The sequence below is a fragment of the Capra hircus genome, chromosome 13 (assembly GCF_001704415.2).
Source record: "Capra hircus breed San Clemente chromosome 13, ASM170441v1, whole genome shotgun sequence".
Taxonomy (NCBI): Eukaryota; Metazoa; Chordata; class Mammalia; order Artiodactyla; family Bovidae; genus Capra; species Capra hircus.
The window spans coordinates 60,397,744-60,468,669 of record NC_030820.1 but is presented as its reverse complement, the minus strand read 5'-3'; the positions used below and the strand labels follow the sequence as shown (position 1 = coordinate 60,468,669).

The 70,926-nt window shown below is 50.0% G+C and overlaps 1 protein-coding gene across 5 annotated transcripts; it reads right to left on the bottom strand.

Annotated features, from left to right (window-relative positions):
• On the bottom strand, positions 12,617-51,616 carry HM13 (histocompatibility minor 13). Of its 5 annotated transcripts, none has more exons than XM_005688347.3 (13): positions 51,295-51,616; positions 43,119-43,217; positions 37,992-38,074; positions 31,560-31,648; positions 29,698-29,783; positions 29,475-29,600; positions 28,721-28,778; positions 25,805-25,888; positions 22,556-22,592; positions 20,212-20,314; positions 16,027-16,112; positions 13,966-14,112; positions 12,617-13,060 (listed from the first exon to the last, which is right to left on the bottom strand). In XM_005688347.3, the coding sequence occupies exons 1-13, from the start codon at positions 51,475-51,477 to the stop codon at positions 12,961-12,963; spliced, it is 1,281 nt and encodes a 426-aa protein (XP_005688404.1). In that variant the 5' UTR covers positions 51,478-51,616; the 3' UTR covers positions 12,617-12,960. The 5 variants fall into 5 exon arrangements, 3 of the variants coding, with proteins under 3 accessions (XP_005688404.1, XP_005688407.1, XP_005688406.1); XR_001296420.2 differs by having other exon boundaries at positions 12,956-13,060; positions 13,910-14,112; XR_001296419.2 differs by having other exon boundaries at positions 12,956-13,060; positions 13,910-14,112; positions 29,698-29,837; positions 51,295-51,610.

The window sequence follows — 70,926 nt, the reverse complement described above, 5'->3', positions numbered from 1 at the left end:
CATGTAACAGAATACATACATGCAGCTGTGAAAGCTGCCTTTATCCTGGAATACTAAGGTCTCCTAGTACTTTGTTAAGTGGAAAAACAAAACAAGTTGTAAGGTAGTATGCAAAGACTGCCACTACTTTTGTTTAAAAAGAAAGAAAAACAAAATATTCATATTTGCATGTAACTCACTAGGAAACTGCCTCTGGGGTGAAAAGAGAGATGTTTCTACTTTTTAAATTGTGTACCATAAGGATGTATTACCTATTTAAAAATGAAATAAAATTAAAATGTAAAAGGGGAAGACTTTCCTGGCAGTCCAGTGGTTAAGACTCTGTGCTTCCACGGTAGGGGGCATGGGTTTGATCCCTAGTCAGGGAACTAAGATCCAACATTCTGAACAGTGTGGCAAAAAAAAAAAAAAAACATGTATAAGGGAAAGGTTTGGACCCATAAAAGATTAAGGGAGAGTGCTTTGTCTCTGGGGCTTCCTCCCCGTCTGAGATTGTGTGTTATATGGTTAGGAGACATCTGTGAACAACCTGAGAAACTCAGCTGGACCTGTGATGGGACCTGAGACTCACTCAGAGTCATGGCCACCTGGAGCTGGGACCCAGGGCTTGGAGGTGGGAAATACCCTGTCAGTGGGCTAAGGGCTCCAAGATAGGAGCATTTATAGAATTTACTTTTTTTTTTTTAAACAACTGTGAAAGTGTTGATCACTCAGTCATGGCTGACTCTTTGTGAGCCCATGGACTGTACTGGTAGCCCACCAGGCTCCTCTGTCCGTGGAATTCTCCAAGCAAGAATATTGGAGTGGATTGGCATTCCCTTCTCTAGGGGATCTTCCCAATTGGAGAAGGCACTGGCAACCCACTCCAGTACTCTTGCCTGGAAACTCCCATGGACAGAGGAGCCTGGTGGGCTGCAGTCCATGGGGTCGCTAAGAATCAGACACGACTGAGCGACTTCCCTTTCCCTTCCCCTCCAGGGGATCTTCCCAACCCAGGGATCGAACTGGGGTCTCCTGCATTACAGGCAGACTCTTCACTATTTGAGCCATCAAGAAAGCTTTATTTAACAGCTTTATTGAAATATAATTCACATATCATACAATTCACCCATTTACGGTATATAACTTGGGGCTTCCCTTGTGGCTCAGTGGTAAAGAATCTGCCTGCCAAGGCAGGAGACAAGGATTCGATCCCTGATCTGGGAAGATCCCACATGGTGTGGAGAAACTAAGCCCATGTGCCACAACTATTGACTCCGTGCTTTAGAGTCTGGGAGCCACAATTACTGAGCCCGTGTGCCCCCACTACTGAAATCCGGGTGCCCTAGAGCCCATGCTCTGCAACAAGAGAAGCCACGGCATGAGAAGCCCAAGTGAGCACCACAACTAGATAGTAGACCCCACTCTCCACAACTAGAGAAAAGCAATGAAGAATGCAGCAACGAAGACCCATCGCAGCCTAAAACAAATTAAGTAAAATTACACTGTGTAACTCGATGGTTTTTAGTATATCATAGAGTTGTGCAGTGATCACCACAATTAATTTTATAACATCTTCATTATCCCCAAAGAAATCTATTGGCAAGTCACTTTTCATTCCCCCCACTACCTCTCAGACCCTGGCAGCCACTAATCCACCTTCTGTCTCTATAGATTTACCTGTCTAGGTTATTTCCTATCAATGGAATCATATATATGTGGTCTTTTGTGACTGGTCTCTTTTATGCAGCATAATGTTTTCAGGGTTTCCCTAGAATATACTTTTAAATGCCCAGAGAGGGACTTTCCTGATGGTCCAGTGGTGAAGACTCCAGGCTTCCACTGCACGGGCCATGGGTTCGATCCCAGGTTCCCTCATGTTGCTCAGCACAGCCAAAGATAAATAAATAAAATAAAATGCCCAGTTACTCCAGCAGACTGTATAGGGGATGTGTCTGGGGTTGGGATGTGGGATCAGGTCTCTGACTCAGGTTGAAAGTGGACCTTCCTCTGTCTCTGACATGAACTTCTACATGATTTGTTTTTTCATAATAATGTATTTCTTGTATTAAGGCTGGTTAAAATGATAGTTCATTGGAAGGACTGATGCTGAAGCTGAAGCTTCAATACTTTGGTTGGGATGTGAAGAGTCAACTCACTGGATGCTGGTAAAGACTAAAGGCAAAAAGAGAAGGGGTTGGCAGAGGATGAAATGGTTAGATAGCATCACTGACTTGAATGTGAACAAATTGTGGGAGAGTGGATGATGGGAGAGCCTGGCATATTGCAGTCTGTGAGGTCACAAAGAGTTGGACACAACGTAGGGACTGAACAACAAAAATGATATTTAGGTGGTGCAAAAGTAATTGCAGTTATGGACAATGAATTTTAAATCATTATAACTAGGCTCGAACACATCTTTATTAATCAAAACAGGAAACTTTACAATCAACACATTTTTGCCAACTAGAAATAAGTTTGCTTATTCCCGTAGCATAAAAATTGATGCTTCAGAATTTTACGAACTCTTGGGAAGCATTTTCTGCATCCTGCTGGTTGTGGAGGTGTTTTTCCTGCAAAAAGTTGTCAAGATGCTTGAAGAAGTAGTAGTCGGTTGGCTAAGGTCAGGTGAATATGGTGGGTGAGGCAAAACTTCATAGCCCAATTTCTTCAACTTTTGGTTGTGCAACCTTTGGTCAGATGTTGTCATGGAGAAGAACTGGGCCCTTTCTGTTGACAGATACCAGCTGCAGTTTTTGGTGATTTCATTGATTTGCTGAGCATACTTCTCAGATATAATGGTTTCACCAGGATTCAGGATTCAGAAAGCTGCAGTGGATCAGACCAGCAGCAGGCTACCAGTGACCATGACCTTTTTTTGGTGCAAGTTTGGCTTTGGGAAGTGCTTTGGAGCTTCTTCTCAGTCCAGCCACTGAGCTGGTCATTGCTGGTTGTTGTATGCAGTTCATTTTTCATCGCAGGTCACAATCCCAATTGAGAAATGGTTTGTTGTTGTTGCATAGAATAAGAAAAGATGATACTTCAAAATGATGATTATTTTGATTTGCAGTCAGCTCATGAGGCACCCAATTACCAAGCCTTTTCACCTTTCCAATTTACTTTAAATGCTGAACAACCGTAGAATGGTTGAGTTCTTTGGCAATGTTGGGTGTAGTTATAAGAGGATCAGCTTCAATGACTGTTCTCAATTGGTTGTTGTCACCTTTCGATGGCCAGCCACTGCACTCCTCACCTTCAAGCCTCTCATCTCCTTTGCAGAACTTCTTGAATCACCATTGCACTGTGCATTCCTGGGCCAGATGTATTGTTGATGTTGCCAATTGTCTCTGCTGCTTTTACGACCCATTTTGTACTCAAATAAGAAAATTGCTCGAATTTGCTTTTTGTCTAAAATAATTTCCATAGTCTAAAATAAATAAAAACAAACAGTAATTATTAGCAAAAAACAAAGTGAGAAATGTGTATTAAGATGATGTATAACATAACCATGTTTACTGAAAATGTATTCCAATAGCAAATGGAAAATTTCAATAATGCAAAAACTGCAATTTTGTTTGCACCAATCTAAATAATAGAGAAGTTGGACAGACATACAGTTCAACTTAAGCAAAATAAAGTCATCTTTAATTCTGTCCTTCTACCTGTAAATACATAGAGACATTCCTTCTGAATGTTTAAGGAAGTGGGGACGGGATCTGGGCAGGGTACGGGAGAGGCAGTTTCTGCACTGGGGAGCAGTAACTGGGGGGTGGGAAGGAGGTGCTGTGGTCCAGGGATTTCTAGGATTCTGCTTACAGAGGCAGTGATTTTTATTTTCTGTTACTTGCTCTGAATGCCCTCCTCCTCCTTGCCCCAGCCTCTATTACCGCAAGGTGGAATTATGCATTTATTTGAGGAAATCATTTATTCATGGGCATTTTGTAGTAGATGCTCAAGAGAAAGTAAAAGAACGAAACTGATTCCATGACCCAGAATATAAAGCTGTGCGTTTTGTTTCTCAGTTATGTCACTCATGCAAGCCTCAGTTATTAATCACCTACTGTGTGCCAGGCTCTGACCAAGTCCTGGGGAGACATAGATGAATAATATTTAGGTCTCCCACCCTTCCTAGCTTCCCTAGGGACTTTCATGTGGCCTTTGCCAGGATTACTACCTAAGTCAATAATTGTGATGATAATGATGATGGTGATGATCTAAAGTAGTGGTTATGATTTTAGGCTCTGGGGTGAGGCAAACTCGATACATGGCTCTGTGGCTTTGGGAACTGTGGTGCTCCTGGCATGAAGCCCATCCTCCTGGGCCTCAGTGTCCTCTTCTATAAATGGATCTTAGCTGTTCTACCCGCAGGATTGCGATGCACTGTGACAGTAGGGCAATATGCTTCATCTCTCCTGGTCCCATGTAAAGTGGTAGTGATCACTGAGCGTTTATCATTGACCCCACTCCCCACTTGTCTGCATTTCACTTCACACCGTTCCCAATGGAATCCTTCCAGCCACACTGTGACTTGAGTAGCACCACCTCCATTTTGCAGATGAGGTAACTGAAGATGCAGTTAGCTCAGGGGGTGATGAGGATGTGAGTTCTCTCACTGTCTGACTCCCAGGTCCAGGGCCCAGTGGACTAGGGGCTGGGAGCAAGAGGCTCTTCTCCACTCTCTCCCACACTTCCCTGGGAAAATCCAACAGGTGGTGGGGCCTCTGCACTGGGGACCATTGTGCAGGGGCCTGGGAGGGTCGGAGGGCCCAGTGTGTGTCTGGGAGAAGATGGATGCCTTCATTACCATGTGAATCCTGGGAAACTGCCTCCCTGGCTGGGTGGTGGGTGGGCGTGGGCCGCGGGGGGTGGGTGGGGGGAGCTGGGTGTTCTCAGGCCTGGACCACACAGTGACTGGGAAGGGAGTCCTTATGGAATCCTGAGGGACCCATTAAGAAAACAGATAATGGGATTTCCCCTCTTGTTTAACTTCTTATTTTAGGATATCTCCATCCTGTGAGGCTTAAAAGAGACACAGATTGAACACAAAATGTTGTTTTTAAGGAAGGACGAAAACCTCCCCCCCCTCAGTTGCAACTTTCCCACTGATTGTGCGGCATATTTGGGTCTCAACACTTAGAGTTGGAGCCTTTCACAAAGTGCACACGGGTCAGCATCTCCATGGGGGCATTTCCCAGCGCCGTTCCCTGAATAGCTCTTTTATTCATGGAAAATATGTCCTGGGGGAATCCAGGGTGATTAGCAAATATTAATAGTTGCTGAGCAAATTAGGAGAAGCAGGTTTTAGACTTAAAAATCAAGGTGTTGTCAATGTTTTTTAAAACATTTTAAATTGAAGGATAATTACAATATTGTGTTGGTCTCTGTCATGCATCAATATGGATCAGCCATAGGTGTACATATGTTCCCCAAGGTGTTGTCAGATTGATTGGAGCAGAAAAGACTGGTCAGCGTTTGGACAGAAGGTCAGTAGTAGAGAGGGAATAAGGTAATCAGAATCACAGTAGTATCCAGTGACCTGGGTCCCCATTTTACAGATGAGGAAGCGAAGGCTTCAGAGGGACCCAGGCGGAGGGGTGCACAGACCATAGCAGGAAACCTGGAGCGCACGCGGACTCACACGCACGCGCAGAGCAAGTGGAGCGCACAGGCTCACCAGCTTGAAGCAGCAGGGCCTCTCCCCGAGCCCTTCCCACTGCAAATGCTGCCGCAGTTGCATGCAGTCGCTCTTCCTCTCACACACACACCAGTGCAGGCACAGGCTCACAAGTGTTCTCACAAACACACACTCTTGAAAACGGGCAAGATACATCCAGATGTGTGAGCGCGACTTCACCACCGCCACGTAGAAATACATCTGCAACCCTGCCCCGCGTAAGGTTTCCGTGCCCTCACGCTTATACAAACCCCAAACTCATACAGATTCCACAAGAAAACACATTCTTTCTCTTTCTCACATGTGTAGTTGCACAGAGAACCTCTAAGGCAGGAAGGGGCCCGGACCCTCCCCTGGACTCTGCACCATGGCAGCTAGCTCTGCAGCCTTGAGCCCAGGCTTTTTCTACTCCCCCCACCCCCACCACCTACCACCTTTTACACATGTCTCCACCTCCTCTCCCCTCCCCACTCCAGGGTCCCCAGGGTACTGGGGGGCAACTCAGGTCTTAGCAGCAAGAGAGGTGCCTACTTTCAGGGCACAGACATGTGGAGAGGCCCTGAATGGAGCGCCCAGGGGCTCAGCCTTCTCTGTGTCCCCTCTGCCATCACCCTCCCCCAACGCTTAGTCCCAGGAGGGCAAGGGGCCAGGCCCCACCACTGCTTTGTAGAGGGCAGGGTGCCCTGGGGAGGAAGGGCCCATTACAGACCCCGGAGGGGCTCATCCGCCTCACAGGGATCTGCCTTCACATGCAGATGGCCTGTTTGTCTCACCTGGTCCGCCTTAAAATGACAAAGAGGTTGGAGGCTGTCTGGGTATTACAGGAGATGACACCTGACCAAAATGAGAAGAGGAAGGTTGTTAACTATGGTAACACAATAGATATCAAAATTGTTTGCACTGTAGATATGATTTGTGTTAAAAAATACATACTACAAAAAAATCTCAAATTTACCTTTAGCTGTTAACAGTAATCTCTGGGTGGCAGGAAAATGCTGGTTTATTTCCTCATTTTTTAACATATATGCTAATTTTCTACAAAGCATGGAGGTAACTTCTGGATAATAAAAGTTTTTTAAATTAAATTGATGTTTTTGAATTGTGGCATTGGAGAAGACTCTTGAGGGTCCCTTGGACAGCAAGGAAATTCAACCAGTCCATCCTAAAGGAAATCAGTTCTAAATATTCATTGGAAGGAGTTATGCTGAAGCTGAAACTCCAATACTTTAGCCACATGATGCAAAGAACTGACTCATTAGAAAAGACCCTGATGCTAGGAAAGATTGAAGGTGGGAGGAGGAGGGGATGACAGAGGATGAGATGGTTGGATGGCATCACCGATTTGATGGACATGAGTTTGAGTAAACTCTGGGTGTTGGTGATGGACAGAGAAGCCTGGCATGCTGCAGTCCATGGGGTCACAAAGAGTTGGATACGACTGAGCGACTGAATTGAACTGATCTATTTGTTTCCTTTATTTTTGGTCGTGCTGGATCTTCATTGCTGCGCGCTGGCTCTTCTCTAGCTGAGGTGAGTGGAGGCTCTTCTCCAGTTGCAGTGTGCGGGCTTCTCATTACAATGGCTTCCTTGTTGCCCAGCATAGGCTCCGGGGTGTGTGGGCTTCAGTAGTTGTGAGGCACAGCTTCAATAGTTGCGGCACACGGGCTTAGTTGCTCCACGGCATGTGGTAATGTCTCCTGCATTGGCAGGTGGATTCTTTATCATGGAGCCACCAGGGAAGCCCAATAAAAGGTTTTTAAAAATGAATACTAAATGACATGAAAAATGACAAGGGAGTGGTGTCCTCACATGAGTTCAGGGGTCTTTTTTTTTAAAAAAAATTGTGTATTTATTTGTCTGTGCTGGGTCTTAGTTGCAGAATGTGGAATCTTTACTTGCAGTATGCAAACTCTTAGTTGCACCATATGGGATCTAGTTCCCTGACCAGGGATGGAACCCAGGCCCCTGCATTGGAAGCTTGGAGTCTTAGCCACTGGACCACCAGGAAAGTACTGAGTTCAAGGCTCTTAACTGCTGTGTGGGCAGCTTCCTTCTCTGTGCCTTTATTTCCTCATCCCTATGATGGAGACTCAGCACATGGAGGATGTGAACACTTGGGATGGTGCTTGGCACACAAGAAGTGCTCAATAATGGCAGCTGCTGTTCTTCTTCCAGGAAAGTTTCTATTAACACTTCCCAGTACAGATTTGATGCCACCTGGCTGTCTGCAAAGGTGGGTGTGCACAAGTTCCCTAGGCTGGTTCACGTACAGGTTCACCAGCATGTAGGTTTGCCTACGCACTTACGTGTCCCTTGAGCACTGAAGTCCATACATTGCGGGAGGACACTGCTCACCTATGGGGTATCAGGGACAAGCACTGTGCTTGCAAACAAGATCACAGGTCCTTTGCTTCTGATCGCTGGGGTGGAGGAAATGCTGTTTCAGTTTTCTACCCCAGCACGCTCATCCCTTGGTTCCTTTCAGCTCAAAGCTGCTGGGAATTTAGGCTTCTTCCTGGCATTGGTCTAGACTCAGGGCTCTTTTAGGGGTCTTAGGACATTTGTAAGGTTGGGAGTACTATGGGCTGAACAACCTCCAAGGAAGAAGTTGGTAAGAAGTGTTGGGACATGTGGGTTCATGGTCCTGCCATGCTGATAAGGAATATCGGTATGATGTCCACCTTCTGGATTGCTTTGAGTTCTTAAATCTTTCTTATTCATCTGTCCCCATGGCCCTTGTCCTTTTATTACTCATAGCATTATCATTACTGTCCTAGAGCCCCACCCCTGGCTTCCACGCCTTCCCCGATCTAATGTTTAGAAAGGAATATGTCACCCCCCTGCTCAGAACACTTCCTTGGCTCCCACTGCCTCCAGGATAAGGGCTAAGCTCCGTGGCATGGCCTTGTGGGATCTGCTAACCTTTCCTTATACCTCAGTCTTTCCCACTCTGCTGGCCTCTTCCCTCTCCTTGGACTAGGATCTCTCCTGGAAACAGCAATGAAAGCTAAATGAGCTTCCTTTCCTCCATTTTGTTTCTAATGTGGAGTCTGAGAGATTTGCGTTCAAATCTCATCTTGCCATTTCCCAGCTCCCTTGTGACTAAGAAAGGTTTCAGACCCTTTCTGAGTTTTAGGGGCTTCCTTTGCCAGATGGAAATAGCCGATATTTCTCTTTTTTTTTTTTTTTGCTGGGGATGGATTTAGTTTTACTTTCAGTTCTATTTAGTTTTGAAAAACTCAAGATTTGGAAAATACAAAGTATACAAAAGATTACAAGCCACCCAGACCTTCATATCTTTCTTGCCCTCAAATTACTATCTCTTTTTACACATCTTAAAGACTCTTCCATAAATATCATCTATTGAAGACCTGCTGTATGCTTTCCATGGATTATTTCACTTAAATCCTCACAGCCACTTGTGGGCAGACTGAGGCTCAGAGACCAGAGCCTCACAGTTGGTAAGCAGTAGATCCGAGACAATGTGTGTCCATTTATGAAGTGCTTTCTATGTGCCCTAGGATTGTCCCAGAGCTGGGACATTCAACGAGTCATTCAAGAAATACTGAGTGCCACTCTTCAGGTCACTAGGCCGGGGGCTAGGTTACTCCGGTGGGGAGGAGGGCAGAGGCTCAGCCTTCCCAGTTTATCTCAATGGAGACGGCCTGTCGCTGTTGCCCCCTTTGTCTGAGTGAGAAAACCAAGGAACAGACGCGAAAGAAACAGACCTGAGGTCATACAGTGGTAAGAAAAGAGCTGGGATAAGCAGACTTACTTTACTATTGGGGAAACTGGGGCACGGAGAGGGAAACAGACTTGCCTAAGGAAACACAGCAGGAAGCAGAGCCGGGATTCCCAGGCTCACAAAGTCTCGGCCTTCCCGGCACCTCCCCTCGGGGGCGGGGCCATCGTGGGCCCCGCCCCGCCACTCGCGCCCGCCTTCCTGGCAGCCCTGGCGGCTGTTTCCTGCCCGCGTAACTGGGCGGGCGGGCGGCCGGCCCATCTGGCGGCCCCCACGGGGAGGCGGCCCAGACTCGCTGGAGCCAGGCGCCGGCCTGGGCCCCCATGCCCGCCTGGAGAACCCAGGTGTGGCCGCGGCGGGGGTGGGGGTGGTGCCTTCCTTCCCGCTCGGCCCTTCCTGACGCACCCGGGCAGGATGCTGCCTCCTCCCCAACCTCAGCCTCCCACGACCTGGCCTGGAACGGGGAGGGAACGCTAGCGGTGGGAGAGCGGGCTGGGCAGGGAGCAGCAGGCCCCGCCTCTGGTCTCCACTCCTTAGGAGACCTCGGGCAAGTCTGGCCCTTTTTTTGGCGTGGGTGGGAGGGGAGTAGAGAGCACCCCGTTTTCCAATTTGTGCGAAAACAGCTCAACTCTGACCGGATCGCCCAGGATCCTACCTTACCACTCAGGGTCCGACCCCAGACAAGATTGTGGGAGCGGGAGGCACCTCTTCTGCCTGAGGATCGTGACATGATCATTGACTTGACATCCATTCGTTCAGCCATTTAAAGTCTGTCTGCCTGATCACGTCAGCTGGGAAGCCCGCGGTTGACCTGTGTTCCCTGCCGTGCCCAGCGGCTTGACCTGTGCCCAACTCATACCTGGTGCTGAAGCCCCAAAAGGGCATGTCAAGGCTTTACCCCCTCCCCCCCAAACTGGAGCCACCTCTCCAAATTGGAGCTTACTTTTTACAGCTGAGCAAACAGGACAGAGTGGGCAGCCAGCCCTGCTGTCGATGCTGACCCTCTTCTCCAGCGCCACTCCAATACAGGGAACCCAGAATTGAGCATCTTGATTTATGTCAGCAGCACCTGCAGTGAACATCCCCCAAACCAGGCATCCTTGGTTCAGATCCCTCTGGGGCCCTTAATGTCTCTCTGCTTCAATTTCCTTTATCTGTAAAAATGATGGCACCTCCCTCACAGGGGTGTTATAACCATTACATGAATATTTCTAAAATAGGTTATCATAATGCCAGACACGTTAAATACAGATGAAACAGTGTACTGGAGCTCTCCGCAGGCCTGGCCTCCCTCCTCCCCTACAGTAGCCCCCTCCCACTCAACCGTAGTCAGGGGAGAGGGAGGCCACTGAAAGGGACACTAACACATCAGGGGCGAACTTGGGGGTTTTGGAGCCGTTTCCCAAGAATCCACTCCCACCCCGGGGTGAGGCTGGCAGTAGGCCCACCCGGGGCCCTGCCCAGCCACCCACCCCCACCTCTCCGGCGTGCAGACCCGATCTGTGCCCGGCCTGGTGCCATTTTTCCATGGGACTCTGGCTGTGGTGGTTCACATCTGGAGTCTAGACTCGGAGGCTCTGCAGGCCGGGCCTACCGCCCGGGCTGGGCCACCACTGCCCGCTGTTTGCTCAGCTGAAGCTGGTTAATTGGAATTAGAGTGGCCTCTGCGGTGCCGGCTGGCCGGGCGGGCCCTGGACGGCCGCTGCCGAGGTCTGTGGAGCATCTGGCGGGGCCGGGATGGTCATTAGGTGGCAGGCGCCCGGCGCCACTGCCACCTCAGCCTCCGCCGGGGGCCGGCGGTGACTCACTGAGGGCTTTGTAGGCTATGGACCGCAGAACCCACTGTGCTGTGCGCCTCGGCTGCCTGCCCCATCTGCCGCCCTCAGAGAGGCCTTGTTCCAGGACCACACGGCCTCCCCTCTGGGGGCGGCTGCAGGCGGCCGAGATCCGAGAAGCCCCTGAAAGGGACCCTCTTGGCTGGGGGAAGCTTTTGAGATTTCCCATCCTTCCTTTCCAGAAAGCCCAGAGAAGTTGGTAGTGACTCAGGCCCAGGGGTCTGCAGAGGAGTTGCAAAGTCCTTAGGAACTCTGGAATTTGATTCAGATTGCTCAAGGTCGAATCCCTGTCTAGGGGCAGGTAAGCTGCCTCAGTTCTCTCACTTGTACATGGGGCTAATATTACAGATGAAGAGTATGAGAATTTAGTAAATCCTGTATTGAGGTGCTTGGTACATGCAGCAGCTCCCATTACCTGCTCCCACTTGTTCTTTAGCTCCAAACTGGGAAGCACTGTCTTTCAGCCTTTAAACCTGGAAGCTTAGGCAGTGACTTCTGGGCTGTTGAAAGTCTGAGTCTCAGGCCAGTGGCCACCCTCCTCGACCTTAGTTTCTCCATCCAGTGACCCCATACCAGGCAGGTAAATGAAGGCTGTGCCTACCCCTTGCCTGGTCCACTGGGGGTTCTCCTTCAGGCCAGGGCTGCTGTCTTTGGCAAACTGTGGAGAAACCCTGGCTCTGGGATCTCCAGTTCTCAGGCCTGGATGGCCTCCCAGAAGCCCCCTCCCCAGCTTCTCCAGGGGTGCTGGGGATGGCTCCAAGAATCAGGATCCTTCTGGCTTTGCAGCAGTTTTGGGAAGAACCCCAGGAACGGGCAGAAGAGGAGTGGTGGGTCCTCCATGTCTAGGGTGATCTAGAGTCCCAGTGCTCCGCAGCTGAAGCCATGTGAACGCTGAAACCATGGAGGATGGCTTCTGCCAGCCTGGGAATAAAATCCACTCTTTCCTGGGGCCCATGTGGCCCTGCTGCTTCTCTGGCTTCATAGATAATGGCCCTTTTGCTGAGTCAGGCCAGCCTTTTGGTACCACAGCCTCTTCCCCACAGACCTTTCCTCCAGAAGGTGATGCAGGCAGTACCTGTCTGACACCCTCGCTGCCCCCAAGTACTGGGAGGAGCGTGGCAGGAGAACTGGATGGCTGGGGACAGGGCTCGAGGGCCCCCTCTGCTGGTCAGAGGGCATCTGGGGGTGCTACGCTGGCACACTAGCCACACACTGGGTGGGCATCCAGGAGTGGGCATCCAGGATGGAGGGGCCGGAAGGTCAGGGCCTCACTGCAAGTTGTGACAGTCCACCGTCCCCAGGAAGGGGCTTACATGAAAGTCTCTGGGTGGGAGGGTGAGAAGTAGTAAACCCACTGTAAGGTATTGGGTGAGAACTTTCTCGAAGTGCAGTGGCCTGCCCAGGCAACGGGATGAGTTTTTAATGTGAGGCAAAGTCAGTCCACAATACAAAAGTCTAAAAATCAGACCCACTTTTCGCACCTGGCACCCAGGGGTTGGGGGGGTGGGGACAGTTGGGGGCTTCCTTTGCAGGCAGGAGATGGGGAGGAGCAGAGGAAGGCCGGAGAAGGGGGAGAGGGAACCAGGCCCCGGAGGCCCCACTGGAGGGAGCCTGCTGCCCCTGCCCCTCTCTGGGAGCTGGCTGCCCCAGCGGCAGGGCCGCGCTGTGCAGGCCGGTGTGCGGCCAGCCCGCCCGGGGGCCTGGCCCTTGCAGGGTCGACACCAGCTCCGTCACTTCTCCTTCTTCTCCAGCCCCTTTGATGCGGCGGCCTCTGTTCCCTCTCTGGTTTCTGTCACTGCTGCTGGGTCCTTAGGATTTGACTCCTCATAACTGGCCGGAAAAACAAGACAGAGCAAGGATGGCACACTTAGAGGAGGGAAGGGCAGAATCTTTGTGCCCACCTCCCACCATCGCAGGAAAACCCTGGGCACACATATCCTTGGCCCAGCACCTTCCAGGACTTGGCCTGGCCCCGCAGTGCGCCCTTCTCAGACTGGCTGCTGGTTCCACTTTCTCTGTGCCTGGTGGTGCCAAGAGGTGGCAAGGGCAGCGGCAAATGGAGGAGAGGTTGGGCTTGTGCAGACCCATTTTAAGCTTCCTGGACCTTCCACTGGGGAAAGAGAGTGGGGAAAAATAGGGGCAGCCAGGATGAGGTTACAGGAGGAATGGCTGCCTCCTAGGGCACATAACAGGAGTCAAAAAGCTCAGCCCCAGGGGCGCAGGCGGGGGGGCTGCTCTACTGAGAAGTGGCAAGGTGCCACTCTCGCAGGCAGACACCCTGGCTTAGCTCTTCCTTTGGGCTCCATTCACTCAGCAAGTGAGTTCATGCCAAAGATAATGCTCACATTTCCTCACCGCATCAACCCCGTGAGGCAGGTATGTGCCCACTTTTATTTGAACAAAGAGAGGTTCCGAAAGGGGAAAGTGAAGGTTATACGCTTGCCCCAGGTTATATATATACAGAGTGGTAACAGTGTCCACGGCTGTGTGACCAGGGCTGCTGACCCCCACTCTCAGGTGAGCCCCACAGGACTGGTGAGGCCGCTGGGGTTCTGGGGCCCTGCTCCCCCGCCCTTCGGCTGGGCACTGTGGCTGCCTGGTGGTGGTGGAGCTGCCTCTTGCTGCCTGCCCCAGCCATGCTCCCTGCCCCGTACACTGGAGCGGGGGTGTCTGCCCTACCTTGGGCCCCGGGGCAGTGGGGGGAAGTGGGCAGGTGGGCACCCGCTGGGTTTTACATGGCGCTGGGATTCTGCGGGCGCCGGCGGCGAGGGCCAGCTAGCTTCTGCTGCATGGAGTCCGCCAGGCTGGCTGGGGAGCCCGAGACTGTGGGGAAGTGGGTGAGCCTCGGGGTGTGAGGCAGGATTTCCGCTGAGGACTCGTAGCTGTGTGAGAGACAGACAGAGACAGAAAAAAAGAGATGGAGAGGAAAAGACTAAGGAGGACAGAGATTTCTCTTCCAGGGAGCAGGGGGCAGAAGTGGGTCTTACTTTATCTATCTCTGCACTTTCGAACTCTGTGGAAAGAAGCCGGTGTTACTTGGAGGATGAAAAAGAAAAGATGCACCTATACAGGAATACACTCTGTAAAAGAACAAGGATGCCCTAGATGTATACATATGTGTCCCAGGTGGTGCTAGTGGTAAAGAACCTGCCTGCCAATGCAGGGGACGTGGGTTCCCGGTTGGGAAGATCCCTGGAGAAGGGAATGGCAACCCACTCCAGCATTCTTGCCTGGAGAGTCCCATGGTCAGAGAAGCCTGGAGGGCTACAGTCCCCAGGGTCGCACAGCGTCGGACACGACTGAGCGACTGAGCACACATGCAGATGTTCTGCTGTTGCGGAAACATCTCTCAGACACACCCTTGTGCGAAAAATCAGGACGCAGAATGCTCCAAGAATGCCGCCACCTGCGTGAGAATGTGTACACACATACGTGCTTTCAGGTGCAGAGATCTCTCTGCATGTCAGGGACGGGGTTGGCTTCGTGGGTGGCTGGGGTATGAGGGGGTTGGTTGTCCCTCTCCTGATATGGAATTTTGAACCATGTGAATGTGTTATCATTTAAAAAGTAAATGAATAAAAAAAGGAAGAGTGCCACTAAAGGGAAAATTAAAACCAAAGATAAGGTGGAGAATTAGGGAGAGAGATGGGCAGAAGAGAAGAGAGACTGCTTTTTCACCTCAATCTAAAAACCTCCTGGGAGGTGGGGGGCAGAAAGGGGGGGCACCCATGTGGGCAAACTTTTACAGAAACCAAGCACCAAGTGGGTGAAGGCGGGCACCCTCTGTCCTGGCTGGGGAGGTCACCCCAAGTAGGCGCTGGGGGCTGAGACTGGCTGAGAGCTGAGGGTGAGGGTAGGGACTGAGCTCAGGGCTCAGGTCCCATTCCTGCCCCCAGATCTGCCCCCTGGTTCACCCCTGGCCTTTCCTCAGAGTCCACAGGGCTTTGCCAGGTCAGGAGCCCTGGGCAGGCAGGTTGGGAGCCTGGGGCTCTGACGCAGGACAGGGAGGGCAGGAGCAGGTTCGGGGGAGGGTTGAGTCACAGGCTCCCCTACAGGCAGCCAGGTGCACAGAAAGCTCTGGCAGGCACTCGAGGGACAACCTGGAGGCCAGGCAGGTGGAGCCGGTGGAAGGTCCCCGAGTGGGCAGCTTCAGCTGCAGCTGGCAGCTATTTCTGGGTCCCTGGCGGGTGGGGCTAGTGCTGCTGGGGTGTAGACACCTGTCGGAGTCACGCAGGCCTGGGGGTCAGGGTGGGGCTGATCACGGGTGTGGCAGGTGTGCGGACGGCCACAGAGAAGGGGTATGTGTGTGACTAAGACGGAGAGAAAGCAGCTGGCTCTGGGTTACAGCCACAGCAGCAACTGGACATAGACTGACGCTGGAGTTCTACTGAGCATTTCCATCACACTAGAGTCCCCTGTTATCACTCACGTGTGGACACTGAGGCCGGGGGCGGGAAAGACCTGCCTGAAGTCATATGGCGGCAGGGTCGAGATGGGAACCCAGGGCTCCTGACAGTGGGGCGGCCTGCGGTGGGGAGTCTACACCAGCCAGTCCCCTTTCATGACTCAGCTGGCATCTGGTGTGGGGGCTGCCTTGAAAGCCCCAAGGCTGTTCCCACCCCTGGCTACTGGCCCACGGAAGGGTTCTGCTGGTGCCCACGGGCACCCACGTGCTGGTGCAACGGGCAAGGCTGGTTGCGTGAACAGTGTTCCCTGGAGGCACGTACCCACAGCCCCCACAGGCTCCGCCAACTGCCTGCAGTGCTAGGCAGACCCCTGCTCTGCGGCCCTCTTACCTGAACATTTCGGTCACTTCTCCCTTGGCCAGTGCCACCAGGACAGGAAAGCCGATACACGCGGGGACCAGGTACAGGAGGGCAGGCTGAGAGAGGACAAAGGCTGGTGAGGCAATGCTGGGCAGGGCACCCGCTCAGGGCCGGGCCCATCACCCCAACTCTCTTCTGGGTGTGACTGAGGGACAGGTTCACGAAGCGAGTCAGTTGCTGTGCCTGCACTGGGGCTCCTGACTTCCCTGGGAGAAGCAGCAAGAAGCCCAAAGAAACTCAAGTACGCAGGGCTTTCAGGGTGCCCTGGAGTCTGGCTGGCAGCATCCCAACTGCCCAGGACACCAGGTTCCTGGTGAGTTGGTCCTACTCCCAGAAATCCTGACTGCCTAGATCTGGGGTTGAAAGTCTGCACTTTTAACGACACTCTAGGAGATGCTGTTATAATGACAACGATGATGACATAGCTGCTATGGATGGAGCACCTGCTGTGTCCTGGGATCAAGGTCACCCAGCTGGTCAGGCCCAGAGCCTGTGAGGAGACTCCTGGTGAAGCTGGGTTTGGAGGACAGGACAATTACACCGGCCGGCACTGTTCCCAGAGAACCTCCTCTGTGCCCTGAACACAGGCTCTGGCGAGTACTTCAGCCCACCTCCATACCATGACCGTCCTCCTTGTGTACAAATGGAAGGCTCATGCTTTGGGAGTGGGGAGTGGGCAGCTCAGGCCCTGGAGAGCCCAAGTGGTGAACTGGGGGTTGAACTTGGGTACCCCCAGACTCCAAGCCATTCTTCTGCTTACAGTGTCTGAAAGCTGGACCTCACCCTACTGCTCAGCCCTCCACGGCCCCTAGTGCTCCCAGTGCTTGACTTCCCCAGGAGATGTGACCTGTCTCCCTCTCCAGCCTCACCCGCCCTGCCCTGCCCTGGCCACGTTGGTCTCGTTTCGGTCCTCTTTGTCACCTGCAGCCACAGGATCACGGCACGTGCTGTTTCTAGGATGTTCTTCCCGACTGTGCCTACTTCCCTTCTCCTTCAGACTTCAGCTCAGCAGTCACTTCTGTGGCCCGCATTGAGTCAGGCCCTCTTGCTGCACTCTCAGGACCCCCTGCAATTCTTCACGGCATTCTCCAGCAACTTGGAATGAAACATCCCTGGGCCGTTACAGGCTGGAGATTCTCTCCCGTTAGGCTGCTAACTCTGTAAGGGCAGGCCCCACAGCTGTCTTGTTCACTGCTGTCTTCCTAGTACTCGGAAGAGAGCCTGGTGAATACTAAGCCAATGGCTCCCTCACAAAATTCAGAGGGTGTCCTGGAGATGACTTGGGTGAGGGTGAAGGAGACATCGTTCCTAAAGCAAAGCCTCATTCCTAAAGCCAAGCCAGCCCCTGGCTAGAGGAGAGGGCTCCAAAGTCCCCGGAGGCTGGCCATCAGACCATTTTCAGACTCTTGCCATAGATGGGCTGTGAACTACCCCACTTCACACAGATTATCCTTGAACCTAATTACACCCTGAGCATTTGGATCTGAGTTTTATAGGTGATGCTACTGAGGTTCATCAGAGGGAAATGACCTGCCTGCAGTCACACAGGGGGTGTAAGCGGTTGAGTTGGGATTTAAACTCAGGCAGCTGAGCTTCCTCCCCTGCATCAAGTCTTTGCTATGAGATCGGCTTTGGGCCAGGAACGGCAGAAAGCACGACAAAAGCCTGCATCAGGACAAAAGAGGGGCAGCCAAAGCAGTACTCAGGGAAAAGTTTATAACTCTAAGTACATTTATGAAAAAGACTAGAAATAAACAATGCAAGTTTTCAAATCAGGAATCCCCAAAGGAGGAGGAAAAGAATGAAGGCAAAGCAAAAATTAATGAAATAAAACAAATACAAACTTAATAAAATTTAATTTCTAAAAAGTAGAACACTTAAGAGATGATGAAATTGAGGATCAGAGGAGGAAAAAGGATCTGCCCTAAATCACACAGTTGGTCAGGATACAGACACGGATTCCCTGTCACCAAGTCCAGTGTCTTTTCTTCATCAAGGCCAGGCTGGGCAAAATAGAGGGCTTCCTGGGCGGAAGGTGGGTAGATGTTTGGCCCCACCAAGGTCTGCCTCACCTAAGAGCCAACAGCAATTGAGGTGCTCCTTTGGGAAGAAGTGTTTGCTTAGTATCAGAGGGATGCAAACCTAGTCTTTTCTTTCCTCTCAAGGCACCAGGGAACCTCTCCAAAGAAAGTCAGTGCTAAGGAGAGGATGGGATGTGCAGCCTGGGGCAGTGAGCTGGGGGTCAGGACTCCTGGGTCTCCATCGGGCCTCGGCTTCGCTCTGTGACCACAGATAGGCCGTTTTCCTGTCTGGGCTTCCCTCTCCGTCTGTACAGTGAGGGCACCTGATCATCATTAAGGACCTTTCTTGGAGATTGCTAGTCCTGGCTTGGAGTACATTTTTGATAGAGGTTAAAAAACACATAGGCAGAGGTGACCCCCTCCCTAGGGAACTGCTGGCATAGGGACTGCCTATGTCTTGGTGAGGGAGGAGGAGCTCAAAGAACAGGTTCCCCTTGTGTCCAGATCTCACCTCAAAGAAGATTTTCAGGGAGATACCCATGTGGATGATCAGGGAGAATAGGTGGGCTGCTGCTAGGCAGTAGGGTCGGCTTGTGGTCAGGAGTCTAGGGCTCCAGCCAAGGCCCAGCTTGACTTGCTGTGTCACGTAGGGAAGGCTCCTTTTTTCTCACGTAGAGGGCCACCTCTCTCACCTCTGCCCCCAGCCTGTGTGAGAGCTCCCAATGGAGCCTTCTCTGAGTCTAAGGCAGAAGGCAAGCCTGCCATCTGGTGGCCACCTAGGGGATAGCTCTGGGCTTGGAATCTGCTGGGGCTGACAGCTGAAGACACCTCCCAAGAGGAGGCCCAAGTGCAAGGCCCTTCCTTGCCAAGTGCATGTCCCTCGCAGCTTGCACAGCTCCTGAGGTCATCTGGAGCAGATGTGAATGAGAAGGGCTTCCTCACTGGTTCTTGGTTTTGCTACTGATAAGGACTTTCTGTATAGTGTACACACTTTCTGTATAGTGTTAGTATCAATTTCACAGTGTCTGTAAGGACTCAGAGTTAATGAGCGAAAGGGTTTAGCACAGTGCCTGGCAAACTAACAGACTAACTGGGTCAGCAGCTTTTGTGATTAACTCAAAGGTGGCTTCTCTGTGGCCGGTGCCCAGGGAAGGGAGAAAGGGAGGAGGAGGGGGGGAGGATGGAGGGAGCACAGCAATACCAATCGGGTCAGACGTAGATCTGAGCACTCCACTTACATTAACTCACTTCACCCTCAAACAGCCCCAAGGTGGCTACTATTATTTATCCTCATTTTCTGTTTTCATGAATCAATGAGGAATCCTAAGTGTAACTTCAGACAGTAGAGCCTGGATTCCCACCAGGGCTCTCTTAGATTCCACTCCACACGGCCTTTCCCATGGCTGGGGGTTCATAATCTGGGCTTGGTCTTCATGTGACACAGGTTTGAATCCTGGCTCCCATCACTTTCCACAGAGCACCTGAACTGCAGCTCCTCATCTGTTCACAGAACCCTCACGAAGAACACCGAGCAGAGCCTGGCACAAAGGAAGTGCTCTGATTTCCAGCAGAGAGCAGCCCTGTCTGCCGGCTTTCCCCTCCCCAACTCCTCTCCAAGCCACAGTGACAGCTCCCAGCCTGGTCCACTTGGCAGCTCAGCACCCATCTAGGAGAAGGCAGAGCCTGGCTGGCTTGGGGAGTGATGGGAGGGAGATCCTGACATCCTATCACTTGCCTGGGGGGCAGGCAATGGGCTGAGACCGCAACAAACACCCACCCGATTCCGTTCTTCTGTCTGCCACCACTACCGAGGCTGAGAAGCCACAGCTGGGGCCATGCAACACTGATCTGGCCCAGATGTGGGCAAAAATCTGCTGAGAGGGCTCTGAGAAAGGTTTTGCCTTCCTTGAAGGTCACAGGCTCGGCTGGCAGCCTTCCTCCTCCCCCTCCTCACCACTAGCGTGCATGTGCTACCTGAAGCCGGGCTGTCATCTTGCACCAGCTATGGGTGAAAGCCCAAGAGAATCACAGACACGGCTGCTCTGCACCACTGGATCACCTGCACGTGTGACACGGGAGTCCTGGTCACCTGCAGTGAAAGCATGCCCTGAACACCGAGGACAGTCACGCTCACCTGGGCGTGCTTGAAGATGTGCATGATGAAAATGGTGAGGCCCAGGCCGAAGATGTAGGCTGCAAAGCTGGTGTAGAAGTAGGTGTGGGTGTTCTTCTTCAAGCTTCAGCGATAGCATGGGGAGAGAGAGAGGAGGAGGGTGAGACACAAGCACTGCAGAGCCACATGCCCTCTTAGGAGAGGAGCTGGGGAGACCCCGGGAGCCGTGTGGGGCTGAGGTCACGGGGCCGTGACAGGCTGGGGGGTGTCGACATGGGCGTGCACTCTGGTTCTGCCCCATCCAAGCATCTCTGGACCAATCACTTTCCTTCTCTCAGCCTCAGCTTAATCATCTGCAAAACAGGAATGCCACGCGCCATCTCCCTGATGGCTGCTGAATATCAAATGCTATAACCGAGAACAGTGGCTATAAAGCTCAGGTCAGCATAAAAGTCACCTGGACAGCATGTTAAAAAATAAAGAGCTGTGTGGGAGTTCTGTGGTGGCCTAGCGATTAGGATTCCAGGCTTTCAATGCCATGGCCTGGGTTCAACCCCTGGTCAAGGAACTGAGATCTCACAAGCTGAGCAGCATGGTCCAAAAAAAAATAAATAAATAAAAACCAAACCAAAAAATCCCCCAAAACAGAACAGAGTGCTAGGCCTAGTTCCCAGGGAGTCTAATCTAATAGGTATGGGGATCTGCATTTTGGTATTTGTGTGTATGTGTGTGCTTTATATTTTATCTTTATTTTTGGCTTTTTAAAAATGTGTAGTTGATTTATAATATCATGTTAGTTTCAGGTGTATAACACTGTGATTCAGATATACATATATTCTCTATTCTCTTATAAGCGATTACAAAGTATTAAGTACAGTTCCTTGTGCTAAAGAGTAGATCCTTGCTGGTTTGGGGCTCATGTTTTGAGGAACACAGATACAGAAACTGTAAAGCTAAGTTCTTACTTTTAAGTGCAGTGGAGCTAATAGTTCAGGAACCCATCATGGATACTAAAAAGATGCTGATTACAAGGATAAAATGCCAGTGGCTTCCTGGGCAATTCACCAAAGACCAGCTTCAGAAGAACTGACCCACAAGCATCCTGGCATTGCCATCACTTGACGCCCTTTCACAACGCCAGCTCAGGACCTTTGTGTGTGTCTAGCAGCATCTGTGGAATGAAGGGGGACCGACTCCTTTCCCTTTGCCCTGGCGGCTTCTGAGCTGGGAGCCACAGTCCACTGAGAACAGTCCTGCTCTGCAGCCTGGAGTACAAGAGACTCCCTTTGGGAACGGTGCACAGATTCTGGAACAAGCTCCCAAGGACCTGCAGGACAAGGATTCTTCCTTGGAGGGTGCTGCCAGCTGGACCTGGTTCTCTAGCAAATGGCCTGGAGACTCCTATAGTTTCTCTTTGTATCACCTCTGGAAACCTAGCTGTAGAGCAGCCAGCACAGATGTGTTTCTCCTTAGAGACTGGCCAGGTCTCTTCTAAAGGCTCCACAGTGGCCCTACCCAAACAACCCAGAGCGATGTGAACAGGGGGAAAGTTCAGATCTGCATGAAGCCTGGATTTCCATGATGCTGGCAATGGGCTTCTCACTACCACTTTCAACATTATTACTGTTTTTGCAACTACTGGACTTAAGGAGATTAAGAAATAGTCCATAAACCAGCTCAAAATTAAGCATATACATACAGACAGCGCCACCTGCTGGGGGCAGGCCCAGCTTTGCCCAGGTGCCTTCACCCACCTGAAAAGGTGCCACCTTTTCTGAGTTTCAAGTGGTGGCTCAGCTTGGCCCCCTTCCCTCTCCCTTGTGCTACAAGGGACTGAAGAATGTCTGAGTAAGGAGAGGGTGGGTAGCAGTGAGAGCAGCTGGGATTCGGTGACCTGACCCGTGGCTGATAAGTCGGTGGCAATGAGGACTGCACCTGCTGCTGGATGTCCCGGGAGCCACCAAGGCCAGTCGGTCTCAGCACTCCCTCCACACTGTCCCCGTCAGCCCCAGGCAGGAGCGACCACCAACTTCAGGATGAGAACCTTGCCTGGAAAGGTCAGTTTCCTTGCCAAGACCACTCAGTGAGAAAGCACTATGGGTGCCACCAGGACCTTCTGGGATTCCATCTCAGCCTATGAGTCAAACCTTCCCCACCCTCTCCAGGCTCTCTGGGCACTTAGAACCTCAGAATGTACAATGCAGATAAAATCAGAATTGTTCTGGCTGCTGTTGGGTGGAGGGTCTGTGACCTGAGTTACCCTCTTTGGGCTCCTCCAAACTGAGGAACCCCACAGAACCTCCTGCCTGGGTGGGGGAGGGCCTCACTTGTGGAACTTGAGGACTAGGGTTCCTAAGTGGCTTACCTGATGTCGAAACGCAGCAACAAGGCAATGAAGATTCCTGTGGGGAGAAAACCAGGGTTAGATGGAAATAGGGAAGAAGCATACAACTGACAACTGGGTCCCCGGCCTGCTGTTCTCAGCCACAGAGCAATTATCGGGGACACGGTGTGGCTGAGACTGCCAACTCCCAGCAGAAATCCTGTTTCTCTACCTTCAGTCCACCTGGAACAATGAGGGACCCTCACTGGAAGAGGACTAAGTGGCAGAACTCTTCCAGGCAGACTGCTCTGGCCTGGGACCACACTGACTGGCACCTCACAGCACCATCTGCTGTACCACCCTGGGTGCAACCGAACATTTACAGGAGGCCTAAGCACTAGGTGCTGTAGGCAATACAGTGGGGAGCAAAACCTGGGGGTGGGGCATGCTGATCAAACATTAACAAAGACCAGTGCGAGACTGTAACTGTGACAGGGTGCTCCTGTCATGGGAAGGTCTATCATGGGATGAGACCCAGGCTGGGGGTGGTGGCTGGGAAGGAAAGAGGGCTTTTTTGAGGAAGTGACACTTGCCGGGGAGAGGGAAGAGCATGTGCAAAGGTCTTGAGGAAACAGAGCTCAGGAGGTGTGGCAAGACAGGCTGCAGCCCAGAGTAGGAGATGCTGGGGGCTGGATCTGCAATGCAGGGCCCCGTGGGGGAGAGGAGTTGGGTCTTTATTCTAGGAGTAAGGGGACACTTCTGGAAGTGTTCTAAGTGGGAGAATAACAAAAGATTTTGAAAAAGACCCCTGTGGCAGTTGTTTGGTTGGTGGGAGAGCACAGAAGCAGACACTAGGAGGCTCTGCAGGAGCTCAGGTGGGGACAGTGAACTCTGTCCACCCACTGCACTCCTATTTGCATTTTGAAATCTGGCCTAGTCATCCCCAGAAACCTGAGTCCCTGAGACACAGCCACCCAGTCCAGCCTCTGTATGTTGCCCACACATGGCCATCCCTGTGTCTCTCCCTGACTTGTCTTTGGGCTCAGACACAGCAGGGCTGAACCTCATTTGGTTGAGAGCAAGCTCTTAGGAACCAAACATTCTATGCTGATGAGAAGCACTGACTGGCAACATGTGATTCATTTCAAAGAAGAAAATGATTTAGCCCCTAGCGAAGACTACAGCTGGGAGCTGGTGGGTGGTGAGAACAGACAAATGCTGCCTTTCTGGAAACAAAACTAGGAATTTGGTGGCCCCTGGCAGCTGAATTCTACAACTACTCTTCAACTAATCCATGGGTCAGAGCTCCCAAGAGCTTCTTCTACTCATAATACTGCATTTGATTCTTAAAATAACACCCCGCAACCTATTCTTCCTTCAAGATTATCCCTGAGGCTCTCAGAGGATGCAATAACTCATACCAACTGTGACTGTTGGAAGACTTCCGGTACATACACCGATTTGTGGATATGCAGAGATGTCCTGTGCAGGCCTGGAGCCCAGAACCACCCAACCACTTGGGGAAGTCTGTGGGTGCCTGGGACAGACCATACTCTGAAGGGCCAACCAAATGCATTTCTTTATCTCTGATGGGGCTTCTTCCCTGCCTCCCAGCACCACAAGCTATGGGAACACCTGGATTCAAGACCATGACCTCTTAGGCAAGTCTCTCTTAACCTCAGTTTCTTCATCAGCAAAATGGAAATACTCTCTACCTCATCGGGCTGCTAAAGGTAGCAAAGATAATATATGAAAAAACAATGAGAATACTGCTTGGCAAACAACAGGTGCTTGACAAATGATGGCTCTGGGATTATGATCTTACTATTGTTGTTACTGTCATAAAAGCAGTTATGACAATGTCACCTTTCTTTGCAGTCAGATAGACCTGGTCTGTGGAGAAGGCAATGGCACCCCACTCCAGTACTCTTGCCTGGAAAATCCCATGGACAAGGGAGTCTGGTGGGCTGCAGTCCACGGGGTCGCTAAGAGATGGACACGACTGAGCAACTTCATTTTCACTTTTCACTTTCATGCATTGGAGAAGGAAATGGCAACCCACTCCAGTATTCTTGCCTGGAGAATCCCAGGGACAGGGGAGCCTGGTGGGCCACCGTCGATGGGGTCGCACAGAGTCGGACATGACTGAAGCGACTTAGCAGCAGCACCAGCAGCAGACTTGGTCTGAGTCCTGGCCCTCTTGCTGGCTAGTGTGTGAATTTATGTTAAGTCCCTTCACTTCTGAGCCTCAGGTTGCTCACTGCTACGAGAGAGAAAGCCTCTGCTTCACCACCACACGTACCACAAAAGCAAAGTGTCACACAGAAGTGCCTGTACACTCCTGCTCACTAGCAGGATGGCTATTACTTACTACACTGGAAAACAAACTGGCTTTTAATTTGTTCCAAGCTTTCTTCTTTTAAGCAAACACCAGGAGTGCTTCTAACCCTCTGACTCTGAGCCTCTGTGACTAGGGAGTAAGAAAGCCCTTCGGGTGTGCAGCACCCCTGTCACCGGGCCTAGGTCTTGTAGGCACACAGCATCTAAGTCTCAGCCATTTCAGCTGCCCTGAGAGAGGCAGCTCAACTTTGCCCAGAGTTTCCTGACCGGCAGTTTGGGCTGCAGGCCCGCAGGATGTGTGCCCATGCTCGGGCCCATACACAGGCGCACCTGTGCCCATATCCACAGGCATCCTGACCAGCCCCCACACACATACAGTGGACTCAGAGGCCAGGCTGTGTGGTCAGGCAGGTGCAGGCCACTCGTCCCTCTGCTAAAACTGCAGACACAGGAGCACAGTTATGCGGCCCGTGTCCACGCACAGGGTGTGCTCTCCCTGGTGTCCTCCCCGCACTGGGGAGAGGGGGGCCAAGGAGACTGTGGCAGTTCTAGCACACCTGTGTCGCCTGTAAACGCTGGGAAGGGTGTGTGTACGTGCAGTGTGAGGGGGTCAGTTTCCTTTAAGACTGCCATTGAATGTGCTTATATTTCAATCTGTCATATACATTTATTTCTACAGCTCTCGAGTAATGTCTGTTCACCCAGCCAGGCTCCATGAGGGCAGTCTTGCTCACCACCATCCCTCCGGGGTCCAGCCCACATTGGTGCTCCGTGTGTGCTGAGGTGGACCCCTTCACCAAACCCTGGGCAGGTGGTGAGGGGGGAATTGCACAGCCTAACCCCTCCTTCTTCCCTCTCCTGGTGAGAAAGGCTGTGTTTCACAGGACGACTCCTTCTCCATGGAATCCCTCTCCACCCCCTGCACTTTGGCCCCTGCCCTGGCCCCATCACCTGGAATGACGATGTCTCCGAGTCCCAGCATGGCAAAGTTGTCCGCTTCCAGGCCCTTCTCCAGCAGGTCCTGGGGAAACACCACTGGAGGGGGAGGCAGGGATGTGAGGAGTTGGTGAGAGCCCAGCTCATGCACTCCTAGCCTCCACCTCTGGTGTATGGCACTTACACACTTGCATTGCTGGGTGGGAGGATGGGAATGGGGACTTGAGAGGATGGTGACGGGCTCAAGGGCGGTGTGTCCATCTGGAATCACAGCTAGTTAGAGCAGGAAGAATCTAGAATTATCTAGGCTCAAGGTTTAATGCCTTTACTGAGCTGTAACTCACATGTCATACAACTTCAATGCCTCTTAATAGCCAGAACTCTTTGGTTAAGTGGGACTGACCCCCAAAGCCTAGCATATAAAAGATGAAAGAGCCCACACGGTGCTGGCATCTAATAGGCTTTCCATCTCACCACAGGAGGTGTGGACAGACCCTTGTTCTGAAGAAGGAAGAGCTTGGGCTACAGGCTTTCTGTATCTGTTGATGATGAGGAGGCTACCTACCTACAAATCCCTTGCGTATAGCCCCTTACTCAGAAATCCTGCTGGCCAACTTGTTTGGATAAATACAGATTGAGGAAAATGCCTCCCTGTATGTCCAGCTATGGCAAGGGGCAGCTGTAACTGGATTTCATCCAGACAACCTTGGAGCAGAACTTCACCAGTTATATGTGGGCTTCAGGGTCAGACTGTGTGGGTCTGAATTCTGGCTCTGCTGTGTGACTGTACACAGTTTACTTAACTACTCTGGGCCTTAATTGTCTCACCTGTAAAACGGGTATAACCACCAAACTGACCCCATAGTGTTGTGGTGAAGATTAGGTTATTTGAACACACTGTTAACTTTAACTGTTACGTCTTTACTAATCGAGTCCTGCTTCTGTGTGAGGCTGCCCTCCCAGGTGATGAATCAAGCGTGGTATAAGGCTAAGACAGTCAGGACAATCTGGTCTCTGAATTCCTGACTTCCCTTCAGCCACGGGTGGTCACGTGACCCAGCTCTGGCCAATGGCATATAAACAGAGGTAAGATGGGTGGGTTCTGGGCCAATATTGTGCTTCCCTAATGAATCGTACAGAGGTCCTTCCCTGTCCACTTTTTCCTGCCTTGAATACACAGTCATAGTGATTTACAGCTCTCCTTGTCTGACCCTCCTAAATCTGCTGTCATTCAATCCTGAGTGGCAGATCTGGAAAGGGTGAAGTCTCCCCACTCAGGCCACAGAGCCAGTACATATCAGATCTGGGATTCAAATCCAGGCTTTCTGACTTCACTAACTGAGCACTTAACCACTCTGCTAGACTACTCCTAGCTGTAGAGGGCAACAAGCTTTCTCCCCAAGACAAAACCCCCAATTCCAAACACCAGAAACCAGAGGGGACTGTCGTTTCCCTGTCCAGAGTCTTCCAGTGGCGCATTCACTGCCCACTGGGCAGCAGCCGGGCTCCCTGCATGCCATCCTCGGCTTCCTCAAATCTGGCCTCTTTTTTGCTGCTCCCCTAGTCATCATGCTCCCTCTCAGATTCTCTGCTCCCTCCATGCATTCTTCTGCTTGCAGCCCTGGCCTGAAGCTGTTCTCTCTTTCAAATGCCCCGACTGCCATTCATGCTTGCTAAATGCATATTCATTCTTTGGGACTCAGGAAAGCTTTCCTGACCCGCTGACTGGGTTCATCCATCACAGCATGTGAAGCATAGCTGCTCTTCTGGCTTGGCCAGCATCTGTTCTCTCGGTCTGCACGACTGCCCTCACCTTACACCCTTGGTTCTGGGAGGCTGCCAACTCAAAACGCTGCCCCCAAGCGCTGGAGAAGGCGGTGACCCTGTCCTCTGTACCACCCCCAATGGGAGAGCCTAGTTCCTGGGCCCGGAGAGGCCCCATGGATTCATCCAAGCCAAAGCTGGGAGGAACTTTCCTCTGGGGTCACTGAGCCGCGACCCTGTGCAGCATCTAGGAGCAGCAGTGTGACCGTGAGCCTCTCTCCGGCTCACAGAGAGGACCCACGTGCAGCTGTGGAGTCAGACCACGAAGAGCACAGCTGTTGCTCGGCTCTCGGGGCTGGCTCCACCCTGACTGCCCAACAGGATCCCCCTTCCTCCTTCCATCATGTCTGACGGATTCCATCCTTCTCTTTGGGTCTCGCGATGCCAGGGAGTGATTCTTGATTAGTCTAAGGCTTAAACCCCAAGCTCATGCTTTTTCTCATCCCCCTCTGATGAGGAACAATGAACTTGGGCCTGTGACCCAATTCTAGACTGTGAAATATGAGAGGCTGCAGGGAGATTCAGGGAAAAACATCCCTCTCTGATGAAACGGAGACATAAAGTTCCCCTTCTTTGCCCCTGAACATGCTGAGAATGGTGGGGTGGAGGGCTGAGGTGACCCTGGCTCTTGGCGATGCCACTGATGATCATAAACCCAGCTCTAGGTGCTCCGCCACAGGGCTTGTTGCCATGTGAAATGACAACATTTCCAGAGGTCTGTAGGTGAGGTTTCTAATATTTATAACAATGGATACACTGAAAACACAACCAGGGAAGTGTGAGAGGAGTGGGGCAGACACCACCTGCTGGTTATGTGTTACAGGGATCCAGGGAGGGGGCTCCAGGTCTGGACGTGGGGGTGTCCTCCTCTGGAGGCCCCTGCCTGCCCTGCCACAGGCTGTTTTAGACACCGCTCTCTATGACCAGGTGGCCAGAGGACGGCTGTGTGGGAACACAGCCGACAAATCAAAAAGAAGGAAAGCAGGCCCTAGACACCAGGGAACCTGGAGAAGGAACAGCTGAGGGAGGGTATTAACTGAATCAGGGACCACGCGGGAATGGCCGCCAGGGCGGGGCAGACGGGCTGTCACGGGGGCGGTCACTTACACTTTATTGGCGCCTCAAAGGACTTTGCCACTGTCACCATCACATTGGTGCCAAATACCTAGAAGGAGAAGAGAGGAGTCTGGAGGGAAGTGCGAGCAGGTGGGAAGCAGTGGCTGTGTGTGGCTTCTCAACGAGGGGCTGCCTGCGACGGGCGGGAGAGGGACAGGGAGCCAAGAAGGGTTCCAGAGCAGATGTAAAGTTGAGATGAGGCGGCCACCGACATGGCCAAATGGACACTTCCTGGAGCTGCTTGTCTGGGCAGCAGAGAGGGGCAATTCCAAGGAGTTAGGAGAGGATCCCTGAGGCCCTGGCTGGGCATACTGTCAGGTCAGGGCTCTGTCCTTCCCGAGAGAGGAAGTCCTCCAGCACCACTCATTCAGGGGTGCCTCTCAGCACGAGGGTGGCAGGTCCCTTAGCCCAGCACAGTCTCTGTCCTCACGGTCAGTGTCTTGCTCGACAGTGTCCACTCATCTGCTTTAACCACCCCTGCCTCAGCTGTTCTGAGCCTCAACTCGCTTGCTGGAGAGACATGGGATAAGCAATCCCCTGCTGGGCTCACTGTGAGGGAGAGAGGACGGCTGGCAGGCACAGGGCAAAGAAAGGTGAGCTCTAGGCAAGCGGGGATGGGACTCTGCTCTGTCATCTACTTCACAGTTGAGGGCACTGCCCCAGAAAGGACCTGATCTGGGGCCTTACCTGCAGGTCAAGGTGGCTGCCCTCCACTGGACCTCCTGCACATCCCTGCCCCACTCACCCAGAAGATGTCGTAGATGAAGAGCCCGCCCAGCAGGATGCAGCCGGTGCTGACGTTGTTCAGGTGCAGGAGTTCTACCCCGTTAAGGGAGAAGGCCAGGCCGAAGAGGTTGTTGGCAATCCAGTGCTGGGGGAAGGGGAGAGTGAGGCCACCTCACTGGTCACCACCTTGCGCCTCCAGCGCTCCACCACCCCTCGCAATTGCCTAGGCCCTGGCTACTCACCTTCCTCAGCAGGTACCAGACGCCAACGATGCTGCTCAGGCCCAGGCACACCAGGTCCTTGGTGTCAAACTCATAATTGATGATCTCTGGGCAGAGAGGCCGGGTAAGTCCACTCCCCGGGGCGGGGCTGCCCCTCCCACCTGTCAGCCCCTGGACGGAGGAGGGCATGGCTGTGGGCTCCGTCAGAGACCCACAGGCTGGGGGTGCTCACTGGAGCCCTCCCCAACCCCAGACCCTCCAATTTCCTAGAGGAGGGAATGGAGGCCCAGAGGGAACCCAGACTTGATGCGGGGTCAGTGGGAGGTGGTCCACGGTGCTGGAAGCCCATGCTCTGCACTAGCAGCTGGGCAACCAGCTGGGGAGGCGGCTCCCTCTCTGAGTTTTAGTTTCCTCATCTGTAACAAGGGGATCACAGGGCTTCCCTGGTGGTCCAGGGGTTAAGACTCCACCCTTCCACTGCAGGGGGCGTGGGCTTGATCCCTGGTTGGGGAAGTTCCACATGCCAAGAGGTGCAACCAAAAAAATAAACACAAAACAAAAAAATGGGGATCACAGCACCTCCCTGATAGAATGCCATGGGGAACAAGTGAGGTGGTCCTTACAAAGCACTCAGCACAGAGCCTGCATACAGTGGGTGCTCAACCAATGCTGCCTGCTCTGAGCCCAAGGCCCTTGCAAGGTCCCAGTTCATTCAGGAATCTTTCTACTCTGCCACCAAAGGAGTCAAGAAGGTTGCTGGGAGCCCTGTGTCACCAGTAGAGGAGGAAGCAGGTGAGAGAGGGAGGCCCGGAGAAGCGGCAGGCGGGAGGCCCTGACTGAGCCTGCTCTGTTGGGGAGCCTGCGGCAGACATCCTGATGTTATCCTCATCCTAATGAGGAGGCTCAGAGAGGTGGTGGAGCCTGCCCAGGGTCACAGAGCGCAGGCTTTCCGTTCAGATTCCAGACTGTAGCAGACTGCTGGTTGGCCCCAATTGTTCTCCCCTCTGTGGTAACAATACCCTGATGATTTTCAACTGGAAACGAGGCCAACTAGCTCTCAGCCACATTTTCCAACTTCCCCTGTAGCCAAATAGGCCTGTGGAAAGGCCTCTCTGTCCTTTGGGACAGCCTGCGAAGCGATGGTGTGCTACCCTGGACCCGCTGACCCGAGCGTGGCAGAGCACAAGACAGGTGAAACCCCCACGGTCACTGACCGGGCACAGATACCTGCAGATGCACAAAGGAATCATATAAAACCGCTGCTCTGCAGGGACGAGGCAGAACGTGCTGGGCACATCCCCAAGTGTGACATTCACAAGCTCAGACTTGTACACGAGAGAGAAATACCTTCCACCTGTCCAAGCTGTTGATAATCCTGTTACAGCAGTCGAACCCACACCCTAGCTAACTCACAGGACCCAGGCTTTCCCCAGTTCCCTGTGGCTTTCATTTTTTTTCAAAAGCCATGGAACCTCCTTTTCAAATCTTAGCTAGGGAAGTAATCACACTAAAAACAGACATGATAAAAATAGCTTCAGGAGCCAACTGTTTACCGTTTACTGAGCCAGGCGCTGTGCTGAATGCTTTCCACTCATCACTTACTCACAGTCCTAACAACAAGCTTATAAGCGAGGTACTACATGATGATGCTCATTTTACAGATGAAAAAACAAAGCAAAACCAAAAAAGCCCAACAAACCACCCAAAGCTCACACAGGTAACAGTGAGCACTCAGTGGCAGAGTGGGGATGTCATCCCAGAGCCCACCTTGCCCATCACTCGCTGTACCAGGGAGTCCCAGTATTGGAGAAACAAAGGGGAGGAGAGGGGAGTGGGAAGACACCCAAGGTACGGCCAAGGCAGGGGACGGCGGCAGCACTGACCTTCCTTGTTCTCCCCAGAGCCCTGTGTGAACAGCAGCTGGTATTGTCGGTTTGGGAAGTTGGCTGGAAAAAACTTATTCATGAAAGGGCTGAAAGGAAAGACAAAGCAGGTTGGCAAACAGAGCCCCTGTGGGGGTCCCACAACCCCAGACATCTGTTTACAAGCTGTTACCTCCCAACAACCTCACAGCTGCTCTGAGAGGTAGGTGTTATTGTGCCCATTGTAGAGATGTGAAAACAGAGGCCCTCAAAGGGCAAGTGACTGCCCAGGGCTACATGGGAAGTCAGTATCTTGAGCTGAGACCTGAACCTAGGTCTCTATGATTCCGGCTTCCATGCAGCCTCTTAGTTATTATCCAAGAAACACAAAAGATGCAGACTTTCACCTAAAACAGTTTTTAGGAGAGCAATGGATTCCAAAATCTGGTTTATCCACAATCTATATGAGAGTCCCCTGTCAAGAATGCATATTCTGGCTTAAGCCTGCATAGGGTAAGTCCTCACTCTTCAAGGAGACCCTCTGAGTCTAGGCAGACAGCAGAGCTGAAATAAGGGGCAGACTAGTAGCCTGGGGAGATCTGACTCTTTAGAGTGAGAATGCCTGGGCCCATATTGCTGAGGAAGCTGGAAGGCCAGCAGCTGAGAGGGGCCCATTAGCCGCAAATGGCCCCAGATAAACCACATCCTCCTTGCCAGCTCCCTGCCCAGCCAGAGGCAGTGGACCCAGCCTGGTCCACAGTAAAGCCATGTGCACAAACTGTGGGCAGACTCATAAGGGAAATGAGATGCGCAGCCCCTTCTCCTGGCTCAAGGCAGAGAAGCAGATGGTGAGGTGGCGTCAGTTTTGCTGTTGACTCTAGAAGCAAAAAGGTAAACCCTCTATCCCAATTTCTCAGAAGTCTGTTTATTTCAAGCGCAATCCAGGTGTGTGCAGTGTGACAAATCAAAGCTGCAGTGTTCCTTTGCGTTCTGAGGCTACTGGAGACTTCCCATTAAAATGGCTATCTAATTACTCTTTCACAGGTAGCCTCTTGTGTGTGTGCTTGGAACTCAGTGACTCTTTGCGACCCTTTGGACTGTTGCCCCAGGCTCCTCTGTCCATGGGATTTTTCAGGCAAGAATACTGGAGTGGGTTGCCACTTCCTTCTCCAGGGGATCTTCCTGACTCAGGGGTCGAACCCCCCCCCCCCAAAACCCTTGTAAGTGTCTGAAACTACTTTAATATGTGTTTTAAACCCTGCAAAAATCTAGCACACTTTAGCAGTTAGCAGACCTGAAGCAAGCCTGAGTTGACTAGTATTCTTCTTGAGGGGATTTGTTTTGACCATTTCCTTTAATTATTAGTTTCCCAGAACACTTAGAGATGCTGGCAAGCAGCAATTCCTTCTAGATGATTCCTTAACTATTATATAAACTGTGCCAACACAGATAAAATGGAAACAGTATAAGCTAAGTTACTGTCACCTCTAATTTGAGTAATAACCATGGTGTCAGCTTCGTAATACAAATAAAAGGAATTAAACATGGGAAGAAAAAAGAATGCATATTCCTTGATTCCCTTCCAGATCTATTAAGTCAGATGACCTGATGGTCACCCCACTCCATGATGTGACAGGCCTGGGATTTTTACAAACTCGGCTGGACTTGATGAGTGAGATGAATCACAGCCCCTTGGGCGAGAGCAGGCTCACATTCACTCCTTCCACGGGGCCTATTTGTGGCTCAGGATGGGCTTGGCCTCGTCTCTGGAAGCATTCTGATTACTCAGCATGGTCTACTTCCTGGCCTGGCAGGGAGCAGAGACTTTCTTTTCTGGATCGCCTTCGGAGCAGGAACAGAAAACCAGGGCTTTTGGCTCAGCCTGGGTCTGGATACTAAGCAGTATCATGGAGCAGACACAAACCAGGGTGGCCCAGCCCTGACACCTGCTCTGCCACGTGAGGCCCTGGCCTTACTTTAGTGGGTCAGTCTCTCTGCTGAATGTGGGGATAATACCACCTGATTCAAAGAGCTGCTGTGAAAGTAGGGGAGAAGGAGAGGGAGAAGTTTAGCCCAGCGCTAGATCGTCAACAGGGGTCATAAATACTCAATGTCTATCATCGCAGGTGGTTGAACTTGAAAGCATTCAGCAACACCAGATCAGACTGATGACTGATGAAGCAGGCAAATCCACAATGATGCTCCCAGCTAAAGGAAAATGTACCCAGGCCAAGGGGTACCCAGGGCACGGGGTACCCAGGGCACAGAGGTAAAGGCAGGGAAAAGGGAGCTCTCTAAGGTCCTGGAGCATGGAGGAAGAAAATGTGGATTAAGAACTATCTCTGGGCCTTAGTTTCCACTCGACACACAGCCAATCCCTCCCCGTCTACAGAGCTATGGGATGAATGACGACAAGGCTTTGTGATTAAGTAGACACAACTGATACAAGATGCAATTGGGAGTGGGTTTCCACAAACAGGCTCTGAGCAGGTGGGAGGCAGCAGCTGGGAGGGATGAGGCTGGAAGCCACTTTCAGCTCAGTTCGCTGAATCACGTCTCAGGACCATGAAGCCAGAGGGTGTGTGCAGAGGCAGAGAGAAGGCCTGAGGTGGTAAGCCCTTCACTCCAGCCTGGTGTGCACCTTACGAGCCTGACAAGCAGAGGGCAAGGGGTTGAGAGCATGGACTCTGGAGCCAGGTTTCCTGGATTCAAATCCTGGCCCTGCCATTGAGCTGTGTGACCTTGGCAAAGTTACTTAACTGTTCCCTGCAACTGTCTCCTCATTTGGAACACTGTAACATTACCTTTCTCACTGGATCATTAAGAGGATTAGATGAATGCTCAGCACCCTATAAGCTTAACTGCAGCTTCAACTCCAAGTATGAAGTCTCTAGACAAATGTCTTTGTTATCCCAAGAGGGGCTGCTGGATAATATGGGGCAAGAGACAAGCAACTTGGCTGGTGTGAGCCTGCCTTACGGGCAGGGGTCGTGAGAGGCAGCTGGTAAATGCTTGCTGAACACCTCTGAATGCAGGTTTTTGTAGCAGGCGGAGACTCACTCCTTCCAGCCCTTGATGGCTCACGTCAAGCCTAAAGGTCACTGCTTTCTGCTGGGAAACCACATCCTGCTGCCCTTCTCCCCTGGGGGTGAAAGCAAAGGGCAAATTGGTGTGTGGCCTCTCCCTCCTGGGGTTGCACATCGTGGTCTTAGGGACCTTATCCTCTAAAGGTCAGCTAGGTGGGATATGAGCTCAGAGGTGGTAAAAATAAGCTGCCCGGTTCCCTTGGCAGGAAGGGTACTGGCACAGGCTTGAGTCTTGGTGGCTACAGAGAGTGAAGGCAGGCTGTGGGCCCTCACTTTGCTGTAACACTTCAGGCTGTGGTTTCTTCCCTGGGAGGCTCACGGCAGCTGGGGAAGTGGAAGGAATCCCATAAATGCCGCAGTCTGGACTCCCTGGCTTGGGGCTCAGCCCCCACAGCCTCTCAGCAGACAAACCCCTTCTCTGCCTGTCCTCAGGAAACCACAGGCCCATCGGAGAGCGCGTGCCCAGGCCCCATCTTTAAGCTCTCTCTTCTCCTTCATTTTTCCCCAAACTACAAAAAATACCTGGCTGCACAGTTAGACCCGTGCTCAAAACCACTCTGCTCCTGAAGGCTGTGACGCTCTCTGAGCCTCAGTTTTCCTGTCTTGATCCTGCAGTCCTTGTTTGGATCCTGAGGAAGGTCTGACTATGTTTGGGGATACATACAAACAACTAACCAAAATTTTAACAATACTGTAGACTTCTAGGAGAAAATACTTAAGAAAATTCCATTTGATCAAAGGAAGGTACATTTAATTCTTAGATCAACTATCTAAATAGCACAATTAAATTATGCCCTCCCCCTTTTCTGCTAAAATTATTTTTATCTGATTCAGTTCTTTTCCCTGTACATTTTATAGTAAGGCTTTCTTTCATCCCATTCATCCCAGTTTTTCAGTCTGTATCAATTTCTTTTTCAGAGGATAGCTTGGACCCCAAATGTTGAGTATCCCTTATGCCCATGGCCAGTCATCATTTTCACAAGGTCTCATCTTCCCAAGTCACACTGTGTGCTCTAAATCGTCTCAAGATAATGACAGTCACTGACAAATTTTACCACGTGCTGTTTTAGTGGCTTCGGTTCTATTTTCTGCTGATAATTTCTATCAATAAAAATTATGAACTGGTTCAAAGATAGACAATTCTTTCTTGGTTAATCCATGAGAAATTTTGGACAGTGTTTCTCAGTTACTGTCCTAAAAGGAAAAAAGAAAGATCTCGGGTGTCAAAATGACAAAGGTTCAAAATATCCTGCTGGGCAGGTGGCTGGTGATCTCTCTTGCAGGACTGTTGAGATACAGTGAAATAATCAACTCCTTAGCACCTGGTCAAACAAAATATATTTGGTTCTTTCATGCTAAGGCAGTGGTTGGGCTGTGGTAAGGACTCTTGCAGATGCTGAGGGGGGTGGAATGCGCTAGAACTGGGGGGCTCCTAACCAGCATGGGATTCCCTGGTAGGTCAGCTGATAAAGGATCCGCCTGCAATCCAGCAGACCCTGGTCCGATTCCTGGGTTGGGAAGATCTCCTGGAGAAGGGATAGGCTACCCACTCCAGTATTCTTGGGCTTCCCTGGTGCTCAGACAGTAAAGAATCCACCTGCAACACGGGATCAAACCCAGGTCAGTCAGATCCCCTGGAGGAAGGCATAGCAACCCACTCTAGCATTCTGTCCTGGAGAATCCCCATGGACAGAGAAGCCTGGTGGGCTACAGTCCAGGGGTCACACAGTTGGACACAACTAAGTTACTGGCACAACCAGCATGGGAAATGACCTCCCTCACCTGGTCCACCAGGAGAGGAGAGGTCTGTCCACTGGGGAAGGGTGACGAGGTCTGCCACTATCTTGCTGGGCTCGTCAGCCAGGATTTCCAGGACTGGGGGGCTGGGGTGTGGCCCTAGAGCATGGCCTCGTGGGTGAAGGGGGGTGAAGTGGAAGACAACACTGACTCGGCCCCATGTGGCTGTGTGAACTCGAGCCAGCTGCTCTCACTCTTGGTGGGCTCTGGACACACCCCTCGCTCTGGGCATGTCACAGACATGCTCACTTGAACCTTCCCACGCCCCTCCAAGGAGGTACTCCCCGTATCTCCATTTTACAGGTGAAGAAACTGATGCTCAGAGAGCTTGGGTAACTTGAGCCTTGGTTCCAGGTCTGACTGCCTCTTGGGCCCACATTCTTGACTCCCAGGTCCTGCCTCGAGGAACCAGGCCAAACTCCGCCCACTCCCAGGGCTTCCCTGAGGATCCCGCTCTTCCTCTCTGACTGCACCTACAATGCGCACAGACCTTCTGGCTCCTGGCCCAGCCTCTCCCTCATACACCCTCTTCCAGGTTCCTACCTTTCGGAGCTGAGTTCAAGTTGCGTTCCCGCCTTCCGGGAACTTCTGGTCTGCTGACCACCTCAGGCTGAAACCTCAGCCTGAGGATGTACCTCTTCAAGGGGCCAGATGGAAGCAGGTTGGGGTCCTTTGCAGTCACAGCCAAGGGATGGGCTGGGGACCCCACTCCCATTGGGTAAGCAGCCCCACATGAGGCCTCCTGGTTTAGTTCCTTCATCCCCACTGAACTGACACAGCATGTGACGATCTGAACAGGGTGGCAGTGAAACGAGGATGGGCTCTGTGGCCACAGAAACTTAGATTTGAATCTTTGCTCTGCTGCTTATCAGCTGTGTCATCCTAGCAAATTTCTTAACCTCTCTGAGCTTCAGTTTCTGAATGTGTCATAGGATTAAAAGCAACAGATTACAATGATAACAACAATGGCTAACAGCTACTGAACACTCGAAAAGCTACTGAAAAGTTTCTACGTGACCAGTGAGAAAGGTGTGATCATTTTCCTTCACATTCAGGTGAGGAAATTGAGGACAGAGAGATTAAGTAACCTGCCCAAAGTCACAGGGCTATTAAGTGGCAGAGTCTGGATTCCAAGTCAGGTAGTCAAATTCCGGAGCCTGTGCTCCTAACTTCTCTCAATACTCCCTTGCTCTTACGAGCTGAGACCACAAGTAAGAAGCCAGCTTAGCGCACAGCAGCCACGACACCCAGCAGGTGGCACGGGCATCACTCATCTCAGTACTGTGCCAACTACCACAACATCACTGTTCACAGGTAATTTCCCTAACAACCGTGGCGACAAACACCCACCGGACAGTCTTATCCTTCCTTGGAAAGAAACCGTGGCCCAGAGAGGCTCCGGTTCTCGTGCAGGGTTACCCATGCTATAACACGGGGAAAAAGTTCCTTGGGTTTTTACAGCCAGGATTCAAACCTGGCTCTGAATGATGCCAAAGGTCATGTTCTCATCCGAGACCCTGTACTGGCTCTTGAGAAAGCTGCTTCATAGGTCGCAGAGATGCCTTCTGACCTGATGGTGTGGGACAGGGCCAGGATTCCCAGCACGAAGAAATACATGGACAGCAAGAGGTTGATGTACTCCTGGGAGAATATCTGAGGCAGAGATACAAAGAGAAACAGGACATCAGGGTTGTTGGAGGCTATGAGGAAACCAGACTCCTCGCTTTTCTTCTGGAGATGGTCTCCCCACTCTGGAGTTGGGGAACAGTGTTAGAAAGAATCTCAGATGGTACTGGGATGGGGGGCTTTCAGTTTCTATGGCAACAGGAAAAAGGGAAGGACCCTCAAGCCCTCAGATATGCCTCCCCAAGTGGTCACCAAGAGTTGGACACAACTGAGTGACTGAACTGAACTGACTAAAGGAGCCTGCAGGTGTGCCCTTGGTGGCTCTACTTGGAGACAGGCAATGGGGTGTGTGTGTGTGTGTGTGTGTGTGTGGGGCAGTCACAGGGGAGGGGAGCCTGATGTTCGAAGTCCCAAGAGCCGTCTGAACCCCAGAACAAACTCTTCCAAGCTTCCTCTCTCTGCTCAAAAGCTGAGGGAGCCTGTGGGTGGCCACCCAGTTACGAGTCACCTGCGCCCTGCTCACTCTGCACCCTCCTGGGCCACCTCTCCCACAGTGAAGCCTGAAGCTCTGATGGCAGGCCCTGACAGCTGCTTCGGGGTCTTATTTTGGGTGAACCTGAGGAACGTTCTCTCTCACAGGGCTCCAGAGCCAGTGGCCACATGTTGTTAACTCTGGACTTTGGAAAGGCTCCACGGTCACAGAATCGTATTGTCTTTTGTTATCGTGAGGCCCTCTTACTGGGGGGAAAATAATGTGCTGTGGGGTGGACACGGGGCCACTGATGACTCTCAAACAAGGCTGTTCTTGGATCTGTCTAAACGCCTGTCTGATCACCTTGCTCCCCTGCTTAACACCTCTCAGCAGGTTCCCTGCTTGAGCTTCCCTGCTCAAGTCCGCATCCTCTCCTTGGCTCCTCGTGTCCTCGTATTGGCCACCGCAGGCCTCTTTGGCTGCAGCTCGTGCCGTGTTTATCTACTGACTGCTAGACTGGTGTCTGTCTCTACCACTTAACAAGCTTGGTGTGCTACGTTCCCACCCGTGGGTGGCCCGCACACATGCTTCTGTCTGGGAAGCTCTCTTCTCCTCACTTGGGCTTCTGAGCAGCTTTCCTTGACATGATCTTCATTAATTCAGCTCATGTTTACCGTCTGCTACGTGCCGTACGCCGTGCTCAGCATTGGAAGAGGCAGAAAAGTCCCTGCTCTCACGGAGTTCAGGCACCAGAGAGGGAGAATCTCAAGAGATGGACGTGCAACACACCGTCAGCTGGAGATGGGTGCTGAGAAAAGCACCGCAGTGTAAGCAGAGCGGGGGGAATGTCACTCATGGCCCAGGAAAGCCTCCGACACTTCACCTAGGAGTAGGCCCGAAGGCAGTACGGGAGCGGCTGTGAAGATGTCTGGGGAAGAGCCCTGGAGGCGGTGGGAAGCGTCCTGAGGGGGCTTGTGTTCCCGTGTGCAGGGAACAGTGAGGGTCTGCAGGCCTGGAGCTGAGGGAGGAAGCAGAGCGTCCGGAGACGAGGCTGGGACGGCAGGAGGGAGACGGAAGCTGCAGAGCCGTGAAAAAGGCTTTAGATTCGTCTGGGTAAGACAGGCTGGTGTTGCAGGGCTGAGGGCAAGGCTGTGACCTGGTCTGATGGCCTGAGAGGATCCCTCTGCAGCTGTGGGGAAGGCACACCCCACAGGGCAGAAGTCCAAGGTGACAGCCCAGCGAGGCGGGCACTGCATGTGGGAGGATGGAGGACATGACGAGAGGGGGGTCAGACTCCAGCTGTCTGAGCCAGAGAAGCAGGACGTGCCCAGGGCTGCAGGCTGTGGGGGGAGGGCGTGTCTAGGGTTCTCGGCTGAGCAGCAAGGCAGGTAAGGGGCTGCTGTCTGAGGTGGGGGCTTGGGCAGGGGCAGGTCCTTCCGTGCTGTTCTGGTGCTACAGGCCTCGACTCCACAGCGCTGCCTAGGACTCTCACTGCATGTTTATCTACTGATTGCTAGACTGGCGTCTGTCTGCACCACTTAACAAGCTCCTGGAGGGCAGGGGTGGGCCAGCTGTTTTCCCCACTGCAGTGCCCAGCACTCAGCACAGCACCTGGCGTGTGAGTTTTCAACAGAGACTCGTAGACTGACATCAGTGGCCACAGGGTGAGCGCTCCCACCCGCACAGGCGTGCGGACCGAGTTAACTTGCAAGGATGTGCCCCCCCACCACAGTTCTCTTTCAACACGGGCCGTGGGGAAAAATTTCCCTCTGGCCATGTCTTTGAGCTTCTGGTCAGCTTGACTGTGTGGCCTACGAATTGTGCGCCAATTCTGAACTTGTGCTTCAGCTGCTAGAAGTCAGGGCTATACCTGTGTCAGGGGCACTTCTGGTGCGAGTATAAGTCTGCAGAGTCTAGAGCAGAGGGTCGGGGTAGGGTCCTCGCCCAAAGCTTCCTCGCTTTCTACTATTCTTTTTTCTCCTTTACCCCAATTTCTTCCTTTATTTTCCTTATACTATTGGATTTAAGCTGCCTCAAAACAATCAGGTTTAAATGAGGTATGATAAGGTAAATTTTATGATCTTGAGAAATGCAACAAACTCCGGTGCCCTAACCAGGAGAGGAGGAAAGGGGCCGAGTGAGAAAGTGAGAGCCACTGTTACACAAGCCACATCCAGTGGTCAGTCTGGAGTTTGGGAAGAAACTGGTGCCTGTGATATCCAGGCAGCTGCCTTTCAGAAATCACATGACACTCTGGTGACGTGGTGGGGATGGACACTGTGTCCTCTGGCACAAGGCAGGCTGGGGCTTACCTGCCTGGAGAGGAGGACAAGCTGAGCAACAGGTGTCTGGAGCCTTAAATAAAAATGTTCACACCCTCTGCTGCCAGAAATTCCTTTCTGGGGAATCTAGGATCTAAGGAGAGAATCCTAAATACTGAAAATATTAGATGGTCCTGAGGCAAAGGCCTGGGTGTGTATTCCTAGCACTTAGTACAGTAGAGACTTGAGAATTTTGCCCAAAGCCAAGTTGAATGCACCGTGCTCAAGTACACGGAGCCACGGAGAGATCGCAAGACTAGAGGGGAGAGGGAAAGGGACCCAGTGCTACGTATGGGGACGAGACTCTCACCAAAGACACACAGACACACTCAGACCATATGCTTTCGAAAAAGACACACATCCAACGACACAAACGCATGAGGGCAGGTGCATCTGGTGAAGGGAAATGAAGGTGGAAAATGGAGATGAGCGTCGGGGTGAAGAAAACAAGGAGGGCAGCCTGGTGTGGCTGATGGCGGTGTGCTGTGCACCAAAGCAAGTGAGAAATCCACCTCTTCTCCCGAGGTCCAGGAAAAAAGGAAAAGAAAAAATAGTGAACACCTAATGTTACCTGATGCCTTCTTACTGACAAGAGTAAAAATCAGAACTATGTTATCTGTGTGAAGTGAGGGCGATGCTGTCAGTCAGCGGTGTTATCTGCTTGGAAGGGATATTCTGAAATCATTAAAAGGGGTGGTTCTGATCCAGTAATGAGGGAGCGATGGAACTGGAAACAGGCGTTGTTTTTGACTCACCCACAGACTGGTAAAAGTAAAGGATTTTGATGCTGCTCGATGTAGGTGGGAGTACAGGGAAGTCAGCACACTTGTAACTGCTGGAGGGGCACGTAAACGGGTAAAATCAGAAGGATGTGGCACAATCTGTTCCGATTACCATGTGGAGATGCTGTCTGAGCTGGTAGCCATACTGCAGATACACCTGACAACACGTGACTGTGCTGAGAGGCGCCCACGACGATGCCCACAGACGGCTACAGTGCTGGGACTGTAGCTCACCCCCTCAGGGTGCATCCGTGAAACAGAACCACAAGCAGCTGTTACAGAGAACGAGGCAGAGCTGACGGTGCTCATACAAAAATATCTCCCTGATAAGAACTGTATGTTTGATATATATATATATATATATATATATATATATAGCTGTTTGAAAATTTTTACATAAATGTGGATCTATGCATAACAGAATAACTCACAAGAAACTACGCTGGGGAGAGTATTATGGTTTATTTGCATCTCCTCTCAGATTGAAAAGAAAATTTCTTTTAACTACATACATGTATTTTTAAAATGTAAATGAAAAGTGACCCTTAAGGAAGGACTTTTCTCGTGGTCCAGTGGTTAGGACTTTGCACTTCCACTGCAGGGAGCACAGGTTCAATCCCTGGTCAGGGAACTAAGACCATGCAAAGGCCATGAAGGGTGGCAAAGAAAAAAGAAGTCCTCGAAAATGTTTCAATGACCAGGAAAAAAGTGCTTGTACTGTGTTATTTAAAAAAAAAAAAGTTATAAAATGACTATAATTACGTTGAAAACATGCTTATGAAAAGTCTGAAAGGAGATGCCAAGGTGTTAATGGTGATGACCTGTGTGTTTTTCTCCTCTGTTTTCTGCATAAATTACTTTCGTCATCAGAAAACAGTACATGTTAGACTAAGATAAAAAGTTTGCGAGTCTGCAGTACATGAGAAAATGCTTATGATGCTTTCAATGTGAAGTGAGGGAAGCAGCTACAGGACTGAACACGCCACGTGGTCACAGCTACGGAGGAACCATGCACGGGAGCAGCAGAGGAAGGACACACCTCCAAAGGGGCTCTGTGACTGTCTCTGGCAGGGGGGTTTTGGATGGCTGCTGTTTTCCCCTTTTTACTTTTCTGTGTTTTCCAGGTTTTCAACACTGAGCCTGTGTAACTTTTATTGGGAAAATAAACCTCGATAAATTAAAAAAAAAAGAAAAGCAATTAGTATGACAGAGGTATGTCTGAGACACAGCTATACCCCACCCCAACATGGAGAGTACAAAAACAGAAACCAAAACGGAACAGAACAGAAAGCTCCACGGAGAAGGGAAATGAAGTCTGGTGGGAAGGAGCCCCCCGACATCACAGCAGGGAAGTGGGTCGAGGGGTGAATTGTTATTACTTTTCTGCTCTTTATTTTCTATAAATGAACATGCATGTCTCCTGTGATGGGAAAAACAGAACAAAATAAAATAAAGTTATTTAAACCAAATGACACACCAGGTGACAAAGGACTTACTTTGAAAAAGAGGTAGAGTCCCAAGAGCGTGCAGCTGGCGATGATGGGGAACCGGGCGGCGTCCCGGCTGGTGATGGTCTCAGGCATGTCCGAGGCGTTCTAGACGAAAGGAAGGCCGTGCTGAGAGAAAGGAGTGGTTCTGGCCTGCAAGGGTTGGACGCTGGTGGGAACTTGGTGCCACGATAGCTCATTCATCTCCCCGCTTTCTGCCTGGTCACTGAGGTGCCTCAGGGGTCCCCATGTTTTCCTGACTCAAGGCTTTGCTAGTGCTGTTCCCTCTGCCAGGGCTACCGTCTATCCATCCCGGGGCAGGATGCTCTGATCCCACCACCGACTTGCCATTGAAGAGACTGGGACCCCGACAGGGACAGTCCTGGGAGGACCCAGTGCATGTGTGGCAGAGGCAGCGGGCACCTAACAACTGGAAGAGAAAACACTGGACCCTGGCAACAGGATAGCAGCCCTCGGCCACATGAGGGCTACTTCCAGTTTCCCTACAGATTAGCTGAGGCATAAAGACAGCCAGTCTTTTATCCCGTAGGTAGTGAATATTCTAAGTGGAAACAGACCAACCACAAAACAAAACTAACAATGGCTAAAACTGAGCATTGGGAAGACAACAACTGCAAGGAGAAGCAAATCTTGACAAAACTCAAACTCAAGAAGCATGACTGGGAAAATGAATCTGGTCAGAGTACAAGCCACAGTTAAACTCACAATGGCAGATACAATAGTCAGCAGCGATGGGATCTGGGTATAGAGCTGACGAAGGATAAATACTTACATGAAACAACTGAATGCAAGCAAAATCAGTTCAGTACTATTAAAATGGAAAAAAAAATGGAATTAACAGTACTACACAGAAACTTAAATTAGCTCCATGGAATTCATGACAAAAAGACTTCCTAATGAAAATCTATATTGGTATAATTCTGGTTGTTGTTTAGTCATTAAGGCGTGTTTGACTCTTTGCAGCCCCATGAACTGTAGCTCACCAGGCTCCTCTGACATGGGATTTTCCAGGCAAGAATACTGGAGTGGGTTGCCATTTCCTTCTCCAATAATTCTGTTTAAATTTATATTAAAAAACATTTTAAATATAAATCTAAAAGTCAAAAGCTTTCAGGACCACGACGCTCTCCATCCACTTCTATGTTCACAGTCCACAAGGACCCAGCGACCGTCACTGCACGACGATGCACCTCAATGGCTTGCTGGGTGACTCAGGCAGATCGTGTGCTCTCTGAGCCTCAGTTCACTTATCTGTCAAACCGAACGACAATATCTATAGCCTTCCCTGGTGGCTCAGACCGTAAAGCATCTGCCTGCAATGTGGGACATCCAGGTTCGATCCCTAGGTTGGGAAGATCCCCTGGAGAAGGAAATGGCAACCCACTCCAGTACTCTTGCCTTGGAAATTCCATGGATGGAGGAGCCTGGTGGGCTACAGTCCATGGGGTCACAAAGAGTCAGACATGACTGAGCAATTTCACTTAAAAGGGCCAAGAGGCTTAAATCAAATGAGATGTCAAAGAGCCTGGCAAACTGTAAAGTACTGTGGCTGTCTAAGGAGCTGTGATTATCAGGGAGGGGCAAGTGGGGAGGCCCTAAGCCAAACCCCAAAATAGGCATGGCTGCATTATAGCCCTGCATCCCAGGCAGGGCTGAGGGAGATCCTTCCCTCTGGAAGGACCAGGTAGCTGTGTGAGTCACTCTCTGGCAGCTCCACTAGGAGCAGATGAGCAATTATGACAGAGAGAGGCAGGCCCATCTTCCTTCCTTCCTCCCAGCCCTTGATTTCTGCATTTGGCAGCACTGTGTGGTACTGCTAAGTTGCTTCAGTCGTGTCCGACTCTGTGCGACCCCACAGATGGCAGCCCACCAGGCTCCCCCGTCCCTGGGACTCTCCAGGCAAGAATACTGGAGTGGGTTGCCATTTCCTTCTCCAATGCATGAAAGAGAAAAGTGAAAGTGAAGTCGCTCAGTCGTGTCCAACTCTTAGTGACCCCATGGACTGCAGCCTACCAGGCTTCTCCATCCATGGATTTTCCAGGCAATAGTACTGGAGTGGGGTGCCATTGCCTTCTCCGACTGTGTGGTAGGGAGTGGGCAAATTCATGGCCCTCTCAGTGGACCTCCATAGAGTCACTCTATTTCCTGTGTAGCAGCAGGGTGGGCACAAAACTAAATGAGCTCCCGACCTTAAAGTGTTCACAGGCAGGTAGGCCAAGACCTTGACATGTAAACAGAATATCCCCAAGTAGCGTGACCCGTGGTAGAACTGCCGCGATACGTGGCACGAGTACCCCGTGGTGGAGGGAGGGCTCTGACGTCAGCAGGCCCAGCCCCACTGCCAGCTCTGCTTCTTCCCAGCGGCGGGACCTTGGGCAAGTCATTTTCTTTCTCAGAGCCTCAATTTCCTCAGCTGTAAAATGGGTTGCCAGGATTCAGTGATTTTTGCATTGGAAGTACTTAGTGTTGTGGCTTGCGTTCCCCACAAGTTGTACAAACTATCATGATTATGTACAAGGGAGTCAAGTGAAAGTGGACAGGATACTACTTCGAGGAAGCAGGGAGTGTCAGAGGTGGTTAGAGCAGATATTACTTAAGCAAAGCTGTGAAGGCCAAGCACAGGGTCTGGTATGCAGCAGGAGCCAGATAAATGCTGACTGAGTTGAGGAGTCTGCTTTGTGTACAAGGAAGGGAAGCGTTTACAGGCAGAGGGACCTGCAGACGCAGGGCACGTGGTGTGAAAGGACCCACAGCCTCTGGCATCACCTGCAAACCAGCGTCACTGCTCATTTCCACACATCCACTTCAATTCAGCCCAGGATTCTGGGTGGGAATAGACTCAGTATCATTTGATGGCAAACCAGGCTGGACAGAAGCTCCACCACACAGTCAAATCTGGTCTTCTGTGTGTGACTGTTAGAAACACCCCATGTGCAATGTTGAGTCAGCACGGAAGACTTGAAATCTGACTGACCAGGACAGTAACACGGACAACATTTACTGAGGGCTTTCTAGGTGCCACGCATTCTAGATGCTTTACATGATTTCATCCTCACAATAACCCCAGGCAGCAGGGACTTTTATACCTCCATTTTACAGATAAGGAAACCGAGGCTCAGAGAGATGATGTAACTCACTTTAAGGTCACACAGCTGGCCAAGAGGCAGAGCCAGGAGGTATGCTGAGGCAGTCTGGTTCCAGAGTTCAAATTCTTGGCTATCACCCCCTAGAAGTCCTCTGCCTTTCCTATCTGGAAATTTCTGCTGGAAAGTTATGTCAAAATGCTCAGGGGGCCTGTGACCTTTCTGAGGAACAGAATCCTGGCAGCAACAGAATCTCTGTAGTTACAAAAATACTAGAAGTTGGCCGGATTCTCCACAGATTCAATTTAGATTTTTAAACTAGATGTTCGTATGCAAATGCAATGGCTCCTGGGGTGGGTTTGAGTGGCTGGGAGCTGACACAAACAGCAGAAATAAATTCAGCTTCCAGTGACACTCTGGATGCTTGGTTATCAGGGTGGAAGCAAAAGCAGCAAAGGAAGAAGGATGCCAACTTCACTGAAGTCGTTGGCTCTGCTGGAGCTCTGGGAGTTCTGCTTCCAGGCCATGCCCTACAAAGGATCTGGGAGTCATGGGCCATTCTGGCGCCCCAGGTCTCCTCTCCTCACTGTGTGTGCACTCACTCACCCAAGCCTTTCCCAAACTACGCCCACCCCAGGCCTTCATCCTCCACTGCAGGCTCCATGAGCACCACCTCACCAGCCCCCTTCCCGCCTGCACCCTCCTCTATCAGGAGCTCTTTCTGAAGGACCTGATCGCATCACACAACAGCTCAGAAACCTCCGGTAATGGGCTACCAAGCAACCATTAAATGAGAATCAAGGTCACTGCTGGCGGGAGTATCAACTGGTACCACCTCTGCCCTAGACAATTTGATGAAATCCATCTAAATTAAACATGCACAGAGCCTCTGACCCAGCTAATCGATTTCAAGGAATTTATCCTACAAATACACAGAGCAACGTGAAGTAACAAATGTATAATGAGATTAATTTCAGCATGGCTTATGACAGCAGAAGACTGACACAAACTGACTGACCAGTGGAGGACTCCAAATCAGGCGTCCTCACACTTGAGCACGTCAGAATTGGCAGTAGGGCCTGTGAACAGACGTGTTTCTAACAAGTTTCCAGGTGATGCTGATGCTGCTGGTACAGGGATCACACTTTGAGAATCACGGCTGTGGGTACAGGGGGACACCATACAGCTATCAAAGAACAGAACTTCTCCATGCGTACTGGTGTGTTAGATTTGAAGCATGTAAGTGGTGGAGACAGCAAGGCGCAAACAAGAGTGTGTCTACAACGAAATGCGGGCTTCCCCAGTAACAAATCTGCGTGGAACGTAGAGGACGCACCAGGAGCCATGGGTTCGATCCCCAGGTTGGGAAGATTCCCTGGAAAAGGAAATGGCAACCCACTCCAATATTCTTGCCTGGAAAATCCAACGGACAGAGAAGCCTGGTGGGCTACAGTCCACTGGGCCTCAAAGAGTCAGACACCACTGAGCGACTAAACTACAGAAAGAACAAAGTGCAACAGTTATAGAGCAAAGGTGGGGGGAAGCGTGTGCTTATTTACTTGCAAAGGCACATACACCTCTTGATGGATATCCAAGAAAGAGGCAGTAGAGGATGCCCCTGGGGAGGGAAACTGGGCGGCTGGGGGGGAGGTTTTGCTCAGTCCTTCTGGAGTTCTATACCATGGGTGTGTGTAACCTACCCTCCCCACCATAAAACAAGATAGGTCTACATGTACTGACACAGGAGAATGACCAAGACATACTGCATTGGAAAAAAAAAGAAGAATCAGGTTTCAGAGCAGTATGTACTGCAAAATCCCATTTTTATAAAAATAAACTTACATATGTATACACACATGGGCACGTACATGTCTGTATACGCGCAGAAAAAGGTGGGAAAGGATGCGCACCAAACAGCTACCTGGGTCACTTCCAAGGAAGTGGTATGGGGCGGGGATTTCCTTCATGCTTCTGTGTTGCCTGAACTTTTACCAACACAAAACATGTAGTGGCTATGAAGATTGGCTGCTGCACTGCCTTCGGGATTCCGTACCTCAGGAAGGCTGCAGGTTCCTGGAGCATCTTGTTACCTCACCCCAGCACCTGTGCTGGACTCGCATCAAACTGCTCACCGCCTCCCAGAACACACCTGTGGTCCCACATCTCCCTCTCCTGCCCCGCCTGCTGAGTTCTTGCCCACCCTGGCAAAGATCATGGCAGCCTCCTTGAGCATGCGGCTGGTCACACAGCTATCTCTCGTTGGGGACTGAGTTCTGTGAGGGCAAGGCTTGGCCTCTTCATCTGGCACTCCTGGTAGCCAGCCAGGGCCTGGCACAGAGCAGGAGACCAGTCCAGCTGGCTGGGGGGCTCCTCTGAGTTACCAGCCAAAGGCCTTTGAATCGATCTGACGAGTAGCTGTTCCTGGGAGTAGCTGTCCCTTTTGATGACACAGGTCTCAGACAGGGACAGGCATTGCTCTCGGATGGCTCCGCCCACGGCTACTTCCTCCCAGCACACTCCTGGACGCTTCACCTTCTCCTCCCACGATTTCACAACTCACTGTCTGTCATGGACAACTTGGCTCCAGGGAGAATTTTGTCCTCACATGCCCTCTCTCAGCTGGCTGTGGGGGTCCAACACTAGTGGGAAATCAAAATTCCTGGGCCCCCAAGCTAACTTTTCTCCCCTTGCCAAATGATCACAGAAACATGACTCAGGGCAGAAAATGGGAGTCATTTAGCCTCTCCTCTCCCCAGGCCAAAATGCCACTTGTATGATGCAGGCAACTGCATCCAGGAGAGAGCCCAGGAGTAGGAACAGCTGGTTCTGCCCCTAACTGGCAGAGAAATAATTTCTTTGCTTCCCAGTTTCTCTATACAATGGTGATAATAAAACTGGCTCTGCCTGCCTCAGTCAGTACCTGGGAGAATCAGAGTGAAGGCTTGTAAGCTTTAGGATACCCTGGTGGTTGGAGGCTACTAATGGTCAAGCTGTTTGCAATTCCATACAGTTTTCCAGTCCCCTTGTCTCTCAGGAGATGCTGGGGAGAGGTATTTAGATCTAAAGCTCTCTCCCATTCTTACCCTCTGCTCCAGCCACTCCAGACCTCCCACCAACTCCTAAACTGCCGTGTGCAGCTACTTCCCTAGTTTCCTTTGCTTCAAATGTCTTCTGGCTGAAATTCAACCTCTACATGAAGGCTCGAGTCCACCTCCAGCACAAAGCTGCCCTGCCCAGCCCCAGGCGTGCTCAATCTTCTCCCTAAACCCTGCAGCACTACTTGTATTACAGTCTCAGATCTAGTTATTCCCCGCTCATCCAGACACCTAAACTCCTTGGTGACAGGGCTCTGACCCACTCATCTTTGCAGCATCCCTCTGTCCTGGACAACAGTGGAGGTTCAGGAAATTCTGTTGTTTGGAAAATGTTTTCTAAAGAGATTAGTAATCCATGTGTAGAAGGTGCTATGGAGAATTACTCAAGTTTGGGGAGCCCCTCACATAAAGTGCCTAGCTCATTCCATGCTGCCCTTCAGTTCCTTTGTCCTGATCTATTTCAGAATTTCTCCCTGCACCAAGTGTTTGCGTGTATGGCACGACAGGGAGGCTGAAAGCTACCTGAACACTGCTTAAAAGAGGCAGAACAGTAAGGCAAATGGGGCCATCTAAGCCATGCCTGACCAATCCCCTCTGCATCTGACCTAGAGGGAACCAGCAGAAAGTTCTCCGATCTTGGGAAAGAAAGGTGGCAGGCCCCAGCCACTGCTCAAGTTGGGTAATGTTTCGAGAACCTGGGTTTGAGCAGTTTCAAAAGCGGCAGCTGTTTTGTGGATCTGCCCTCCTTGGGTAAGAGAGCTTCCGCTAAGGTTCAACTTCAGGTTTGGGTGGGGGAGGAGCAGCAGGGAGCGGCAGATCAGGAACTGGTGGAGGACGACTGACAGGCCTACAGGAAGCAAGAAGCCATTGGTGCAAAAGGCTAGAGAGAGCTTCCTATAGAGAGGGAGGGTGGGAGGAAGGAAGTCTGGAGGTGGAAGGCCCTGGGATCCTCTTAGGTATACAACAGGACAGATGTTGAAGACCAGGGATGGAGCCTGGCCCAGTCTTACAAGAGAGGCCAACGGCAGCTCACTAACTCAGCTGAGTTACTCCAATTTGGTGGAAGGACTGTCTTAAGGGGCATGAAGAGAGGAGCTACTTTGAGGTAGGGTCAGGGTCTGGGGTGGGAACAGGGTTAGGAATAGGGTCTGGGCTCAGGCTAGGATAGGTCCAAGCTTGAGTGTTAGGCAGGGAAGAGGAAACCAGCAGACTCAGGGTCTATGGTTAAAATAGAAAGGCACCAAAGTGCCAAGTTTTGAGGAGCTGGCTGGCTGACTGGAACTGGTTCCAGAAAGTGATACAAAAAAACTGGGGCCTGAGCTAGGGGTTCTAGGAGTTAATATTTCTGTGTTACTTTTTTTGTTTTTGAGGTGGGGCAAGGGCCTGATCTGTACTCTGTGGGTCACAGATCCCAGCCAGACAGGTGTGAGAGCCTAGGGATGAAACTGGGTTCCAGAACTTACCCGGGGAGGGGGGTACGGTGAGGAAGGAGAGACTGTACCATTCAGATGTGAGGACCAGCGCCCCAGCAGGTGCAGAGGGATGCTGACCCAGAGCCTGGGATGCGGCGAGTGTCCCAGGTGGAATGTGCAGCGACAGCCGAGGGTGAAGCTGGTCTGGCCGGGACCAGCAGGCTCAAAACAGTGCTCGAATTATAGTGTGAGGGTCTGCTAACAGTGCTTCCAGCACGACGCACAGAGGGAGGGACGCGTCAAGGTCCGAACGGGGATGGAAGCCAGTCCCTATTTGAGGAAGGGGTCAGTTCGGGCACCTGGTTCGCGGATGGGTGCCCACATCCTAAGGCACCTAAGGTCAGCCCCGGGATGTGGACCTGGGGTGGGGAAGCAGTGGTGGGCGATACTGGGAAGGGTCAGTGTCCGGACAGAGGAGGTGTCTGTCCCGTCTAGGGCGGGGGTAGGGGGAGGGTCCGTGTCAGCCGTGTCAGGGTGGGAGGTGGACAGCACCCGGTTTTGCCGCGGACCCTACCTTGCCGCGGGCACAGCGCACGGAACGCAGGGCGCCGAAGAAGATGGGCAGTAGCGCCATGAGCAAGAGGCTGCCGTAGGCCAGCGCGATGCCTTCTGGCGTGGAAGGGGGCCGCGTCGTGCCGTTGGTTGAGCCGCCTGCCTCGGCGCTGCCGTTATGCGGGTCGCTGACGGCCGAGTCCATGGCGAAGCTGCGCTCGGGGTCCGACTCCAGCTCCGGCCGCTGCAGCGGAGACGCAGGGAGAAAGATCCGGCGCTGTGGGGAAAGCCACGTTCCCCTAAAGAAACAGGAAGTGACGTGCCTCCCTCGCCGGCCCGCGCTGCGCACGCGTGCGCGTTCATGTCTCCACGCCCGCGCGCCCTCTACAGGAGGCGGAGGGCCAGGAGGCCTGTTGCTAAGCAACATGCTGGGGGTAGGGAAAGGAGCTCTGGACCACTGCAGGGGGCATCCACTGCGAGGGAGACCTGAGGACCCCATTCCCCATTCCCACTCAATCTCCTTAATCCCGGGATGTCCCAGTCCCCGAAATTCCTAATAAGAAAGTGAAGAGGAACTAAAAAGCCTCTTGATAAAAGTGAAAGAGGAGAGTGAAAAAGTTGGCTTAAAGCTCAACATTCAGAAAACGAAGATCATAGTATCTGGTCCCATCACTTCATGGGAAATAGATGGGGAAACAGTGGAAACAGTGTCAGACTTTATTTTTTTGGGGCTCCAAAATCACTGCAGATGGTGACTGCAGCCATGAAATTAAAAGACGCTTACTCCTTGGAAGAAAAGTTATGACCAACCGAGATAGCATATTCAAAAGCAGAGACATTACTTTGCCGACTAAGGTCCGTCTAGTCAAAGGCTATGGTTTTTGCAGTGGTCATATATGGATGTGAGAGTTGGACTGTGAAGAAAGTTGAGCGCCGAAGAATTGATGCTTTTGAACTGTGGTGTTGGAGAAGACTCTTGAGAGTGCCTTGGACTGCAAGGAGATCCAACCAGTCCATTCTGAAGGAGATCAGCCCTGGGATTTCTTTGGAAGGAATGATGCTAAAGCTGAAACTCCAGTACTTTGGCCACCTCATGCGAAGAGTTGACTCATTGGAAAAGACTCTGATGCTGGGAGGGATTGGGGGCAGGAGGAGAAGCGGACGACAGAGGATGAGATGGCTGGATGGCATTACTGACTCGATGGACGTGAGTCTGAGTGAACTCCAGGAGTTGGTGATGGACAGGGAGGCCTGGTGTGCTGCGATTCATGGGGTTGCAAAGAGTCGGACACGACTGAGCGACTGAACTGAACTGAACAATTTGTTTACACATGCATGCATCCATCCAATATTTAATCATCCCCTCATCCCTTAAATACTGAGTATCCCATTATATTACAGGCACTGTCCTAGGCTCTGGAGACACAGAAGGGAACAAAATAGGCAAAAGTCAGTCCCTGCTCTCATGAAGCTTGCATTTTTAGTGTGATGGGAGGGGGTGTTGGGAGGACAAGAAATAAAATGAATAAAAATAAAACAAAATCGATATAACTGTGTAGTTATATGTTACATAGCATGTTAAGATGGAGAAGGAAATGGCAACCCACTCCAGTGTTCTTGCCTGGAGAATCCCAGGGACGGTGGAGCCTGATGAGCTGCCGTCTATGGGGTTGCACAGAGTCGGACACGACTGAAGCGACTTAGCAGCAGCAGCATGTTAAGAGCGATTGATAATTTAGAGAGACCTCTCTCTTTAGGAATCTAGTGAATTTTTGTATATGGCTTGGGCCAGAGTGGTTCTAGCCGGTTCCAGGGGACAAAGGTCAGGAGGCTGGCTTTGCTGATGGCCAGGCCTGTGGGGGTCCCAGTGTCATGTGTGTTCAGGGGTGAGGAGAGGGTGTGGGGAGGAGTGACTTGGGCTTGGGTGCATGCCTGGACTGTCTGGGGTTCCTGGCTCTGCTTCTGATGCCCTAGTTAAGCACTGGAGAAAGTAGATAAACTGAAGAAAACTGAAGTAATAAACTGAAGAAATCTGTACCCTGCAGGCACCAAGCACTGGAGAAACTCTGGACCAAGCAGTGGGAAAAGAGCATGCTCTCCAGGAACCCAGGAAGTGAGCCAACCTCGAGCCAGGAAGGGAAGATCTATTCTCCTCCAGTATTCCTCTAGTACACTCTACTGAAAAGACTCAACATATGTCAGCTGGGAAGGGAGAAATATCGACAGGGTCCAGCTCCATTATCACAGAGCTGGCAAAAATAGTAGATTTAGAGCAGTAAGTTGATTAGTGATACAGATAGTGTAAAAATCACACAGCCTGGGTCGAAGCTGGACAGGTGGTGAGGTGGGGTTGGAGTATAGGGTTCATAGTGAGAGGAGACAAAGGCAAGGAGTCAGATTAAAAAAACTGAATAATAGAGTTGTTTGCCTAATTAATGCCTAACTAGTACAGTACACTGTACTAGTAACTTTAAGAGTGTTTTGTTTGATCTCAGTAACACTGCTGAGATACTATTAGTCCTATTTTGCAGATGATAAAGCAGGCTCACAGAGGTAAACGAGCCAGCCAGGTCACACAGTTCAGCAGAGGAAGAGGAGAGACTTGAAGTCTGGTCTGTAGGGCCCCAAAGTCTCTGATTTTTCTAATATTTCAGCTACAAAGAAGGCTAAGGAGTTTTTCCCAGAGTGACTTAGTTCTGGGTAGATGGTGTACAGTTTCAGGCTCTGTTTTTCAGAAGCTGGACATGACCTGAGTGGATGGGTGAAGGCAGTGTGCCTGATGAATTCATCCATTAATAATTCAGGCCACAGGATTTGCCCAGCAGCTGGGCCTCATGGCTCCAGGCTCTTCATCTGAGAGCGTACAATTGGAAATCAGAGACACTCTCGCTTCGTGCTAGGCTGAGCACTTGATTTAGTTTGGCCCGGGGCAGATCTGGCCATCTACCTTTACCCTCGTGGGAGACTGTGAATACGACCCAGGGAACTGAGGGGTCAACTCAAGTTCAGAAAGCTCCTGTCAAGGCTTCTGAAGGGTTGGATTTCTGGCTTGGAGCTAGCCTGTCTTGATAGTCTCTGGAGACAGGGATAAGACAATCTTGAGGAGAGGGGTGGTGCCCTGAGGCTTTATCTGCTGGAACCTCCTGTATGGTGTTACTTTCCCAGAGGAGATCTAAGCCAAGGTCAAGAACAGAGCCTGTCTAGTTAGCCTGGAATAGGTAAATTACCAAACACTTGCTCCAAAGAAAGATGTAGATCCTACTCCCTTCCCTTTCACTTATTACTGTGTTTGGTCACTGTGAACAGATTTCACGTTTTCTAGTTTTTTTCTCATACATGTTCTCTCTCTCTCACACACACACTTGCACACACTATTATATGCTTAAATAATTTTGAAAATACTAAGCAAGGATCATTATTGGATGCTAAGCTGTGGGAGAAAGGTTTTTAAGGCACAAGATAGTCACACAATAACAGATGACTTGTTATTTATAAAAGGAAAAACTTGCCTTTATAGTGGAGTGATCTGCTGGACACTCCCTTATCCAAGTGATCAAACTTAGCCATTACCGGATGGGATGGGACAAAAGGACTTAGATGTGATGCAATGTGGGGGACACATCACCCGAGCAGTCTTCTTGCCAAACACGTTTTATCTGTAGCTACTGATGAGGAAACATCAGGAAAAATCTGAAGATGTCAGACTGTGGCGCATTCAGAAGTCTTCAAAAATGCCAGTGCTGTAAAAGAAAAAAGAATCACGGTGTAGATGAACAGAGGCCGAAGAGAGGTAAAAAGCAAATGTGATGTATCCTCCTTGATTGGACCTGGGATCACAGCATTTTCAAGAAGGCTGTGAAGATAATTTTCAGATGCTTGGGGAAACTGGAATGTGGATTGTTCGGGTGTGATAATGGTATTGTGGTTCAGTCGGACCTTGCTGATCAGGGTGTGATTCCTGGACTAGCAGCATCGGCTGGAAGCTATAAGAAATGCAGACTCTCAGGCTCCACCAGATCTACTAGATCTCCAGGTGAGCCAAACGCACATTTTGTGTGACAAACGCTGGTGTAGGAGATCTCTTGTATTTGTAGGAGGTATATTCCTGCCTCAGGAGCCCAGGTGATCCGGTCCTCTTGATCCTGGAGAGAACAGGCAGGAAAACAGTGTAGCTCTGTGTAAATGTTTACTGTTATATTATCTGCTGAGGTCGCAGGGCCTTTAAATATATGTGCTCAATAAATATTTGTACGCGAATGAATGAGTATATTGTTCCCTCCACCTAACCTACTTTATCTTTCCCCTTAACCCTGCTTAACCCCTGTGCATCCCTCAAAGCTTGAGTCACATGTGATTTCCTCAGAGAACCTCAGGGAACTCCTGTTACTTCTAGCAGCACAGAGCCAGCAGTAAGTGCCACCGGAGTTTTACTAAGATAACAGAAACAGGGAGAAGCATTTTCTGTGCCCCTATACCTCCTTACAGTAAGGCCGGAATCCTCCTTTGCGAAGATCTTCTTGGAGGCCCAAACTGCTCAGGTGGCTGTGTTTTCAGTTCTATTATCCTAGAGAAGTTCTCACCTAGCTCTATTAGGGAACTTGTCTGAGAATTTTCCTGCAGTGTTTTTTTTTTTTTTTTTTTCCATTTGTTTGTTTTTCTTTTTGCCCCTGGCAGTAGCAGGAAGCTAGAGTGAGCCCAGGTATGTGCCCCTGGGGAACAAATAGACAAAATGTGCTGGGCGTATACCATGGGATACTAGATGGCAACAAGAAGCCAGGAACCAGGTACCTGCTCGGTTAGCGCACGTCCTGGTTTGGGCAGGACAGGCATGGTTTCTGCCCTTTGCCATGGCTTATTATTATTATTTTAAAATATTCTTATTTATTTGGCCGCACCCGGTCTTAGTTATGGCACACAGGATCTTTGATCTTCGTTGTGGCATGCTCTTAGTGGAATCCAGTTCCCTCACCAGGGATCGAACCTAGGCCTGTGCATTGGAAGCATCGAGTCTTAGCCACTGGACCAGAAGGAATACCCTGATTGTTATTATTATTATTAATTTATTTTTAATTGAAGGATAATTGCTTTACAGAATTTTGTTGTCTTCTGTCAAACCTCAACATGAATCAGCCATAGGTGTACATATGTCCCCTCCTTCTTGAACCTCCCTGATTATTATCATTTAAAGAAAATATTTACTTATTCGGCTGTGCCAGGTCTTAATTGCGGCATATAGACTCTTTAGTTGTAGCATGCTGACTCTTACTTGCAGCATGTGGGATCTAGTTCCGCAACCAGGGGTTGAACCCAGACCTCCTGCATGGGGGGCCCAGAGTCTTAGCCACTGGACCATCAGCGAAGTACCTGGCTGATTATTAATATAAATAGAACCCCTTGCATTCTCAAGTGTATACTAGTTTGGATGATAATGTGTGGTCACTCTCACAGGTCAGAGGGCCTAAGATGAGAATTCTTGTTTTAGTGCCTTTGGTGGGGAGTGTCCTTAGGAGGAAGGGAAGGAAGGAAGGCAGGAGAGAAAAGGCCAAGTGAGAATGGGGTCTCAGCTGGGGACTTGCTCCAGCATGATTCCCAGGGGGCCTCTGGGGCGCGCTAACTGCACAAATTTGAGGCTTCTTGTACCCTGTGCCTGTCAGTCACTGGCCACAGTCTAGAGGTGAGTGAGGGAGGGAGGGGAAGTCTCCCTGTCTAGTTGGCTTCTGTTTGACCAAGGGCAATTCTCCAGAGAAGGTGGCAGCTGAATGTTTCTTAGCCAAAACTCACAACAAGTAGGGGTCAGGTCACTATGTCTGGTAAAGAGCACCTGAATGGGGTGCCAACTACATCCCTTACAATACCCCTGCCCTCCTTAGCATGTGCAGATCTTTAAAACATAAAGCTGAGCATTAAGAAAAATGTGTGATATGGTTTATGTAAATTAAAAGTACATATCACATTGATAAACCCTAATGAAAAAGAATATGAAAAAGAATGCATAACTTAATCACTTTGCTGTACAATATAAATTAATGTGTGTGCATGCTAAGGTCGCTTCAGTTGTGTCCAACTCTTTGTGACCCCATGGACTCTAACTCACCAGGCTCCTCTGTCCATAGGGGTTCTCCAGGCAAGAATACTGGAGTGGATTGCCATGCCCTCCTCCAGGGGATCTTTCTGACCCCTTCAGGCAGATTATTTACCACTGGGCCACCAGGGAAGCCCCCATGTAAATTAACACAACGTTGTAAATCAATTATACTTCAATAAAATAAATTTTAAAAGTACATATTACATAGCAACATTGCAAACCTAACAAGGATATTTACATATTAAAGAACACACATTGAGCACATTAGAATGGCTGCATACAGAGGGATGGGAATAAGAGTAGGTGCTGGTAATGAAAACAAGCAAAAAACCCACAAAAGTAAAGTAGGGACCTTGTGGAAAATAGTGAAGGTAGTCCACAATGAAGGAAAGAGTATGATGAACCCATCCCTCTACTCCTGACATTCAAAAAGGAAATAAAAGATCTTCGAAGACTTTAAGAAAAAGTTGTCACTTTGAACTCTCTTTCTTCCTCGTTGGTTTGGGGACAGAGGCTGGGTTTGCCAAGGGAAAGACAGTGCTGTTCCGACAGCAGCGAGGCAGGGTGATGTGGTTGGTGAGGGCTAGAAGACCAGCCAGATGCACTTTAGGCAAAGGTAGGAATGTATGGGTTCTAGAACGCCTAGAAAGAGGTGAAAAACCAACCCCTGGCCGGGACAGGCAGGGGCAGAACTGGGCTTCAGGTACCCACTTAGTACCGGGATGTCTGTATTGTCAGGATCTTTTCTTGGCTTTTTGCTGCACAGTGTCTTGATTTGCTTCCCTAGCAAACCTGTGCGTGACAATGGCTTGAGTTAATATGCTGTGTTTGCCTCAGGAACCTGGAGGCTCTCTTGACTCAGTGTGGTCAGGGTGTCCAGCTGTACTGACACAAGTCCTCTTTTTTGGGGGGTGGGTGGATGAAGCTTCTATTACATGGTCTGAGTCTGGGGTCAGTGGGGATTTACATAATCTCAGGCCATACCATAGGATGTTGGAATGACGGAATGTTAGTTATAGAATGTTAGCACTGCACTGCACTCAGGTGAAAATATTATCGTCTTGGCATTGGTATTTTTCCTGGGGAGGGAACTGTATGGGAAGAAAAGGCTTCCCAGGTGATGCCAGCGGTAAAGAACCCGACTGCCAATGCAGGAGACATAAAGACGTGGGTTCAATCCCTGGGTCAGGAAGATCCCCTGGAGGAGGGCATGGCAACCTGCTCCAGCATTCTTGCCTGGAGAATCCCATGGACAGGCTGCAGTCCATGGGGTCGCAGACAGACAGACATGACTGAAGCGACTTAGCATGCATACACGCATGGGAAGAGAACCTTGACAATCTGCTTGAGAGAATGTGAGACCCCAAGAACCCCCTCTGGCAGGTGCCAAAGAAACAGAGATGGCAAATATGCTTTGCATTAGAAATGATCAGGTATTTGTGGGAAGAAGAGAACAAGACAGACAGAAATGAAAGGGAGGATGGATAAAGGAGAGGGGCCAGTGAGATGGTGAGGCTGGGACACCATGTGGAGAGAGGGGATACATGCCAGTTGTGGGCGTGCACGTGCATTTGTAAGGCTTTGATGTGAGCACCTCTTTTCTCCTGAATCTTCATACAGTTTTCCATGCCTGCAGTATGCCCTGGGTGGATGGGGCTGTGTGTACATCCGGGATTTCCCTATTGGTTCAACATTGAATGGCATGGGGGGCTGGTGGCTCAGCTGGTAAAGAATCTGCCTGCAGTGCGGGAGACCTGGATTTGATCCCTGGGTTGGGAAGATTCCCTGGTGAAGTGAACGTCCACCCACTCTAGTAGTCTGGCCTGGAGAATGCCATGGACTCTATAGTCCATAGGGTTACATAGAGTCAGACATGGCTTTCACTTTACTTGAATGGCATGGGGAAATATACACTGAGGAGAAAGGATTTTGGAGTCATAATACACCATGAGCACTCTGCCTGCTGAGTAGGAAATGGATTGGCCAGGACAAGAATGAAAGTGAACGAACAGACCAAAGAAGAGATGGTGGTGGATTTGGCTAGGGTGTGGCTGATGGAGATGGAGAGAAGTGGACGTGATTAGATATAAGGACATTCCTGATCTAGGACTTTATTTAGAAAATAGGATCAACAGGACTCCCTGGTGGGGATTGAGGGCAAGCTACTGGATGATAGAGATTCTATTAACTCAAAGGGGGAAGATTGGATGCCAGCCAGATATCCTCTCTTTTACTTGAGAACTGTGCTGCTTCAGGAGGCAGCTGCTCCCCTTGCGGTAGTTCACTCCTCTGCCAGCAGAGGGCAGCCGAGGCCAGTTTACAGATTGGGCCCCAGGTGAAAAGGGATGTCCAAAGCGGGCCTGGCTATGGGAAGGCCATTGCCTGGCTGATGTAAAAACAGCAGGCCTGCTCTGAGGCTTAAATCCAAACTTTGATTTTGAGGCCGATTCAGATGCAGAAATCTGGGCTGTCCATGTCCAAGGCAGCTGGCCAATCCAGGACACATCACCTCTTCCAGGCTATTTTAACAGCTTCCTTATTTGTCGCCTGAAGTCACGCCTCTTTGCTTGAGACCCTTCAGTGTCTCCCAAATGCCCTTGAAATGACCTTATGCTCCTCACTTTTTCTGAGGCCCTGCTTGTACTGCCCCTGCCAGCTTGTCCAACTTGTCTGTGACTGCTCTCCTCTTTTGCATTAAGCTCTTTTCTGCCTCAGGCTATTTGGCTAAACTTCTCGCCTTGCCAGATCTTCTCTCTCCCTGATTGTTTGTTAAGCTAGTTCCTTCTCGTGGATTTCAGCTTACATCACCTTCCCTGACCACTTTCCTATTCTTTCTCAGCTATTTAAAAGAAAAAAATCCTCACAGCACATCCCCCTTCCATGTGCATATCAGGATAACCTGATATGTTAATTTTTTTTTTTTTTCTCCCTCTATTTTCTCCTCCCCTTTCTGTATCTCTTGGAGGCTTCCTTGGTGGCTCAGATGGTAAAGAATATGCCTGCAATGTAGGAGACCCAGTTTTGATCCCTGGGTCACGACGGATCCCCTGGAGAAGGGAATGGCAACCCACTCCAGCCTGAAGTGGGTTGCCTGAAGAATCCCATAAACAGAAGAGCTTGGTGAGCTGCAGTCCATGGCGTTGCACAGAGTCGGACACGACTGAGTGACTAGCACTCTCAAGGGAGGCTGGGTCATAGGATTCACAGCATAAGTTGCCTCCAAGACTCTTTCCTTTCTGGCTTCATTTTCCATGTGTTTAAACACCATAGAGCAGATACTGCGAACTGCGTTTCAGTGGAAACAGTGTCAGACTTTATTTGTTTGGGCTCCAAAATCACTGCGGATGGTGATTGGAGCCATGAAATTAAAAGACGCTTACTCCTTGGAAGAAAAGCTATGACCAACCTAGACAGCATATTCAAAAGCAGAGACATTACTTTGCCAACAAAGGTCCATCTAGCCAAGGCTATGGTTTTTCCAGTGGTCATTGTATGGGTATGAGAGTTGGACTGTGAAGAAAGCTGAGCGCTGAATAATTGATGCTTTTGAATTGTGGTGTTGGAGAAGACTCTTGATAGTCCCTTGGACAGCAAGGAGATCCAACCAGTCCATTCTGAAGGAGATCAGCCCTGGGATTTCTTTGGAAGGAATGATGCTAAAGCTGAAACTCCAGTACTTTGGCCGCCTCATGCGAAGAGTTGACTCATTGGAAAAGACTCTGATGCTGGGAGGGATTGGGGGCAGGAGGAGAAGGGGGCGACAGAGGATGAGATGGCTGGATGGCATCACTGACTCGATGGACTTGAGTCTGAGTGAACTCCGGGAGTTGGTAATGGACAGGGAGGCCTGGCGTGCTGCGATTCATGGGGTTGCAAAGAGTCGGACACGACTGAGCAACTAAACTGAACTGAACCCTGCTCCCAGATGTGTTCTGTATGACCTTCACCAAGGTCTAACAACTGTGTTCACTCAGTTGCCAAAGTGAAAAAATAGAGCAATTTTGAAATAAAATTTTGGGTATTTGGCTTTTCTTGAGTATTTAGAAGATCTGGCAGGCTCAGCCCTGCATTTTCATGCGATGGGCACTAATAGTTACTGAGTACCTACTAATGTCACTGTTCAAAGTGTTTTCTCATTTGAGATGGCTGTACAGGAGGTATGAGTATTATTCTTTCTCCTGGTTAGGAAAACAGGCACAGAGTGGTTAAGTGACTTGCCTAAAAACCCACAGACAGCAGCAGCAGAATTTGAATCTAGGCAACACAGCTCTAGAATGTGGACTTCTAACCACCAGGCAACACTGCCTTTTGGCAGTTTGGTGAGCTGAACTGCATTGCCTTCTTTAGGTGGGACATGTGCTCTCTGATCACCAAGTCTCACACTGTTTTTTTGGTTGCCTGTTTGGTCCCTGTAGTCTTAAAGACTTTGTAAACCTTTGGTGTAGAGAGGGTGCTCATTTCTTTGGAGGTCAAGGATGGGGGAGAGCAAGGAGCTCTCGGAGGTTGTGAAGTGAAGGAAGGTCAGTGGAGGCTGGGATCAGGGGATCCTCCCCATTCTTGGCAGGGCCACAAGAGGTGGCCAGACTGTGGGGATTAATGGACAGTGTGCTGCTGAGAGGCTGGACCAAGCCCTAGTGATCCCAGCCTCCATCAAGACTCCCAGTCCCTCCTTGGCTTGGAAGCAGGGGCTGCTGGACCTCAGGTGCTTGGGTACTGTACTTAGAAGTGATCCAGTGCCAGGGAGAGACACCTCGCTTCCCTCCTTGTCCCCTGGCAGGAAGTAGCTTCTGGTAAGGATGAAGATTGAATTTCCTTTCAATCCAGAGGATTAAGGAATAGGAGTAGAATTTAATTTGGTTTTTGAGAAAACAGGGAAATGAATATTTCTTACCCACCTGAGTTTGGGGGTTAAGATTGACATCTGATGCAGTGATTTATAATTATTATTATTTTTTGGTGGAGCACAGCATGCAGGGTCTTAGCTCCCCAACTAGGGATTGAACCTGTGCCTCCTAAAGTGGAAGCCTGGAGTCTTAACCGCAGGATCGCCAGGGAGGTCCTTGCAATTATTTTTAAAGTTTCCATTTTGTGAAGTTTTTGGCTTTCAGCTTGTTTCCCCCATTAGACTGTGAGCCCCTTGAAGGCAGAATAATATACTGTGCTTACCAGGGTTCACACTGTACATCTACTGTCTAGAGGGTGCCAGGCACGTAGTAAAAGAAAAAGTGTTAGCACATAGTGGAAAGTGTCAGTTGCTCAGCCGTGTTGTACTCCTTGCGATCCCATGTACTGTAGCCCATCAGGCTCCTCTGTCCATAGAATCCTCTATGCAAGAATACTGAAGTGGGTTGCCATTTCCTTCTCCAGGGGATTTTCCTGACCCAGGGATTGAACCTGGGTCTCCTGCATTGCAGGCATATTCTTTACCGTCTGAGCCACCAGGGAAGCCTAGCACAAAGCAGATGCTCAGTAATCATAACATGCATTTACGGAGCACTTGTTTTCATTCGTTGTGGTTAACACTCACATGTAGGTATTAACTGACTCATTTGAGCTTCACACCACCTATCTATGGGCAGATATCTTCACATAAGTGGAATCTGAAATACAAAGAGGCCAAATAATTCACCCAGGGTCACACAGCTTGGCTGGGTCTAACAGACATTCACTGAATCATTGGATGAGTGACTCCCTGGCATGCACCTTGCTCTCTTTGCCTCCAGGCTGTTCCTCATCTCACATAGTAGTATCCACAATATTGGAATTAAGTGGGTCAGACCCTGGAAGGGGACTGTCTCAGAGCCTTCAGTGAGTGTCTGAGGCCCACGGGCCAATGTCTTCACCCCTGGGGCTAATGTGACTGATCCTTTTTAATCACCTTTGACCCCTCCCGTAGTCTCCTCTCTTCATTCCCAGCTTTACACCCTGCACTTCCACAAGTGAACTACTCAGGTTCCTAGATTCTTTCCAGCCCCCTGCTTTTGCTCAAGCTCTTCCCTATATGGGGACCATCCTTCCAAACCAGAGGTTGGAAGAGATAAATAATGAGATTCCATTATTCTGGAAGATGCTAACAGGAAGGTGGGCCAGTTCTTTAAACCACACCACCCCGTTTCTGGGGATATTCCAATGCCAGATTGTATTTGGTCTCCAGCCACCTTATGATGGTGATGGTGACGGAGGTGCTTATAGAACACCACCTGCTCATCCCCATCTCTCTGGCGGGATACGAAGTCCCAGAGAAGAGAAGGAGCCTGATAAAAGCAAAACAGGAGAGCAGATTCAGAGTGGGGCTAGAATGCAGGTTGCTGGTCTCCCAGACCAGAGTTCTTTCCACAATGAGGCAGCTCTGTCTGGCATCACAGAGGGTCTGACCACCCAGAAAGAGCACCTCGATTGATTCTGAGCTAACAGTGCCTGAAGTTCCGCCACTGGAGATCTTTTCCGCAGGGGTGCTTAGGGTGTTGAAGGCTTTTCAGTCTTCAGGGAGCCCCAGCTAATGATGAAAGCCCCTGCGAGGAGTCCTCCACTAAGCTCATGTCAGCCAGTTCCCAGGAAGATGAGTAGCTGACAGGCAGCCAAGGGTGAGATGCCGTGGGAAGGAGATCTTGACTGAGAGCAGGAGGAATATGGGAAGCACGACGGCAGGCATAAAAACGGGGGCGGGGTGGGGGTGTCAGCCACGGAAAGGGCGGGGCAGCTGTGACCTTGGGCTCCGGACTCAGGAAACTTGGCTTCACCAGTAACTTGCTCTGTGATGCTGGACAAGTTTCGTTCCTACGCCGAGCTCTGATCTAGGTCAGTGCTGTGGAACAAACTTGCTTCAGGGTTTATCTTAGGACTCTTGGTGTCAGGAAGCTGGGGCTCTGGGTGGTAATTGCCATGACAACTATCTTTGAGGTGATGGTGACCAAGGAGACTGTTGCCAAGCCTATGATTACCAGGTACAAGAACCAAGTGATTGGCTCTCAGTTCCATCTTGGGATAGGTTGCTCCCTGTCACCTCCTACCGTCACCTGCTAAAGTTTAGTGTTTGTGGGGCCAGACAAGTAGACCCAGGGATTTGTCAGGAGTCACTCATTGTGTTCTAGCGCCCTTGCTTATGCTGACAGGCTGTGTGACCTTGGGCAAGTCTCTGCTTTTCTCTTGGCCTTAGTTTCCTCATCTGGAAAATGAAGGATTTGCATAAGGCCCTTTCATCTCTAAATTTCTATCAGTTTGCTTTTAAACAAGAGAAAAAGTGCAAGTGAAAGTCGCTCAGTCACGTCCGACTCTTTGAGACCCCATGGACTTTACAGTCCGTAGGATTCTCCAGGTCAGAATACTGGAGTGGGTAGGCTTTCCCTCCTCCAGGGGATCTTTCCAACCCAGGGATCAAACCCAGGTCTCCTGCGTTGCAGGAGGATCCTCTACCAGCTGAGCCACAAGGGAAGCCCAAGCAAGGGGGTCATTTCCAGGAATGATATGAAAAGTGTTAACTGTGATGACTGCCGCTCACTAATGTATCCACACATTATGGGTAGGTACTAAGTCTTCAGTGGCTGTAAGTGGGGAGGTCTGTGTGGTTCCAGGGGAGGGTCTGGGGTGGCCATTACTCGGGGGGTATTTGGGGGCATTCGAGGCATGGGTTCTTAACAGCTAATAGCAATGTATCTATTTTTTTTTGACAACCAATATGACCATACTTTGCATCCTGGCTGAACACCAGCCCCAGTCATATCTATATTGGTGGAATTGCAGGCGTTGTGAGCAGCAAAGAGAGATTTTCCAGGCAAAGAGGCCACACTGGTGAAACCAATGACTCTCAAGCCCAGCCCTGGTCAACATCTCTGAGAATAGGATCAGTCCCTCTTCCTGGCCACGGCACCTCCCTGAGTCAGCTGTGCACAGTCCCCAGAGACTCGGGTTTGCCAGTGTCTCAGTTTCAGGATGGCTGATGCCCAAACAGGCGGGCAGGGCACAGCAGGAGCTGGCAGAGCAGGAGAGCCCAAGGAGGAAGCAGGGAGCTCGGGGGACGCCTGCTCCTCCTCTCCCGAGAGACCAAACCTTGGGCCGATGCCAGACCCTTGGCCTCCTGGATCTGGTCCCCTCCCCTCTGCTTTCACCTCCTTGCCTCTCCCAGCAGGACTTTGCAAACAGCCTCTCCGGATGGGGGTGGACACGGCTGCTGCCTCCTCCCTGCGCACTTTCCATTCCCAGCCCTGAGCCTCAGCCAGGGTTCCTCAGGAAAATTGGCTGAAAGAGACATTTTCCATGCTCTTGACTCCTCTGCTGGGTGGCTGTCCCTGCCTCCACTCTCTTGTCTCTTCTGCAGCTGGTCACCCAGACCCAGCAGGAGGGGAAACACTTGGTCAACGGGTCGCTGCTCACTCACAATTTAATTTTATATGTTATTTTATCTCCCTGGACCTCAGTTTCCTATTCGGTGAGATGAGCTAGCTACCCTGGGAAGCAGGTTTGGGAGTCAGACATTGTTGATTTAATCTTCAGCTCTGCAGGTTCCTAACTGGGTGACTTCAGACAAGATATTTGGTCTCTTGGAGCCTCGGTTTTCCTCACCTGTAAGATGATATTGTCTCTTACTGTTGTGAAGATGAATGAAACAGCTCTGGTAACTAGAAGAAAGAACACCCTCTCTACTCCAGGCAGAAAAGTATGAAGCGTGGAGTAGCCCTGGCTAAGATTTCACTCCAGGACTTGGAAGCTGCAATTTCAAAGCTTTACTGGGATTTTGGGCAGTGAATAGGCACAATTGTTGAAATATTGCTCAACTTTGGAAGAATCAGAGAAATGCAAGTAAACAGTTAGACACCTTTTCTCCCAAACTTCTTTCACCCTGTGCCTGAGAGAATATGTGTGTGTGTGTGTGTGTGTGTGTGTGTGTGTGTGGTGTGTAGTGTCTTTGTTTGTGTGTGCTTCCTCATACCAACAAGCAATTCTTGGACACCTTGCTGGTATCAATTCTGACACCATCTACCCAGAGATAGCATCCGATCATGCAGGCAAAGGGCTCAGTGCCAACAGACCGTCCTCCATTCTGGATGCCAACTGCCAGTCTGGGTTGTTACCTGTACTTCTGGCTGACTGGCTATAAATCAGAGGTTCCCATGATCCCCTTGGGTTTGGTGAATGGCTCACAGAACTCAGGAAACCCTTTTATTCACTAGATTACTGATATATTACAAAAGATATTAAAGGACATGGAATCAACATAGGGTGAGGTCCTTGGAGTCTGCCATGGAGACACATGGGAACGATCTGGTTTCCCCAAACTGGAAGCTCACTGAATGCCCTCTGTTGGGTTTTCACCTGGGCATGATAGATTAACCCATTGGCCATTGGTGACTGATTCAACCTTCAACCCCTTACCCCTCCCTGGAAATCATAGGGTGGAAACAAAAGTTCCACCCCTCTATTCAGGGTTGGTTCCCCTGGCAACCAGGCCCCATCCTTAGATGCTTTCCAAAAGTCATCTTCATGAACATGTTGTGGTGACATAGGGTTTATGAATAACAAGAAACTCACTTCATCTTTATGGTTCTGAAGCTAGTTTTCAAGAAACGAGGACAAGAGACCAAATATTATAACAAAACATTTTCCCATTGCTCTTATCACTTATCCCAAGAGTTTTGGGATCTGTGAGGCAAGAACAGTGGACGAAGACCCAATATATATGAAGAATATATTTTGGTTGTCTGAATGACTAAATATATATTTTCTATAAATTACATTGTAGCAACTGGCAAAATTTAGTGTGGGGAATTGAGCACTGTTGATATGAATATAAATAAAAAGACCTCTCTTGGAGGGCAAGCTGGCAGTCTGTCAAAATGTAAATGTACACGCCCTCTGACCTAGTGAATGTGGATGGGGTAATTTCTCCTCTAAGTGCAAGAATATTTACTGCCACACTATCAGTTACATTAACCTCAATTCACTCACCTTTGATTGGTGAAATACGTACTTCCATATTGTAGAATATTTTGCAGCAATGAAAGAGAATAAGTTAAAGAAAAATGGACGGACCGAAAGGAGAAAAAGGCCCATCACAATCATACTAGAAGATTTCAACACTACTTTCTCACAAATTGATAAAACAAGTAGACATAAAATCACTGAGTATATAGAAGACTTGAACAGCTTGTTCAATCACTTAGACCTAATTGACATTTTAAGAAGACTACACCCAACAATGGCAGAGTACGTATTATTTTCATGGACACATGGAACATGAATCATGATAGACCCTATATATAAAACAAATCTAACATTCTCAGTTTGATTAAATTAGAAATCAACAACCAAAAGGCATATAAAAACCTTTCAAATATTTAGAAATTAATATATTTCTGTATAACCTATGGGAAGAAGAAATCACAGAGAAAAGGGACAATATTTTGAACTGAATGATAATAAAAACACAACATACTACAATCTGTAGGATGCATCTAGAGCACTGCTTAGAGGAAAATTTATAGTTGATAGCTTTTTCTTTTTCAATATAGCTTTATGTGGTTATATTATAAAAGAAGAAAGGTCCCCCCAAATAATCTAAGTTTCTATGTTAAGAAACTAGAAAAAGAAGAACAAAATAAATCTCCAGATAATAAGGTTCATCTATATGTACTGGCATGGATAGGAGGGCAGGATAAATTAACTGAAAAAAGCAATTATAAGCACTTCCCTGGTGGTCCAGTGGCTAAAACTCTGCACTTCCAATGCCAGGGGCCGGGATTCGATCCCTGGTCAGGGAACTAGATCCCACAAGCCATAACCAAGTTCACATACTGCAACTCACGCCACAGCTAAAGATCCTGCATACCACAACAAAGTTCAAAGATCCCGAGTGCTGCAACTAAGACCTGGTGCAGCCAAATAAATAAATATGAAAAATAAAAGCAGATTATACACAATATGTATAGTATCAGGGGAGAAATATCAATAACCTCATACATCCCTGGAGAAGGAAATGGCAACCCACTCCAGTATTCTTGCCTGGAGAATCCCATGGATAGAGGAGCCTGGTGGGCAAAGAGTCAGACACGACTGTGTGACTAAACATATGCAGATGACTCCACCCTTACGGCAGAAAGTGAAGAGGAACTAAAGAGCCTCTTGATGAAGGTGAAAGAAGAGAGTACAAAAGCTGGCTTAAGACTCAACATTCACAAAACTAAGATCATGGCATCCGGTCCCATCACTTCATGGCAAATAGATGGGGAAACAATGGAAACAGTGACAGACTTTATTTTCTTGGCCTCCAAAATCACAGCAGATGGTGACTGCGATCACGAAATTAAAAGACACTTGTTCCTTGGAAGAAAAGCTATGACAAACCTAGACAGTGTATTAAAAGCAGAGACATTACTTTGCTGACAAAGGTCCGTATAGTCAAAGCTACGATTTTTTTCAGCAGTCATGTATGGATGTGAGAGTTAGACCGTAAAGAAGGCTGAATGCCGAAGAATGGATTTTGAACTGTGGTGTTGGAGAAGACTCTTGAGAGTCCCTTGGACTGCAAGGAGATCAAACAAGCCAATCCTAAAGGAAATCAATCCTGAATATTCGCTGGAAGGACTGATGCTGAAGCTGAAGCTCCAATACTTTGGCCACCTGATGTGAATAGCTGACTCATTAGAAAAGATGCTGGGACAGATTGAAGGGAGGAGAAGGGGATGACAGAGGACAAGATGGTTAAATGGTATCACTGACTAAATGGACATGAGTTTGAGCAAGCTCTGGGAGATGGTGAAGGACAGGGAAGCCTGGCGTGCTACAGTCCATGGGGTCGCAAAGAGTCAGACACAACTGAGCGACTGAACAACGACAATAATATCAAGGCAGCAATAGCCCTGATATTCCTTGATTCTGAGCTGGTATATGGCTATTCAGAAATAAAGTATCCTAGACTTCTTTGCAATTAAGTATGGTGATGTGACTAAGCTCTGGTCAATGGGATATAAGCAAAAGTGATATAAACATTTTCTGAGAGGTAGTGTTTTTTTTTGAGCTCCTAACTACTTCTTGTTGGCTGAAACGTGGATGTGACTACTGCAGCTTGGGCAGTATAATGGATCAAAGATGGTGGAGTCCCAAGATAGAAGGAGCCATGCCAGCCTTAGACTGTCTGCTTCTGGATTTCTTTTCCATGAGAGAGACACATACTTCTATCTTGTTTCCATCACTGCTATTTTGGATTTCATCTCTTCCAACTTTTCAGTTCCTTGTAGCTTTCATCCCTATGCAACTAAACACATATAACTATGACCCCATTAATGTGGGGAAAAACAGCAAACAAACCTATATATGTGTGCTAGATGGTTGATTTTTGACTTCGACACAGAAATCCCCAAGGTAATTTGCTTCAACATTGAAGATGTATTACCTTATGTAACAGTAAGTCCAGAGGTGGGACAGCTTCATAGTTGGCTCATTCAGTGGCTCAACTTCATCACCAAGGACTCAGGGGCTTCCTATCTTTCAGCTTTGCCACCTTCTGACTGGATCCCATCATAACTGCAAGATGGGATCAAGCTCTGGGAAACATGTTCATACACTTCAATGACCAGAAGAAAAAGGACTTCCCTTTTTTGCTGCAACTCTTTTGTTTGCTTGCTTGTTTTTCCATCTCTTTTTCAAAGGCAAAGAAACTTCTTCTAGAACCTTCCAAGTTTGTAGGTCCATCTTTAATTTAAATTAATTAATTAATTAAGCTGTGTTGTGGGGCTATTAGTTCCCTGACCAGGGATTGAACCTGGGCCCTTGGCAATGTGAATGCTGAGTCCTAAACATTGGACCACTAGGGAATTACCAGGATTTGTTCTTTATTCCAGGGTGGAAAAGGAGAACAGAGCAAAATGTGACTCTTGACAGTGTGGAAGAAAAGAAATATGGCCAAATGTCTGCTACAATGTATATCTAAGTGGGCTGAAAAATCAGGATGGATACACCTCAAACTGCTAACAGTGGGTACTTTTGGGAAGAGGAGTGGGATGGGGGGAGAATGAAAGGAGTTATGTAGAAAGTACTAAAATTGTTATCCAACAAACCTGACCCACTTCTCTGTTGCTTGCAAAAGGGATGACTCACTGGCTCAAGCCGGGTGTGGTGATCTCATGCCTTTTTGACTGATAGTTGCTTTCCCAAAGTCCCTTGCCGTTAGTGATAGCCATGAGACTCAGTCTTGTGAGTGAAGATACAAAAGGAAACTGTCGAGGGAATAATTTCCTCCTTAATAAAAAGAAAACCTCTTTCTGTCCTTTCCCCTTCCATTCTTGCTTGAAATACTGATGTGAGGATGTGATGCTTGGAGTTGTGGCAGCCATGTTGCAACCATGAAGGAAATGCCTAGAGGTTTATGGAGATGCAGACCCAGTGTCCTGATATTATAAGGTTGATGAATCAACCTTGGAATTGCTTATTTCTGGACATCCTATAAGAAAATATCCTTATAAGGATTTGTATCATGTGCAATTGAGGGCAGCTTAACAGATAAATGCATTTTTACTTTTACCATATCTTTTATGTGGTTCTGATTTATCTTTATAATTAAAACATATTATTTATGTA

What these genes read in the sequence shown, in the direction of transcription:
- HM13 (XM_005688347.3), bottom strand. Translation starts at nt 51,477, where the DNA reads ATGGACTCGGCCGTCAGCGACCCGCATAACGGCAGCGCCGAGGCAGGC. An exon ending in TCTGGTACCTGCTGAGGAAG is followed by an intron (nt 29,601 to 29,697) that starts GTGAGTAGCCAG and finishes CCCTTCCCCCAG; the next exon opens with CACTGGATTGCCAACAACCT. An exon ending in CCGCAGAATCCCAGCGCCAT is followed by an intron (nt 13,061 to 13,965) that starts GTAAAACCCAGC and finishes TTTTCCGGCCAG; the next exon opens with TTATGAGGAGTCAAATCCTA.